The sequence below is a fragment of the Zootoca vivipara genome, chromosome 16 (assembly GCF_963506605.1).
Source record: "Zootoca vivipara chromosome 16, rZooViv1.1, whole genome shotgun sequence".
In the NCBI taxonomy this organism is placed as follows: domain Eukaryota; kingdom Metazoa; phylum Chordata; class Lepidosauria; order Squamata; family Lacertidae; genus Zootoca; species Zootoca vivipara.
Genome location: NC_083291.1, coordinates 35,219,167 through 35,270,132, shown reverse-complemented (window position 1 = coordinate 35,270,132; position 50,966 = coordinate 35,219,167). Strand labels below are relative to the sequence as shown.

Below are 50,966 nucleotides of genomic sequence, written 5' to 3'. Positions count from 1 at the left end.
TTAATTGTTGCTCATAAACCTCACCTGATGTGCTTCTGCATGAGTCACTGTTTGGGATATTCCCACCTATCCCTGATTGGACGGAGGCGGAGCCAGAGCGGAGGCAGAACAGGGAACCTTCTCTGAATGCTGGTAGTTAAGAAATTTCTCTGGTGGTGTGTATGCAGAGACAGGGCAGCATTGCCCATCTTGAGCATAGGTTCAGTGGAAAGAGCCAAGGTCGGCAGTGTGTCATCCAGTGTCACAGTGGGCAGCCTCACCTGTGAATGGCTACTTTGCGTTCCTGTGTGATCATGTGGCACACACTTTGGAGATTACTCCCTTTAGCAGTGACTGACAATTGCGAGGCTTTCCTCTATGGTGACCAGGAGAGGTCACTGTTGGAGTCCGAATACTAGTTTACAGAGATCATAGAATTGTAGAACTGGAAGGGACCCTAGTTCAAGCTCTGGCAATGCAAGAATCGTAGCTAAAGAATCCTTGACAGATGTCCATCCAACCTCTGTTAAAAAATCTCCAATGAAGGAGAGCCCGCCACCTTCTGAAGGAAGCCATTCCACTGCCAAACAACTCTTACTGTCAGAAAGTTCTTCCTAATGTCAGAATGCTTTCCCTGAATCTCCTTTCTTGTAATTTGAATCCATTGGTTCAGGTCCTTCTCTCTGGAGCAGCCAAAAAACAAGCTTGCTCCATCTTCCATGTGACAAAAGCAGCATTTTGGAGATAAGAAAAGATAAACAAATGGGCCTTTTGCTCATAACCCAACTGATTGAGCTTTACCCTTACTGATAAATATTTGGCCCCTCTGTTTTGTTCAGTTAACGTTTTAGTTGAACATTCTGCTCTCTAAGTCACACACACACACACACACACTATACTAAAAATACCAAGTCCTACAGAACCTTGTGTCTCTAACCTTAGGGTACGACCCAGCCCAATCTAAGGACTCCCAAATCCACTTATCCTACTCAATATGCAAGGAAACTATGCCACACTTTCTCCAAGAAGCTGCTCAAACATCTGATCGGTGTTCTGTACAGTCATACCTCGGTTTAAGTACGCCTCGGTTTGAGTACTTCCAGTTTAAGTACTCCGCGGACCCGTCTGGAACGGATTAATCCACTTTCCATTACTTTCAATGGGAAAGTTCGCTTCAGGTTAAGTACGCTTCAGGTTAAGTATGGACTTCCAGAACCAATTACACCCATACTTCGGGTTAAGTATGCTTCAGGTTGAGTATTCTGTGGACCGTCTGGAACGGATTAATCCACTTTCCATTACTTTCAATGGGAAAGTTCGCTTCAGGTTAAGTACGCTTCAGGTTAAGTACAGACGTCCGGAACCAATTGTGTACTTAAACCGAGGTACCACTGTACTCTAAACAGAAGCTAAACAAACTTGGTCGGTCTCTGGGGTGCTACTGGAAGGAATTTTTTTGTTTTGTTTCGGCTACGGCAGACCAACACGGCTACCTACCTAGAACTAGAACTGAAATCAAGTGTTATTTGCATCTGAAAGTGTATAACTTTGATCAGATTAAGCCCCTGATATTATATTTGAAGCACACAATTCATTATCTTCATTGTTGGTTTTTTACATTTATTTTTAAATGATGTATATTTGTGTGTACTCTTTCTTACATTGGTACCCCACATTTCCTAATGAGCTCAAGGCTCTTCATGCAGACAGACAAATTGTGCCACTTCAGAAGCTGGTGCTGATCACATTTTTTTAATGCTGCCACATAGTTTGCAGGGAGATTTTGTTTCGTTTTTCTACATAGAAGAGCATCCAGACACAGGACAGTCCTCACCCACAATCTGAAATGATGCCGGTACAGACTTCCATGCCCTCATATGTGGCTTGGTTCCTAGTGCGGCACATGTCAGATTTCTATGAAGTTGCTCACCCCAAACCATTTCGCTACAGCGAGGAAAGAAACCTTCAGGGCATCCTTGCCAGAATTGCAGTCTATTTCAAACGAGGCAGAATAGTAGTATCAATCTGGCACGATGACACAGAGCCCTGATTACTTCATTGGGTTGTCTTGGGCGGAATGAGCCCTATTAGGTTTCCATGCTGCAATCCATCTTATGACTAGTAGGAATGTTCCTGGAAGCCAGCTTTTCCACTGAAATGCTTTGACCTTCATCGTGCTTGGTTTCTGTAGAACAGGCTTGATTACACCAGATGCAGCCAAGGGTGCTGTGAAGGCTGGTACGAGTGCGAAAGGCGTACCTGTCTGACCCACGGGGCGCAATCCACCAGGAAGTTTTACTGGGCAAGCCCTGCAGAAAAGGACAGGAGCTCTTGCGCAGTTCCCTCTCATTTCACTAAGGAGAACTTTCTGATTATTAATGAGCAGGAGACTAGTTGCCTTAGGCTGCAATCCTAACATACCAAACAGGTCAAAACCCCCAGTTGCACAGTTGGACTTAACTTCCTAGTCTGCACTATAAATTATGCAGTTATCAAATTCAGTGTGTAGCACCATGTTGCTCCATCCTTGCTGGTGTTTGTATACATTCAGTCTTTTTAAATAAATGCATATAAAGTTCAAGAGTTTAGGGGAAGGGATTTTGGATGAGAAACCTCTAGTGCAGGCTTCCCCAAACTTCGGCCCTCCAGATCTTTTGGACTACAATTCCCATCATCCCTGACCATTGGTCCTGCTAGCTAGGGATGCTGGGAGTTGTAGCCCAACAACAGCGGGGGACTCAAGTCTGGGAAGTCCTGCCCTATCCCCTCAAAGGAGGGGAGGAGAACGGGAGGAGAAACATACAGTACATTAGCAATATTGTGAAGGTTGTGTTGCAAGGTCCCTGACTTGAGGTGACTGATATTGATATAAATTCTGCGCAGTTCCAACTATTAACTATTGCCTTTGCAAATGATCTCTTAGGCTTTTCTACATGTGCTGTGAACAAGGTGGTCTCTGGTTCAAATTTCACCTTTGACATAAAGTGCTGAGTATTCATTGTATAATATTTTCCAGAGTTATAACCATGTTAGTCAGCTGCTCCAAAACACAAAGGAGTCTTGTGGCAATTTGAAGGTTAAACAAATTTATTATGGCATCAACCTTTATGGACTAAAGTCCACTTTATCATACGCATGAAGTGTTGGGAAGTATAAGGATGTAGAGAAATACAGTACACACACACACACACAAACACGAAATGAATTCAGGGGGAAATGAAATGCAAAAACAATTGGGGGGAACACTGATAATTACAGCAACCATTCACAAAGCAGTGTTGAAGATAGTGAACATCCTGGCATTTGTAAGCTAATGGACACCTGTAGTGAGGTTAAAAACCTGTTATGTTGATTGAGACCACAGGTGATAGAACCTAAATTCTTGTTAAGTTGCAACTCATCAGTTTCACACTGAGGATTCCCTTTGAAGTCCTTTTGTCCAAGAAGGACAAAGGTCTGTAAAGGAGTATTGTAGGAGGTTGAAATGTTCTCCCGCTGGTTGTTGAATATTGCCCCTTTTGATGTCAGATTTGTGTCCATTATTCTTTTGCACAGACTGGCCTGTTTGTCCCTTGTAGATGGCAGAAAGTCATCGTTGGCAGAATATGGAATCCCAATGAGATGAGCAGGTGACAGAACCATTAATGTTGTGGCTGTCATTATTTGATTATAGTTACAGGTAGGTAGCCGTGTTGGTCTGACGCAGTCGAAACAAAATTTAAAAAATATTTCCAGTAGCACCTTAGAAACCAACTAAGTTTGTCATTGGTATGAGCTTTCATGTGTATCTGAAGAAGTGTGTATCTGAAGAAGTGTGCATGCACACGAAAGCTCATACCAATGACAAACTTAGTTGGTCTCTAAGGTATCATTAGAGTCTGTTATAGGGCTGCCCTTTATATTGCCTTACCCCCCCCCCCAATTTAGTGCTTATTCAGGGGCAGATTCAATATCCCAAGCCTTTTTCTTTCAATTGTCACTTTAAGAATGTCCAGGCTATATGGCAAGTCTCGAGACTGGCAGGTTTTTTTTTTTTTTTGCAAAAGTGTTTGACAGGAATGGTGACGTGTGTGCATTCATGGAGCAGATACTGAAACGGGATGCGACCTGGAATTGTCCTGTTGCTGTATTTAAAGAGCGAAAATGATTCGGTTAATGTGATTAAAATCCCGCCTCACCCCGGATTACATGAGGGGGGTTGGGGTGGAGGAAACCCTTGATGTCCTGCTCCTTTAGCCCCAGAGGCTGTGTGGCTAAATTCTTACACAACAGGCCTAGTTTAAAAGTTACGCTTACGCTTTCACATTTGAAACGACTTTTCTTCCTGGTCATTTTGTGAATGAAGGTGGCTCGCAGCAGAGCAGTTCGGCTCCCCCGCCTCCCTCGAGTCCGGTGGTGCGGAAGGCGAGGGCGCGGCGGCGATGAGCCCCCGGGGAGTGACGGACGGCAGAGGCGGCCCCTTCCCGGTTTGGAATGCGCGGCTCGCCACATTGTTGCCATTCCCAGCCGGCTCCAGAATGTTGTGAATGGAAGGCTCGCAGCGCAGGCCACGCCCACATAGAACCCCATCGGAAGGACTGAGGCCGCCCCCGCCTTGCCTGATTGGCTGGGTGGGCCTCTCGCCCTTTGATTGACATCTTTTCCCCCCAGACGGCCCTCCCCTCCGACTTTCCTTTCTTTCCTTTTTTTAATATTTATTTAAACCCCACGACATGGGGGCGTGCATTGTTTCCTCCTTGAGCGGCAGCCGAGCTCGCCCAATCCTTGCAGGTCTCTCCTTCGCTGGCCACCCAATGGGAGGCGAGCAGGTTGAAAAGGGAGGACCGGCGAGGCCGCGGCCGCCGAGCTCATTGTTGTGGGAGCTCCTTAAAGGGGCCGCATCCGACGCCGCCGACGCCAGCGGAGAGGGAGGAACGGCCGACTGAGCGGGCCAGGCCCGGGCCGCCTCCGCCTCTGGGTTTCCGGGCAAGGCGCGCAGGAGAGGCCGGGGATCGGCCGGGCCTATGGAGCCCCCGCCCGCCAAGCGCAGGTGCGGCGGCTCCGGGGAGCAGCCCGAGCCGGGGCCAGGCGCCGCCTCCGCCGCCACCTCGGCCCCCAGCGCCGTAGAGACGCTTCTGGACCTGAGCGCCCGGCGGGTGGCGGAGACGTGGGCCTTCGAGCAGGTGAGAGCAGGAGCGGAGGGGGAGGGAGCAGCTTTTCCGCTTCCCCCCCGGGCCGCCCTGGAGGCGCCGGGGCCGAGAGACGCCGGCCGCTGCGTGGGAAGGAGCCGGCGCGTCCGAGGCTCCCTTGGCCCCTCTCTCCCTAAGAGGTGCTGGGGCTCACAGCTGCCTGGCAAGCCTTCCTCCCGCTACACCCTCGTCTCCACCGAGGTTGCGGGACGGCGAAGGCACTCTGCACGTCCTCAGGAGCGCGTTCCTATATCTCGGGCCCCCATCCCCGGCCGCGTACGAGCCCTTCCCCCTTTTAAAGCCCCCCCCCCGCTTTTTCTCCTCCCTCTCTTTTTCTTTTCTCCGACGGCTGCGGCCTGCCGTTGCAAAGCCGATCCCGTGGCCTCAGGCCGTGGAAGTTGGGGCTGCCCGCTCCTTTGAAGCTGCCCTTGTGGGGCTCGGCCCCTTCGAACAATGGGTCGGGGTGCAGGTGGCAGCGTCGTCGATGGGCTTTATGCAGGCAGGAGAAGGGAAGGCAGGAATTCTGCGCGCCCCTTTAGTTGACAATCCTACTTACTAGCCAGGCTTGAACAAAGCCGAGCCTAATCTGTTTGTTTTTCTCTCCCCCCACCAATCTCTACCCTCTGCTATCTCCCTGTAGTCATCGCTGGGGCCAGCTCCTTTCTTCCTTTTAATTCTTCCCCCTCCTGCTACCGCCACCCTATCATCTTGTCATTCATACTTACCTTTGTATGCTCTTATCTCCTAACATCCTTTCCTGGGAGGTCAAATTTTGGCTGGCTGGATTATTGGGGGCAGGGTGACCCCTCTGAGTAGCTTTTGAAACCATGAGGTGGGTAGGGGGCTAATGGCCTAAATGTGGCCTTGCTTGGTTTATTAACTTGAGGTTTAGTGGACTTCCTCTAGGTCTCACCAGAGTGACTGACAATTACATTCCGGATCTCTTTCTTTCAGTCCATATACCTTGACTTTTTTTAGTTGTTGATTTGAGGAGAAGCTCCAGCATTTTTCTCACGTGCCTTTTTGTGTGATCCCATCAGGATTTACAGCCAGGCTTCCAAGGTCCGTTGAGATTGGAAGGAAAACATGACTTTATCTCCTGGCTTTCTTTTGCCTACTACTTGCACATGCTGTGTTTTAATTTATTCTGCATCTGTTTGTGATTCTCTCTCACCTACAACCCCTGCCCTCTGTTCAAATGATGCCTTTATGCAGCTTGATCTGGAGGAAGTGGTTATCCTAGGGTGCCCTTTAAAGGCTTTCTCTGTGTGTGCCTGCTGAGAAATAGGTGGAGTGGGTGTTAATTGGGATAGTTGAAACTAGCTAACTTTGGCTAGCCGAGAGAGCCGGGACTAGTCTGGGCAAAGCCTAGGAGAAGGTATGGTTGTGATACTGTGCCGTAGAGGGTGCGGGGAGGCTAGGCTCACTACACACGTTCTTCTCCTCTTTCTGAAATTTGTCAGAGCCACACTTGCTCACAATTCTTGGAGATCAAAGCTCAGCTACTTCCTTCCCTCAAATCTAAGAATTCCTTGTAAGCAGCTGCATTCCCATCCAGGGAGACAACAGGGTTTGATTTCTGTGTCAGGCTGGGAAACTCAGACAAGAGTCACTTGTCACTGCCATCAATGAGCGAAACTTCCAAGTCCAAGCACCTGCACACCTGAAATAGGAGGGAATGCGGAGGATCTCTGGGTTGAAAAAGCATATCCCCCTCCAGTCTTTTTAATTTGCAAGACTGGAAAGGTTTCATCAGGGAACTCTGAAAAGGAGAGGGGTATCGCTAGGGAAAAGGCTGCTGTGTATGTGAAGAACCCATTGAAAAATTCTGAATTCTGCTCATTTAATGGGCTAGTCCACAAGGATGATTCTCTGGACTACTGTGCCAGTGCTTAGAGTAAGTGTAGACTGTTTATCAGTCATCCCCACCTCCTCAATTTGCCTTGGCTTTGAGGCTCATTAGAACTCTGGAGCAATGAATGAGGATAGAACTGGGTATCCCTCCCCCCCAAAAAAACTACCCCATTTTGTCATTTGGAGCAGGCATAGTCCTCATCTTGCATGTGTATTTGAACTGAATAGCTGTTGTAAAACACAGCCAAATAGTTTCCTTTTAACTAGGTTCTTCGTCTCAAGTTCGATAAATGGAATTCTCACTGTGAAGGGAATGGCTTTGACTTGAAAGTGACAGGGTTGTAGCCATGGCCAATAAATTAGCCTTTGTCTTGATCGTTTCACGTAGACCTGTGTCTGGCCTCTTCCACTTTAGGCTGCAGGTGGTGGTGGTGGGTGTATTACTAAATTATTCTCTAAACAAATCGGTTTATTTCACAAGGAGGAGGAGCACATTTGGGAGAAGGTTTCTAGCCTATCTTTCTCCCAGACATATACCATGTTCAAGAAAATTTGTGTATGAAGGAGTATTCTATCATAAGCGCTCCCAACTTCAATCTAAATAATAGCAAAGAGGACATAGGTTTTGCTTCCTTAGTGAAAACTAAGCTTGGTGCTCACTTAGCTACATGAAGTGGCAGAGTCACTCTATGTAGATGTTGTAGTCGTACAGTTGCTCAAATTCCATTGAGTATTTCAGCAGGGCCTGTGAACAGACTGCAGGTCCACTTGTCTGTAGCATATACCTGCTCGGAACTGGTCTTCTGTAGTTTCAGCATTGGCTGGTTAACTTTCCTTCCTTTGTCGTCCCCCCCCCCAATTTAAATTGAAGGACACACTTGCCATAATGCACCATTCCTGACTGACTTTCTCATATTGCTCTTGGGCTGTATGTTATGGTTCTCTCGATCAAGTCACGTTATTCAACTCTGTTCCTAGCTGACTGAAGTACAAACAGGAATATGCAGGGGAAGCCTTCTGGTCAGGTGAGGTGATATAGCTGTTATCAGGTGATGAATTCTCCCGGTTCAGTTAAGAGCAGTGAAGTTTGATGTGGACTAGTCTGATTCTTTAGGTGAAATCCACTGGGAGTTTTGCTGCGCAAGCCCTATTTATTTATTTATTTATTTATTATCTTATTATTATTATTATTTATTGAATTATTTATTAAATTGTTATTTATTTGTTAAATTTATAATAATTTCAAAGTTGCCCAGGGTAGCAGATGACGAGTGATAAAAACATCTTTAAAAGAATTCCAATATAGATGTAGACTGGAAAGGTGGAGCCCTTTCCATAGGCACCATAGATGGTGACTGTGTAATATTTAAGGGGAGGGAATTCCTAGGGGTCAGGTGCCACAACACTAAAGGCCCGATTCCTATATTGTGCAGAACAGACCTCATATCTGCAGGAGGCCCACATCTGCAGAGCCATATAAGGATATGTAAGGGATCCATCAAAACCTTGACCTTGGCCTAGAAATTATTGGCAGTTGCTTTTAGGAAGCTCACATTTGTTTCAATGAGGCTTGTGCAGGAGATTTTTCAGTGGGTTAGTGGGACACAATCACTCTTCCATTTGGATTCCCCCCCCCCAGTGTTTGATTAAATAATAGCCAGAAGGGAGGGGAAGATACTAGAGGGAAGTTAACACAGAAGAGATTGAAGCTTATTTATTTATTACATTTATATACCGTACTGCCCTTTATCTGAAGATCTCAAGGCAGTTCACAAGATAAAAAATACAGAATAAAAGCACAGACAAATAGTTAGACCAAAAGCAAAACAAAACAATAACACCCCCCCCAACACATTTAAAAGACCCATGACTATTAATCAGCTAAAGGCCTGGTTGAAGAGAAAGGTTTTCACCTGACACCTAAAGATGTATAATGAAGGTGCCAGACAAACCTCCCTGGGCAGAGAGCATTCCACAAATGGGGAGCCACTGCAGAAAAGGGCTGTTCTTGTGTTGCCACCCTCTGGAACCCTCACGGAGGAGTCAGTGAAGATGGGCCTCAGAGAATGATCTCGGAGTCTGGGTTGGTTCATATGGGGAGAGGCAGTCCTTCAGGGATTGCAGCCCTAAGCCATTTAAAGCTTTATAGGTCAAAACCAGTGCAGTTGGGCCAGGATCAGTGTAATATGCTAAAACCGTCTTGCCCCGGCGAGCAACCTGCCCGCCGAATTCTGCACCAGCTAGTTTCCAAACATTCTTCAGACGCAGAACTACATATAATGTGTTGCAGTAATCCAACCTAGAACTCTCTGGTCCTTAGGGAGACTTGTGTGTAAGATGAGTATTGCCAGGAGGACTGGATGAAAGCAGGGCTGAAACTAGGCTTTATTTCACCCAGGTCAAAGACCCAGTTTGGTGCCCCCCCCCCGCGTGCGCATTTGTGTATATACACACACAAACACACACACACACACACACACACACAGCCTGGGAGCCTCAATGGTGTGCCTCTGGAAGCTTCGTCTAGAAAATATCCAGCTAGCGCCCCCACCCTCCAGCTACGGCCCTGGCATCTGCTTCCTGTGTCAAAGGGGATGGGGGGGGATTAAGAAAATGGGGTGTTGGGAAGAGAACCTGCATGGAGACACAGGGAAAGCGCTGGAAGAGAACTATGAACTAGAAGCCCGATGCTGAAAGAGCTGGAAATTTTGGCAAAAAGGTGGTGTGAGAATGGCAATACGGTGTGCGGGAGATGAATTTAATGAAGGCATCAGAACAGATTAAGTGGGAGAAATTCCAGTAGTCAAGATGACTGCATGGAGAAGAGGGCCAAAAGGGAAAGCCATATTAAGACCGTGTATGTGTTTGTAAGGAATCCAGTTCTGCCCAAGTTTGGATTGAATCACAAGGTTACTTACAAATTTGGCACAAGAGGAGGAGGGTTTAGTGAAATTTTGGAGTCTTAAGACCATCTGCCCGCACCAAAGATTCAGGTGCTGCTTGTGAGACAAGAGTTGATAATGTTCTGTTATCTGAGGAAACTATCGGGTAGAATTTAGGCAAAGATTTAGGCTGAAAATTTTGCTCATTCTTTTATCTTTAATTTAGGCAAAGATTTAGGCTGAAAGATTTACTCATTCTTTCATCTTTAATTTGAGATGATTGGGCAAGAGGGCAGGGGGGAAAAGAAGGCTGGATGAAATCTGAGAATATTTGTAAGCAGACCATTGCTTAATATGGGAGAAAACCTCCTCCAGTGAGGAAGCTGCTTGTATTAACATAAATTATCAAGAAGGGAAATAAGTTGGTTAAATGGCAACTTGTGAACCAGTTTCTGTTTTCCGGACAGAGTTGGAATTGTGTACCTATAAGCTACATAAACTGGACTAGGAGGAAATATCTGCGAGTGGACGTTTAGGAGCCTGCCTGATCCTTGCTGGCCATTCTCTGAATACCAAGACTTTGTGTGGCCACCATTTATGCTGAAGTGAAGGAAAAGTCTTTTCCTTGTGGCGTCAATTGGTCGTGGCAACTGTGTGGGAGTCTGGAACCCAAAATAGAAGAGAAGGCCAATTTTGAGTATCCTTTGCATGGAAATCGGTGTATAGATTTAGAAGTTAGTGTGCCTGTTGTGATGCGTTTAAGAGATCTGATTGCAGCAGTGCTGAAACTTCTGGCACCTGTTGGCTGAGCTGTTCTGTGGTGGCTTGAGCGTTCTGAGAAGCGAGAATGAAATGGGCCACGCAGAATGTTTTCGCACAGTCTGTCACAGATGTGGGGAAGTGGGAAGTTAGTTTGGCTGTGGCTGAAGTGACCTGCTGTCTCTAGGGCAGGAGGAGTTTGTGAGTAAGGTAAGCCAGATGAATGAGAATGATCCCAAGAGATGGAGGCTGAAGGGCCTGGAGACTGTGCTTTTCATTTGCTTGGGGACGGTAGGCAGGAATAGCAAGAAGAAGGAGCTGGAGGCTCCAGAGACTGGCATTTGACCCCCTGTTGCAGTGTAGCTCATAGCAGGTGCCAATAACATCCCCATTCCCGATGCTGCCCTTTGACCTAGGAATCTCCTTTCTTGTAACTAGAAACCATTGGTTCAAGTCCTAACCTTCTGAGCAGGAGAAAACAAGCTTTCGCCATCTTCTACATAACAGCTCTAAAGAATTGAATATGGCTATCATGTCTCCTCTCACTCTCCTCTTTTCCAGGCTAAACATATCCAGCTCCCTCAACTGTTCCTCACAAGGCTTGGTTTGCAGACCCTTGATCATCTTGGTCACACTCCTCTGAACATCTTCCAGTTTTATCAATATCCTTCTTAAATTGTGGTGCCCAAAATTGGACTCAGTACTCCAGGTGTGATCTGACCAAGGCAGAATAGAGTGGTTCTAATACTTGCCTTGAATTGAACTCTATACTTCTGTTGGTGCAGCCTAGAATAACCTTAGCTTCTTTTGCTGCTGCACTGCACTGTTGACTCATGTTAAGTTTGTGGTTTACTAAGACCCCTAGATCTTTTTTGCATGTACTACTAAGCCAGGTTTCCTCCATTTTATATTTGTGCAGCTGGTTATTCCTTCCTAAGTGTAGAACCTGACATTTGTTCCTGTTGAAATTCTTTTTGTTAGTTTGGGCCCAGTTCTCCAATCTGTTAAACTAGTATTGAATCCTAATTCCATCTTTGGTGGCATTAGCTACCCCTCCCAGTTTGGTGGTGGTTTTGTTTTGAGAAATGAGTGCTGGACTGAAAGGTTGAAAAACATGGACCTAAGGCATTTGCTGTTCCAGGGAGTTAGATGGTTTGTGCTCCAACCCTTTGGGGTTCCTTTTACCGTCTTGCAGCAGAGTTACCCAAAAAGTCTTCCTGCATCTTCACAGCAGCAGCAGCAGCAATCCAGCTCTCTATTGGTGAATTCCCTTGAAGGAATAAACACCTCACCTGTTCAGTTCTTCTCCAAAGTATTTATTTATATTACAAGTTGCGTAACGCTATATCGTTACTCGTCTACATAAAATAAAACACAACTATATACAGAGATTTCAATCCTTTGCCCAGAGAGACATGCTCACAGTCTCTCACAAAGGCCAGCACAGGGTATTCTGGGTGACAAGCCCAGCATATATTTCTGAATTCCGGAGGAGGAGGAGCAATAAGGGGGTTATGATACAGCCATTCTCCCATTCGTATGCTGCTCTTGGTGTGCTTGGACGTTTCCATTAACACGCCAGGGCCTCACCACCTTTGGGGGTTGTAATCAATGTGAATGTTGTTCAGGCTTGGTCTAAAGGGGAATGAGGCTCCGAGGCTCAGTGACCAAAACGGGAGGGTGAGCGAGGAGAGAGAGGAAGGAATTCCAAACTTACTTGCACTAACTAGCCAGATATGCTATGGCCAAAGGAAGTCAAGATGATGATGGGACCCAGCTCTCATTGGACAGGAGTTTAGCATGGTGTGTGGTAGTACCTGGCTTCACTCCCCCCCTTCCTTTTATCTGTGGCAGCAGGAACTCTCTGCTCTCTGGGAGGGCTGGGTGCTATTGGCCCATAGAATCATAGAGTTGGAAGAGACCACAAGGGCCATCCAGTCCAACCCCCTGCCAAGCAGGAAACACCATCAAAGCATTCTTGACATATGGCTGTCAAGCCTCTGCTTAAAGACCTCCAAAGAAGGAGACTCCACCACACTTCTTGGCAGCAAATTCCACTGTCGAACAGCTCTTACTGTTACTGTCGAACAGCTCTTACTGTCGAACAGCTCTTACTGTCACCATAGCTGCTCTCCTTTTTCTGAGCTATGGGCTACTAACAAGTCACAACAATGGCTTTTTATGTCTCTGGTTTACGGTAGATGATGCTTGCCGATCGCATCTTTGCGTAAGCATTTGCATTCCTTTCCCAGGCCTGTCACAATTCTGTGGCTTCCCGTATCATGTAGTCTCCACCCTCAACCCCACCAAATACTTAGGAATCCCAATTCACTAGGCACCTTCTTATAGTACAGAGAGCTCAGCGGGGACGGGATGGGGGGGGGAGCAGCCCAAATAGCTGGCCATCCATCTGCTTGACCACATTGGTGTCTAGGAATTTGAAAAGATTTTTAGTCATACCCTGGTGTCATGAAAATATGGTGTTTGTGCCCAGACAGACGATGCAGTTTCTCTCCAGATGTTGCTGAACTCCAGCTGCAATCATGAACCCTGATCACTGGCCCTGCTGGCTAGGGGTGATGAGAGGGCGTCAAGCGCCAGCTTTCCCATCCCTGCTGCATCAAGGGATGGTCAAAGTGTATGCAGTCGTACCTCCGTTTATGTAACCCTCTGGTTACGTAAACTTCGGGATATGCGCGCGGCAAACCCACAAGTATTTTCCCAGGTTTTGCTGCGTGCGCATAAGCGGTCCTCAGGTTGCGGAAATCCTCGGGATCCGACCGGACCTCCGGAACGGCTCCCGTCCACAACCGGAGGTACCACTGTATCGGTTTATGGCATCCGTGTTCCAGGATGTCAGGCAGAGGGCCTAGCAGGCTTGTTTGGGGGTGGCCAGGGCCGAAAGATACACCTATGTATTAAACATTTAGAATCTCATCTTCTGTGTTAGGCTTGACAGTTGAATAGCAATAAAAGTAAAGCTCTGAATATAAAACATTGAAGTTTTAACAGGAAAAGGAACCAAGTCAGTCATGGAAAAACCCAGTGATTGGCCCAAGGTCACCCAGTGAGTTCCACAGCTGAGTGGGGACTTGAACCTTGCCCCCTAGGTCCTAGTCCAACACTGCAATACCACAGGGCAGTGTAAAAGCTAAGAGTTGGTGCCTGGCAGATATCTCAGGCGAGGGAGTTCCATCACTCGGGTGCCACCACAGAAAAGACTTCATCCTTGGGTCTAAAGGTTGGGGCTGCAAGGATGACACCTGGAGGATGATCCTAAGAGGTGAATGGGTTTATACAGGAGACAGTTGTCATTCGGATCCCTGGTCCCAGGATGTTATAGTCCTAATGGTGATCTTATTCCTCTCATCCAGGTAGAAGAGCGTTTCTCCCGCGTCCCGGAACCTGTGCAGAAGCGCATTGTTTTTTGGTCCTTCCCACGGAGCGAGCGAGAAATATGCATGTATTCATCCCTTGGCTATCACCCTCCGGAGGGTGAGCGAGACTCACGCGTGCCCTTTAACCGTGGCCTAAATTTGTTACAGTCGGGTGCTGTTGACCGTGTCCTGCAAGTAGGTAAGTGGCTTTTGTGTTGGATGAATCTTGCGCACTGCTCCAGAGGGTTGGGGGAACCCCCTGGAATAGATTGAGGGGGGCATGCAGGGGGAGAGCTTTCTGTTGCACAAGCAGAAATCTTTGTGCTGCTGGAGCAATTGGGGGGGGGGGAGGAGAGGGAGGGGATGTCCCATTGAGCAAAGGAAAATCCTTGTGGCAAAGTTAAAGCCGTGATAAAACTCTGCTTGCATGCAGTTGAAAGGTCTGGAATGGCACTTCAGCATATGCATGTATGTGGGAGGAAATACTCTTAAATTCAGACTTTTCTGAGTACACATGCATTCGACTAACTGGCCAGTCTTATTTCTCATGTAGACAGGCTGGGGAAACAAGGGTTTGTGATCTTGCCGTTTGTCGCAACCGTGAGTGAGCAAGGTAGCAGCTCACTGCTACCATAGAGGTTTCCAAGGCAATGGGGCAAGCCAAGTTAACAGCTGCTCATGTAAGATCATGTGGCAGGTTGCTGCACTCTTGCCATTCTTGGATTAACATACAAAGGGGATAATGATCAAGGCTATAGTTACTTGATGTCCCAAGTCACGTGCCTTTTTGTTTTTGTTGCTTTAAATATTCCTGTGTTGTCTGTCTGGGTTCAGAAACTTTGCAAATGTTTTAGGTGGCATGGGCTGGATGATGCAGAGGGAAAGGGGGACTGATATCAGGACAACCTGGGAAGGGTTGTCCTTTGTTGTTTGTCCTTTATCCTTTGTTTGTTTGTTTGTTTGTTTGTCCTTTGTTGTTTGTTCCAAGACCTAGGTAAGGGGTTCCCAAACTAAGGCTCGGGGGGGGGGGGCTGGATGTGGCCCAATCACCTTCTAAATCCGGCCCGCGGGCGGTCCGGGAATCGGCATGTTTTTACATGAGTAGTATGTGTCCTTTTATTTAAAATGCATCTCTGGGTTATTTGTGGGGCAAAGGAATTTGTTCATTTCCGCCCCCCAAAATATAGTCCGGCCCCCCACAAGGTCTGAGGGACAGTGGACCGGCCCCCTGCTGAAAAAGTTAGCTGACCCCTGACCTAGGTTGTAGAGGAAATGTTTTTGAGGCAATCAGTGTCGGGGCAGGGGATGTTTAAATAAAACAGAGTGTATCCGCCACAAAAATACAACTTTCCCCCTATTCCAGCGACCCAATTTATGTCCAAATGATCTGTTGGAGCTTTCTGCAAAATCTTCAAGTAACCAAAGGTGGGGTATACCAAAATTGAAGCGCTGCTGTAGGAAAGCTCCACCCTCTATGTCCTTTCTTTATATGCCCGTTTTGTATGAATTAATGAAGGGTGTGTTGTGGGTAATCATGATCAGGCACTGAGCAGCAGGCAAGGCCGGCGTGGCCCCGTCTACTTGTATAGTGTCTTATGGGAAGAATTGGACTCTGGAGCTCTGCATAGTATTTGGTCCTGGACAGTTGCAATCTCTGCCTCTTGCTTTGTTGTTGATCATTTCTGCACAAACATGAGGCTTAGACTTCCTTGAGTAAAGAAAAGGCTTCATTAGGTTGCCAAACTGTGGCCTCGGATTCTGTAGCTGGGCAGTAAAGTTGCGGAACTACACACATCCCTGACAGGACCAGGCACTTGTTGATGATCTTGAGCAGAAAAAAACTTCTCTAATAACAGGATTAGTTGCGGGTGGATCCTTGATGACTGTTGCTGAAATATTAATAGGCTATCTGTGAACTGGGCTGGAAGGGAAGTGACTAGCTTAGCCGACTAACTGGCTTTCTTTTGGCTCAAAAAAATCTCTTCACTTTTTAACTTTACAAAGTCATCCATTTGATAATGTATTTGTGTTAATACCAGCACTTGCTTCTTGTGTACACCCCTCATAGAATCCTAGAATTATTGAGTTGGAAGGAACCCCAAGGGGTCATCTAGTCCAACCCCCTGCAATGCAGAATTCTGACGCTTGCAGACTTCTGTCAGCATCCTGCAGGGGATTGGCCCCATATATGTATGGCCAGAATGGAGCCCTCAGCATTAATGAACATGAAATCCTTGCTATGTTTCTGTCCCATGAGCCTTGGGCTGCTTCCTGTCTCTTCCTTGTGTCTGCCCACGTTAGAACACAAGGGCTGCTGAGTCTTCCCGCACGCTGCTTCATTAACAGAAGTGCATTGGGCAGTTTCGTAACAGCTGTTTTATTTGAGCTCTCCTTTAGTGTCCCAGGCCAGCACTTATTACTTTACATCTAAAAAAAACCAAAACAATGACATTATCTTCTCAAATGTCACATACTGTAGTTGAATTTATGACTTGTACAGTAGAACTTCGGCTTACATTACCCTCGGGTAACGTAAAATTCGGGTTGCAAAAGCGACGAATCCAGAAGTATTTTTCCGGGTTTCGCCGCTTGCGCATGTGCAGAAGCGCTCTACGCACCCCGCGCATGCACAGAATAGGCACCTCCTGTCCACTACTGGAGGTACCACTGTAGTTCAATCCTATATATGTCCATTCAGAAGTAAGCCTTACTGGTCTTACTCCCCAGGTTAAGTGGGGTGTTAGGGGAGGGGTCGTACCTCTGGTGGGGGAACACGTCATGCTCTTTCTGGGGTAGTTTGTCCACCTTTGGTCCCTGCACTCAGCACTCACCTGTGGTTCCTAGAAGCTGTTAGCATGCAACAGCGGCCACATCCTGCGAACGACTTTGGCTGGCTGGCTAATCCAGGTGAGGGCAGCTGATGGGTCTCAAACCTTCGGTGAGTCGGGGACTTCCCCTGCATGTGAAGAAAGGCTCGGTGGATCGAGTGGACGAGACTAATAGTGGTTCGGGTCCAATAGTCAAGAAGGCGGTTTCTGCACGTGCTGTAGAGGGAAGTGAGAGGCAGATGGGGCTCGGCAACCTGGGAAGGTAGCCCATCTAGGAGAAGGAAAACTGATCCTAAACCTCTGCTGCCTTGTGGGATATGTTTGGGAGAAGAAAAGATTAAGGAGTAAGCCATACACAAATTCGGAGTGGAGTCCCTTAGACGGTTGGATGGCGCCTTGTACGCCTCCTTCCAGCAACTCCTGCAGCCAAGCTGGTGCCAAACGTGTTGCTCTGCTTTCCTTTGGACCACATCAACAAAGCCGAGAGAGGGGTCTTGTCATCTGGGCAGCCCAGGATCACCATACACGCTGCCTAAGCTTGTGCCCCGGAGAGGTCACTTCAGTGCTGCTAATTCAGCAGTTTGACTTCACCCCTGCAGGTGCACTCCATTGTCTTTTGAGACAGGCGGATGCCAACCTGGTTAGGTGGACATAGGATTGCAGCCTCGTGAGGCTGCAATGAATTGGAAATGCCCCGCTGAAAGCCCTGCTCTAGGTTTTCTCATTGATTTAATTGTATGGAATGTGTGCGTGTGCAAGCCATGAAGTATTTGGATAATCTGTGGCTGTGTCTTTAAGTAAGGCAGAGACTGTGGCAGGTGGTTAGTGCTGAATATCCTCCAGCCCATGTAATATTCTTGACAACCTCTTGCTCCTACTGCGTTTCAGTAGCCCTTACTTTATTAGAAGGGTATTTAGAGGACCATGATACTTTCCTGTCTACTTGAGTTTGTGCCACATCTTATGAGTGGCATGCTAGCATTTGAGAGTTAATATTCTGTGTTCATCTGAATGCTTAGTGTGTTTTACAGCAAATGAACCTCGTGAATGTTACATGCAAAACATGCTGAGAATATAGAACTAACATTAGGACTTGCTCTGTTTTTGTCGCAAGACTCGTTGGCAGCAGCTCTGTTCTGTCTCGGTTCTAGCACTTCTGGTCCTTTCTTGCCCATCTTCAGTCTGCAGTTGCTGTACTCCTACCACCTACCATCTGCTGTCTTCTGGTCATATAAAAGCAAACAGAACATTAACTATTCTGTAGTGGCTAGAACTCGAGATTTTGGCATAATATAGTATCCCAGTGATGCGACCTTGAAACGCAAGACTGAAGGTCAAGGGTTCAGATGTAACCTTGGCGAAACAGGCTCTCTTCCTCCCTCCCTCCCCCTTTTTAGTACATGTGTGATTTTCAAAAAACAGCAACAACCATGCCCAACAAAGACTGGAAACTATTTTAACATTTCTGTACAATAGATGTGAAGCTCACCACCACCAACAGGGTCATTCTGCTATGTAACAGTGCTCAGGAGACAGGCTTCCGCTTTCAGATTTCTGGCCACCAATACTAGATTTGCATTCCTTCTCTTCCTGCCCCTAGCCTAGCACCGAGTCTTTTGGTAACAAAAAGGCCAACATGGTATTTTGGGTTTCCTGCCTGCAACTCCCCCCCCTAACCTGTTCAAGGGATCTTGGAAGCTGCTTGAGCTGAGCAGACTGCCATGTCATCAAGTCCTCAGAGCTGCCCCATATGACTGCCGCAAATGTTACAGACTTGCTAACAATGCTAAGCCAAAAGTAGAACTGGTGAGCGGGAGCTGCGTGCCAGGAAATCCCCAGTTCAACTTCCACCTCAGCCATAAACTTGGTAGCCTTAAACAAGCCACCGTTCCCTGGGGCTCGGCACCCACAACATAGGCATGATCCTGGCCTGCCTTGCAGGACAGACTGTAAAGACATCAAGACAATATGTGCTCTTGGAATGCAGTGGTACCTCGACTTATGAAGGCTTCGACTTCCGAAGTCGGCAACCCCGGAAGCCTTTTCGCCCCGCGCGCGCGTTCTGCGGTCCACGCATGCGCAGAAGCACAAAATCGCGCTTCGTGCATGCGCAGAATGGGCGCTTCGACAACTGAAGACTTCGACTTACGAAGACTGTCGCGGAACAGATCGTCTTTATAAGTCGAGGTACCGCTGTACTTGAAATCTGCTCCCTAAATACCATGGACAGACTTAGTTTGGCTGATTTGCAAAACTCAGGTTATGAACTTGGGACCCAAGTTCAACTAACTTAGTTTGGATCTAAGCCATTGGTTTATATAAAAGTAAAAGTGTGAACTGCTTGTTGCAGCATTTATTGGACAGAGTTAAAACAGAGAAGCAAGACTGTGGTATGAAAGCCATTCTCAATATTGGATCTGTGTTCTGTATAGTGCTGGCTCAATAAAGGAATGGCATTCTGCACCTACTGTTTTTTAAAGTAAAGTCTTGCCACTGGAAACAAGTTCTGGAATTTTAGCTCTGGGTCACATATTAAGTCCTTGTGTTACATCTAAATTGGGTGGTTGGGAAACCAGTGGTTCTCTATATGTTGAATGATCTGCCCTGATCATTGGCCATGCTCGTTGGCGCTGAAGGGAGTCTAGAACCGTTTGGAGGCCACAGAATCCCCAACCCTGGTTTTCCCCTCCTACTCGGTGTTGTTTTGGCCAAGCAGTAGGTAAAGTGCTCTCAGTTCTCTGAAAAGAAAGATGAAGTAATTTAACAGCTGGATCTTGTTTAATAAAAATGACTTGGTGCTGACTTTCCCCTAAAAATCACAATTTTTCCCCCAAAAGACAACAAATCTGGAACTTATGTACTAGATGCAGATCAAACATAACCTTTTGTTAAAGTCTTTCTTTGATCTTGAGATTCTTCACACATTTACAGTTCCAAAATAATCTGTTGATCTCATGTCCAGTTTGCAGGCTTCCCACAGGCATTTGGTTGGCCACTGTGAGAACAGAATGCTAGATTAGATGGGCCATTGGCCTGATCAGGCAGACTCATTTTATGTTCTTAGTTTTTCAAGCCGGATTTAGTCCTAATGGAGCACAATCTGCTCAGAGTAATCAGTATCTCTCTTGGGAGGGTGCTTGCACATGGGATGGGAGTGGGGAGATAACCTGAGGGTGGTGGTCAAAATTCAACATTTTAAAACCAGCGTTCAAAACTCCCATTGTTCTAGGCGCATTTTGCGACAAGGAATTTCATTAGCGCAAGCCGTTTCTGAGGTCCGGGCGCAGTGGTGGACCTAAGATTTCAGATTAGAACTGCAGAGTGGAAGGTAAGGGGGACCTTTTTCTGCCTCCCCACTTCCAGCCACTCTCTGAAGACTGGAGAAGAGACCCTCTTAAGAATATTAGGGGGGTGGGCAGGGGAAGCATGGCTTTGTTTTTTGCATGTGAAAAATGAACATAATATTTTAGCTGCAGTTCATTCATTTTCAGTTTTGTATTCTCGTTATAAAAAAGTGTGCGTAGACATTCCGTTGTTGCGCCCATAATTTAGGAATGAGGTGCTATTTACCTCCTAGATTTCACATCTCAGTTTCTTAACACTGTTTAAAATGCTGTGTAAATCTGGGGTGAATAACTAATTGCCCTCCCAATGTTTTGAACTCCCAAATCCCATTGGCCCCAGACAGCATGGCTCATACTGAATGGTGCTAGGATTTGTGTTTCAGCAAGACCTGGAGGGCACCACCTAGCCAAAATGTTCTGGTTGCCTCTTTTCAATTTCTTTTCTAGAACTAAAAGGGAAAAGAGCAATTAAATCGGGGTAGAGCCTATTACTGGAACAGGTTAAAGTGTTTGGGGCTTTTCATTTAGAAGAAAAGACTAAGGGGAAAGGTATTTCTGTCAAAAGCCTGCCTAGTGTAGAGTAAAATGTGTCTCATTTGGAACTCAGGGCTTGTCCAGTGAAACTGGCTGATAGACATGTTAGACAAAAGGAAGTTTTTCTTTGCATAACAAGAGTTCAGTGAGTAAGCTATGGAATTGTGCCAGTGATAACTTTAAGGAAAGACAATTTTACTTGAGGGTTATTCTTGCGATAGCTGTGACCTGGATAACTTTCATGTTCAGAAGTGTATATGTCTGAGCAGCAAGTGTTGCTACCTTCTGGTAACTGATCCTCGTTAAAGTTTCTAGTTGCCTGCCATCTTTAACTGCCCATTTTTTATAAAATGGGGGTGAGGGGACTTGAAGCCATCTCCCTGTTCTTTGGGCAGCTCAGCTATGTGTGCTTCATTGCAAATGAAGCACACATGCTTGCTTCATTAGATAATGATAATGATAATAATTAATAAATAAATAAATACCCTGTTTCTCATATTTTAAGACATACCCATAAAATAAGCCATAGCAGGATTTTTAAGCATTCAACGAATATAAGCCATACCCCGAAAATAAGACATAGTGATAGGCACAGCAGCAATGCCGGCCGCGGCAGGAGGAGGAGGAAAAAAAATAAGACATCCCTTGAAAATAAGCCATAGTGTGTTTTTTTGAGGAAAAAATAAATATAATACATGTCTTATAATATGAGAAACACGGTAAATAAATTTATTATTTATACCCCACCCATCTGGCTGGGTTTCCCCAGCCACTCTGGGCGGCTTCCAACAGAAGAATAAAATAATCGATTAAAGATTAAAAGCCTCCCTAAACAGGGCAGCCTTCAGATGTCTTCTAAAAATCTGGTAGCTGTTTTTCTCTTTGACATCTGATGGGAGGGCGTTCCACAGGGCGGGCGCCTCTGCCTGGTTCCCTGCAACTTGGCTTCTCGCAACGAGGGAACCGCCAGAAGGCCCTCGGCACTGGACCTCAATGTCCGGGCAGAACGATGGGGGTGGAGATGCTCCTTTTAGGTATACTGGACCAAGGCCATTTAGGACTTTAAAGGTCAGCACCAACACTTTGAATTGTGCTCGGAAACATACAGGGAACCAAGAACAGATAGCATGAACAGTGCCTATCTTTGCTCAAAAGTTGCCTCAAAGACAGTGCTTATAAATGGAGGCAGTCTGCATGCTCAGTGGAGAGTCACTGTGTGGTGTGCGCGCATGTTTGAATAATTCTGCCTCAAATATGAGTTTGCATCTTGAGTAGTTGCAGCGCATGGATGCCCACTGAGGTGCCCTGTACATGTTGCTGGAGTAAAACTCGCACCATCCCTGAGCTAGTGTTAGAAATTAGCCAGGCGCATTTTGCCAATTGCAACTGCATGGAGATCTCTGGATGCCAGGTTGATGACTGACAACTCCGTCTGATTGGCTCCTCCAGCTTTCTCAAGCAAATAAGCAGAAGAGCTTATTTCTTGCATTTATCTTTTTCTGCAAGGAGTGCGTGCTTCACCCCCATTCTTACCCCCTACCCTGTGAGGTAGGTTAGGAGGCTGTGACTCAGTTAATAGTTTGACACTCTCACCACTAGACCACGCTAGCTTCCTAGAGTTCTTCTGCTATGGGGCAGCTAAATAAATTAAGTAGGTAAATAAATATGGGGTAAGCAAAATGTCACTTAGAGAAGGATCTGAAATATTTTCCTTGAAGCTTGAATTTGTTTTAGATCTGGATTGTTTTATTTGATGTTTTAACTACCGGTATTTCATTTTTTGTAACACGGGTCCAAGCAGTCTGCTGGGAGTATGACGAATATCTCCCTAAATAAACTTAGATATGAAAGAGAGCAAATGTGCCGAGAGCTGATTAATTTGGATACTACCCCCACACGTTATTTGAATACAAAAGTCCTTTCTGTCCTTTGGACTTACAGCTGTTTTGTTATGCATGCAGCAGGTATTGCTATTCAAGCGAGTTGTTGAGCTGTACAAGAGCAGAGCTTGGCCTTTTAATGAAAATGAGGCTTTGGAGTTTGAGCTGTGCTTGCAGCATGGTGAAAAGGGATCACGGGCTATACTGCTCTGGTGCAGGTGACTAGAATCCTGCTTCCAAATGCTCCTGTGCGTAATAAACTCTCTGCTAGTTAAAGCAAGCAAGCAAGCAAGCAAAAAAGCTAAGACAATAAAGAGAATTCTTGGCAAACATACAACAAATCAGGTGTAAAGACTTGCCAAGAGATTTAAGAATAAGAAGAATTGGGGGAATCCTTCAAGATGACACCCCCATCCGTATCTGAAGTGGTACAGTCCACCCTGTCACCTTTTTCTTCTGCATTGTTAGACCTAAGCTGAGATTTGGCTTGCCACTAGCGTGCTTCAAAGCCTCCAATCAAAACCAGAAAAGTTACCACTTCAGATGAGACTTTGGATTTGAGTCATATGGAAGCAGAAATGATAACCTACCCTGCAAGGCTTGAGTTACCGCTTATATTATAACGGATGTGAAATCTGTGCAAGTCAAGAGGTAGCTAGCTTCAGGTGGGCTGGAGTTTAAAGGCAACCCCATAGTTGCCTTTGACTGGACATAACCATCCAGGGGTCCTTTACCTTTACCATAGAGTCCTAGGGCTGGGAGTCCAATAAGTCCTTAAGCTCACCCCGTAGCACCAAGCCAGGGCCTTCTATTAATGGCACCGTCAGTTAAATGCATGCAGCATCCAAGGCTGTTTGTCGCATTAAACGGTAGCTTAAAGCTGCGGTTTATTGTGAGTGGGCTGTTCCTATGGCATTTCGCCCCTTCTCCTGCTTAGCCACAGATTAAAAACAACTCTGAGGCTCTTCTGAACATGGGCCCATTGTCAGTTCCCCCCAAATAAACCTCAAGCAATAACCATATTCTTGACATACCGGTATTGCTTTGGATCACGTGCTGCTCATACACAGTCAGTCTTACGCAGGCATCCACAAACTCGGCCCTCCAGCTGTTTTGGGACTACAATTTACATCATCCCTAGCCAACAGGACCAGTTGTCAGGGATGATGGGAATTGTTGTCCAACAACAGCTGGAGGGCTGACTTTGGGGATGCCTGGTCTTGCTCAAACCAGGCCAGTGTGTCTTCAGGTGATTCTGGAGCAGATAATTCTAGGCAACTCACAAAAGTGAAGTTAAATATGGGATACTGGAGAAGCCCCTACCTCTTCCCACCTTTCAGTCCCATCTCCAAATTGCCAGTCTAGATTTATCAATTACGGTATCTTTTAGCATATTGTTTTATAGTTGCCGTTGCCTTAAAATAAGATAATTATTTATAGACTTTTCCTTCTGTTCCTGTTGGATTTTTTTCCTCCTTGAAAAGAGTGGCCAGGTTCGCCTTCTAGATGACGTCTTGCCAAAGGCCTGTGCAAACGCATTAATGCTTCCTGCTTAAAGTGCTCCGTCTCATACAGCCAAAAATTACATTTGTCTCCTTTACAGCTGCATCACATTGGTGGCTCATAGCCTTTTGTGACTGAGCAGGATCTGCCCAGTTCTTTCCTCATTTGTTATTTGCAGCCGATGAGTCCTTTGCTAATAATACAGAAAACTCTTGTAGTTTCAGAGTATGACTCCAACTCTTTCCGCTGTAGGATTTCATTCCATTGCTCTGCTCGGTGAATTAATCCAGTTTGTCCTCCTGGTTCTTTAGAAGCAATGACTTTTCACCTCCTGTCATTCATAGACTTTATCAATGAACTCCTCCTATCTGAGGAAAAAAAATATTGATTAAAATATGTCCCAAGACTGATCCCTGATGCTTCAACAGGTTTCTGTTTTAACACAACTTTTAATCAAAGCTGCTCCTTCTCCATCTTACTGTAGATGTTTATGCCAATGATGAGGGCAACACTGATGTACAGAATAGCTAAAGACTTTTGTGGCTATATTTAATACAAGATTCTCAATGCACATCATTTTTCAGGAGTGAGTGGTAGCACAAACCTATGGAGACTTATTCAGAAGTAAATACCACTAAGTTCAATGGGGCTTTGTTGTTGTTGTTTAGTCGTTTAGTCGTGTCCGACTCTTCGTGACCCCATGGACCAGAGCACGCCAGGCACTCCTGTCTTCCACTGCCTCCCGCAGTTTGGTCAAACTCATGTTTGTAGCTTCGAGAACACTGTCCAACCATCTCGTCCTCTGTTGTCCCCTTCTCCTTGTGCCCTCCATCTTTCCCAACATCATGGTCTTTTCCAGGGAGTCTTCTCTTCTCATGAGGTGGCCAAAGTATTGGAGCCTCAGCTTCAGGATCTGTCCTTCCAGTGAGCACTCAGGGCTGATTTCCTTCAGAATGGATAGGTTTGATCTTCTTGCAGTCCGTGGGACTCAATTCCCAATATTTAGGATTGCAGCCTTAAGGCTTGTCCACACTGCCACTTGTCCTGTGGCTATAAGGCATGGCTCTCAGAGATTTTCCATGTGCCCCGCTGCTTTCTGCTCGAAAACCTGCTCTTTGCTTCTGAATTGGAGCATACGTCAGTCTGCAGAAAATCCAGTTGATGTTTGCCCCATTTCAGTAATAAAGAGCGGGTTTTCCCTGGGGCAAAGCAGCAGAACAAGTGGAAGTATAGATGAGCCCTGTGTGCAATAAAGTTGTTTGAAAATGCCACTTAAATGTACTGCTTCTCTTATTTGGCTATCCTAATGTTTTAGAAATAATGTTCAAAGAGCTTTGACAGAAGTTCTGTTGTTTTGAAGTTCTGTATTGTCTAGTTTATTAATTTCCTGGGGGCTAGCTATTTTAATTTTGTTCCCCTTTATTATGTGCCCTTCTGTCCTCTGCCACTGAACTTGAGCTTATAGCTCTGAAGTCATCATGACATGTTTCTTGAATATAGGACGGAAGATGGGCCTACAAGTTACATAGCATTTGGAGTTTGAAGGAAAACGCTGTGGTTAAACCACTGAGCCTAGGGCTTGCTGATCAGAAGGTCGGCGGTTCGAATCCCCGCGACGGGGTGAGCTCACGTTGCTTGGTCCCAGCTCCTGCCAACCTAGCAGTTCGAAAGCACGTCAAAGTGCAAGTAGATAAATAGGAACCGCTACAGCGGGAAGGTAAACGGCGTTTCCATGTGCTGCTCTGGTTTGCCAAAAGCGGCTTTGTCATGCTGGCCACATGACCTGGAAGCTATACGCCGGCTCCCTCGGCCAATAATGCGAGATGAGCGCGCAACCCCAGAGTCGGTCACGACTGGATCTAATGGTCAGGGGTCCCTTTACCTTTTATTCCACTGAATTATTATGAGGTATTTAATTTGTTCCCACTTTTCCTAGAATAGGGGTAGCCAAAGGGGTGTCGTCCAGATGTTGCCAGAGACCCTAGCCCCTATTAGCCCCAGTCAGAAGGACTGATGGCCAGGGGCAGTGTTAGAAATTTAGATATATAAGCTTATCACCAAATGGCACCATAAACCTAGGTTGTGGTGGCCACAATGGAATGTCCAGGTGCCTTTGGGGGGGGTTATATTTATATTTATTTTATTATTATTATTATTATTATTATTATTAATAATTTTGTTTCTATACCGCTTTATATTTTAGGAGGGGGGGAATTTTAGAGTGAATTACAACACATGAGAACAAAGATATTTACAAAATTGGGTAATATCCATTCTGCTGCACCACAGATGTACATATTGGTGTTGTGATACAGACATGCTGTTAACGGGACTGGGAGTACCAAAGTAGCAAGTACAAAAACGGTGCTTGTGATCTCTGAAATGTGGACTTCCCAGATATGTCCTTATGGAGCCCTATACCTAAGGCTGTTAGTAAAATTTCCCCGGCAGGCGCTGTTTGTTTTTCGACTTTGCCTATTGTGCCTGGGCTGTGCCAGGGTGGAAGTCCAGGTCAATTTGCAGAGCTCTAGGTCTGCTTTCTCTCTCTCTCTCTCTCTCTCTCTCTCTCTCTCTCTCTCTCTCTCTCTCTCTCTCTCTCTCTCTCTCTCTCTCTCTCGTTGAGGACAGGGTTGTGCCTGTCTGCTGTCTGTGTAGCCAGTAGCTTCCCCATGCCAGAGAGGTGAGGGCAAGTTGCAGGGTGTGGGGCCAGTTAGAGTAAGTCACCCTACTGGTCCGTATGACCTAGCTGGCACTACCAGCAAGGTGTCCTCCTTTGCTGTGCTTGGGCTGTGATGCACCAGGGTCTACAGGTGTGGCCTTGGGCCCCGCCTGCTTTGTCAGTGTGCCTGCTTTCGTCATCTATGTGTGACTCACCCACTTGGTCAATGCAGCTGAGCTGCACCTCCCATGACTTCCTCCACCTCGCTCAGGTGCGGGGCACCTGCCTGGTACCACTTCCAGGGCCAGTGCAATCAAGATCAGGACTCTGCAGGCAGGTCTGGGCCAAGCTCACCTATTTTTGAGTGGATGGGATTTCCTCCAGCTTTTCAGCAGCTCCGCATGATCCTCGGATGAAGGGTGGCCTATCTGTTTAATGAATAATAATTTTTAAAAACCACCTGCTTTAAATTATGCACTAGGGCAGTGATGGCGAACCTATGACACGCGTGTCAGACGTGACACACAGAGCCCTCACTGCTGGCACGCGCCCCATCGGCCCATTCGCACTGTTGTTGTTGGTTCCCCCCCCCCTCCATTTGTTCTCCCGCTCCTCCTACAGCTTGTCTCCACTGTTGCTGGTAGCAAGAGATTGGTTTTTTAACCCTTTCTGTGCTGGTTTTTTTGGCGCTTTGGCAGACTATGTCAGTGCTGCGTGTTAGTTCCAGCGAAGGTATTATTCGTCATTTATTTCTGTTCTCTTCCCCCCCCAAAAAAACAAAGCAACTTTTGCACCCCTCCCCCCAAAAACCTCCAAAACTTTGGTTAGCAGCTCCCCCCAAAAAGCTCAACAACTCTGGACACTTTGTGATAAATAAGGGGTTTTTGGTTTGGTTTGGTTAATTAATTAGTTTTTGGTTTATTAAATACAGTTATATATTACAATTATACATTTTTGTTATTTAAACTATAAATATCATGAAATTATGGTTTTTTTCTCGAATTGACACACCACCCGAGTTATGCTCGGTTTTTTGGCGAATATTGACACACCAAGCTCAAAAGGTTGCCCATCACTGCACTAGGGTCACCCCTGAAGGGGACTAACTGTGAATTTTTTGAATAAGGATTTTGCCGTGGGCTGGGCTCTTTAGATTTCTGCATTGCAAAGGGTTGAAGTAGGTGACCCTCAGGGTCCCTTCCAACTCTGCATTTCTGTGATCCATATTTGTCCTGTTCCTTTTTCTTCCTTCTAAGCCAGGCATGGCCAAACTTGGCCCTCCAGATGTTTTGGGACTACAACTCCCACCACCCCTAGCTAACTGTGTTTAGGGATGATGGGAATTGTAGTCCCAAAACATCCGGAGGACCGAGTTTGGCCATGCCTGTAAGAGGACTGATGCTCCTTGTTCAAACTGAGCAGGTGAAAGTTAAGTGGTTGGACTCCTGGCCTGTCAGTTTCCCTTAATGTCTGTTCGCTAGATAGAGGGTTTCAGGGCAAGGATTTGTGTTCATGGCCAAACGCTAGTCCCCTAAAAATATCCCCATCAGACTGGTTTTCCCTAACCCCCTTCTGTAGCTTAATTCAGTGTTTCCCAACCTTGGGTCCCCAGCTGCTTTTGGACTACAGTTCCCATCATCCCTGACCGCTGGTCTTGCTAGCTAGGGATGATGGGAGTTGTAGTCCAAAAACTGCTGGAAACCCAAGGTTGGGAAACACTGTCTTAATTAATTTGGTCCTGCTTACTGTCTGCCAGGCCTTCACCTTCCCTGCTGGGGAAAGGCAGGCAGGAATGGTCCTCATTTTTTTTGGTCCTTTAGTCCTCTTGGTCAGGGGCAGACACCTTGTATGTTCACTGACTGTTTTGTTTCGTTTCTTCCTCCTCCTTTTTAAACACACAGGTTTCCACCTGAGCGGGATTGTGACGGAGCCTCCAGGCCCCAGTGAGCCTGAGCACAGTTACCATGTCTCCATCAGTTTTGACCGCTGTAAGATCACGTCGGTGAGCTGCGCCTGCGACAACCGGGACATCTTCTACTGTGCCCACGTGGTGGCCTTGTCCCTGCACCGCATCCGGCATGCCCGCCAGGTGGAGCTGCGCCTGCCCATCTCCGAAACGCTGTCCCAAATGAACCGGGACCAGCTGCAGAAATTTGTGCAGTACCTGATCAGCGCTCACCACACGGAGGTGCTGCCGACCGCCCAGAGGCTTGCGGATGAGATCCTGCTGCTTGGCTCCGAGATCAACCGAGTGCATGGTATGGAACTCGGCTCGGGTCCCCAGGGGAGACGGAGGAAGCAGCGGGGGGGGGGGGCACAGGACAGCTGCAGATGCGGCAAGGTCTGGACGAGGGGTGCATGGCAACATCCCTTGCTTGCCCATTTCTTCCTCTTGGTCGTGGAGTGGGTGGTTGGGTGCCGGGGCTCTTCCATGTCAGCTGCCAAGAAGGAAGTGCCTAAATTCTCCTTGACTGCCAGGTGAAGGCCAAAGATCTGATTCACCATGGCCGCCACTGTTACAAGGGGACACCACCTCTTACACAGAAAAGAGAGGGTGAAGAGAGAATCTGCTGTATTGTAGACTAGCAGTGCTAGGTAAAGGGACCCCTGACAGTTAAGTCCAGGCACAGGCAACTCTGGGGTTGCTTGCGCTCATCTCGCTTTACTGGCCGAGGGAGCCGGCGTTTGTCCGCAGACAGTTTTCCGGGTCATGTGGCCAATATGACTAATCTGCTTCTGGTGAATCAGAGCAGCGCACAGAAACGCTGTTTACCTTCCCGCCGGAGCGGTACCTATTTATCTACTTGCACTTCTTGGCATGCTTTCGAACTGCTAGGTTGGCAGAAGCTGGGACTGAGCAACGGGAGCTCATCCTGTCACGGGGATTCGAACCACCGACCTTCTGATCAGCGAGCTCTAGGCTCTGTGGTTTAGACCACAGCGCCACAGTGCTACACTGGTGCAACAGTTATATAATGAGATATTAATAAGTCTAGTTCTGCATGAGTGATACTCACATTCCGTGAGCATCAGATAAGCTTTGTATTTCTATTCCTTGCGCAGGTGCACAAGGAGCTCCTCTGATGGGCCAGTTGTCTTATCTCTTATCATTCCAGCTCTGCTTCCAAGCTCAGCTCCAATGCCAGACACAGCAGCTCTCACAATTCAGCTGCACAGGCGTGTTGACCCATTTCAGTTTCACTCTCGTGCACAAACATTTATATATTCACAAAACCTTTATGTTGAAGGGATCACGGTCTATGCATGCAAACGTCCCCTCTCACTTTTGAAGTTCAAAAGAACGATGGTCACGCTCTCCCCGCCCCCAACTCCCCAAAGGCACCTCGTTCAGCCACCGTTTGCCCCTTTTCACTTTACTGGACAGGAGGTTGAACTCGACTCACTTTTGTTAAACTGGGTTCACTTATTGTTAGGCGCACTCGTGGGTAACCCAACTGGGTCAGGTCTTGGGTGTGTGTAGCAATGGATGCTTTGGCCGTTTCTTGCCAGGTGCCCCAGACCCCACAGCTGGTGCTGGCATTGAGGATGCAAACTGCTGGCACCTGGATGAGGAGCAGATCCAAGAGCAGGTGAAGCAGCTCCTCTCCAATGGCGGCTACTACGGGGCAAGCAAGCAGCTCCAGTCCATGTTCAACAAGGTAAAAGCCTCTTATTTGTGTACCCAGCTCTGCTTCCTCCTTTACTCATCATTGTGGGCATGATTAAAGGTAAAGGGACCTCTGGCCGTTGGCTCCAGTCGTGAACAACTCTGGGGTTGCGGCGCTCATCTCGCTCTATAGGCCGAGGGAGCCGGCGTTTGTCCGCAGACAGCTTCCGGGTCATGTGGGCAGCATGACTAAGCTGCTTCTGGCGAACCAGAGCAGCGCACGGAAACGCCGTTTACCTTCCCGCCGGAGCGGTACCTATTTATCTACTTGCACTTCGTGCTTTCGAACTGCTAGGTTGGCAGGAGCAGGGACCGAACAACGGGAGCTCACCCCATCGCAGGGATTCGAACCGCCGACCTTCTGATTGGCAAGCCCTAGGCTCAGTGGTTTAACCCACAGTGCCACCTGAGCCACATTATCTCTCCCCTGCCTGCAGTGCCTGGTCGGTGGAGTAGCGACTCTGCCCATTCATTTAGGGCTGTCTTTTTTTCCTTTTTTGCCTGGGGGGGGGCATACAGTGTGTGGCATGGAAAGTTGCCATTGCTTGGGCTTAAGAGCTATTATGTTCCTTCATCCTGTTCCTAAAGAGATCAGGTTTCTCGGGCAGCCCTCCCCCCCTACCTCTGGTTCCTTCTAAGACAGAGCTGTTAAAAGTGTTGGGTTGCTGACATTTGGGGATGTAGAAAGATGCCGGCAACATGGAGAAGATGGTGATAACTGACAACTGGGCAAAGTCAACTGGCCGTTTTGACATGCAGGACTCTTGAGTGCTGAGGTGTCAAACACAGCCCAAAGGAGGAGGGAATGGGGCTCAGGGTAGCTGGGCTCAGACAGTAGGTGGAGAGGTTTGTGACAGTTGTCTCCACATGGCTTTACATCTTTGGGAGAGAAGATGCAGTTGCTTTCTGCATCCCTTGGCCGCCTCCTTTCCAGTTTTAACCTCTCTCCTTTCCCAGGTGAGGGAAATGCTGCGAATGCGAGACTCCAATGGCGCACGAATGCTCATCCTGATGACAGAGCAGTTCCTGCAGGATCCACGCCTGGCCCTCTGGCGGCAGCAAGGGGCTGGCATGACTGACAAGTGCCGGCAACTCTGGGATGAACTAGGTGAGTTCATCTTACGCAAGGGAGAATCTATGACCAGGAGCTGTGTGCTTCACACCAGCAGAACTATCCAGCTTTCTCTCCTCACCTTTGTCTTTTTTTTAAAATGAGGTTTCTAGTCCTTAGGATTGCAAAGAGAAGTTTGAAAATATGGGCAGAGCCCACTGAAATCCCAGCTGTCGGAGGTGGGACTTGCTTTGCCTCATTTGGTGTTTTTTTTTTAAAGCGCATCCCATGCCAAAATGATGTGAGCAGTTTGCAGTGTTGAAGCACGTTAAAGAAGCAATATTTTTAAAAAAGATAACATCCACTGATTCCACGATTGGCTGAACTCTCAGTTGAAATTGCCCCCCATACTCTCTCCTTTCAGTCAGTTCCATGTTTGGGGCAGAAAAGAAAATCTGAAACAGTTTTTTTAGCCTGCAGGCAGTACTTAAGCAAAGATGGTGACTTCTCAGCTGTCTAAAGATTGACCCATGGCAGAGTGCAACGTTATATGGAGAGATTTACAAGGAACTACGCAGTCTGTAGCCGTGTCATTAATACCCCAAGCCTGCCTTCTGATGACATTGTGTGGGATTTGGGAGGAAGAGAAGGCAGTTTCTTGGGGTGTGCTGGCCAAAACTCCTTGAGCAGAATTCTGCCCTTAGAGATGCCCCTATATTTTGCCTTTAAACCCCCTGGCCTTCTGTATCCCTGCTTTGTTGAATCCTCCCAGTTCTGCTGCAACCTGTTTGCTAGATACTGTGATATTTTGTTGTTTGTTGCTGTCTTTCTTTCATACTGGAGCTCCAGGCAGCAATATGGTGGTTTGCTTTGCCCCAGCGCAATTGCTGCACCCTGTGGCCTTAAGGCAGTGAGCCTGATTCCTGGCTTATCACACAGCTTTATTGCAGTCCATAGACCCAAAATCACCGTTCAACAATAGTATATTGTTATTGAGGTGTAAAATCAGCCTTGCTAGCCAACAGAGGAGCTTTAGGCTGTACATACTGATTTCTGATTTTTACTGCCTCCAAGAGGAATATTGCTACAGACAGTGTAATAGTATCAAACTTACCCTCAAGGAGAACCTTGACATTCCAGGTTGTTCTGTTAGTATTGGATTGATTAGATGCTGTCCTGATTAGATGCTGTCTAACCCTGTTTATGGGGACATGGGTGGTGCTGTGGGTTAAACCACATAACCTAGGGCTTGCCGATCAGAAGGTCGGTGGTTCAAATCCCCGCGACAGAGTGAGCTCCTGTTGCTCGGTCCCAGCTCCTGCCAACCTAGCAGTTCGAAAGCACGTCAAAGTGCAAGTAGATAAATAGGTACCGCTCCAAACGGGAAGGTAAATGGCGTTTCTGTGCGCTGCTCTGGTTTGCCAGAAGCGGCTTAGTCGCTTCTGTATAAACCCTGTTTATACAGATTAAAGGTAAGGGTAAAGGTAAAGGGACCCCTGACCATTAGGTCCAGTCGTGACCGACTCTGGGGTTGCGCGCTCATCTCGCATTATTGGCCAAGGGAGCCGGTGTATAGCTTCCAGGTCATGTGGCCAGCATGACAAAACCGCTTCTGGCAAACCAGAGCAGCACATGGAAACGCCGTTTACCTTCCCGCTGTAGCGGCTCCTATTTATCTACTTGCATTTTGACGTGCTTTCGAACTGCTAGGTTGGCAGGAGCTGGGACCAAGCAACGGGAGCTCACCCCGTCACAGGGATTCGAACCGCTGACCTTCTGATCAGCAAGCCCTAGGCTCAGTGGTTTAACCACAGCGCCACCTGGGTCCCTTTATACAGATTACAATGCAATAAAATGTGTCCCATACATTCAACACCCTGGGAACATGGGCACAGCCTATCTTGGTATGGGACACCAGCCAATCTTCCCCATAGCACTTCAGAAGGGAAAACATTTAATCTGGCTTCAGAAAACAGACAGCTGTTAACCTGGCTGTTCCCCCTCCCCCTTCTCATTGTGCCCCAGGCGCCTTGTGGGTTTGTGTGGTCCTGAGCCCTCACTGCAAGCTGGAGGAGCGGACATTGTGGCTGCAGCTTCTGAAGAAGTGGAACAAGCTGGACATCTGTCCTCTGGAGGAGGGAAACTACTCCTGCGACAGCAGCGGAGCCAACAGCACTTTGCCGCCGAACCCAAACCGCAGTGCAGGTAGGGAAACCCAGGCCAGAACGTTGGGGGCCGGTGGGGGGTGGTCAGAGTTCCTGGTCCTGGGCTTGATTGCTTTCCCCTACAATCTCTTGGAGATCATGGCTAGTAGTCAATAAAGTCATTGTCACAGGCAGTATGCTAGGGAGTGTGTTTGGGGGGAACGTTGTTGCAGTCAGGACTCTGCATATAACACTCATGCATTCCACCTCCTGTGACCTACTATATAGGATTTATTGCAATGATCTATGGTACGGTTGCCATGGTCCCAAAAGTGAAAATCCGGACAAAGTTGTAGACCTTTAAAAAAACAAACCAGCTTTTTTCTTTAAAAATCGCCCTAGTTGCCATACGTCTGGGGTTCCCTGGACATTTTGCTGATTCGGCAAAAGTCCACTGGGACGCCATTCCCGGATGTGTCCAGGAAGCCCCGGACATATGGCAGCCCTAATCTATAGAGGTAACATGTGTGAAGTGCCATATCACCATTAAGATCTTACTGAGATATGCAATGACAAGCAAATTTATGAGAATTTGGTATGCAGCTCTTTGCTGACAAAAGAGAAAAATAAGGAGGATTGTCTCTTTTTTTATTTTATATATCTGTGCATACCCATAAAGCTCCTGACCCCATTGTCCCAGTGCTCCTTTTGGAGAGGTGCCCTGTCCTCAAATATATATCCAGCTCCAGATTTGTGCAGCCCACATTTGTGATGACGAAAGCAAACAAAATTTAGCACTGAGAATCTGTTTCTATTTTAATATGAAACGTAAATTGTTATCGAATGAAGTTACGTTTTAGAAAAGCTTTACAGTTAAATTTAAACCAGTGTTCCTGTCGGAGGAGGAGGAGTCTGGTGCTTTTCTGGGCCCAAACTCTTCCATAATTTTCACCCGCCCCGCTCTGGCCTGTTTCCTCCTTGGCAGCTGGTGTTCGGCAGACCGTCTTTGGCCGTGCTATCAAGGCTGCAGAGCTTCGCTGGGGCGATTGTCACCTGCAGAAGATCCTGAGCAGTGACTGCTATGGTGTCTCCTTGAAGAGTGGAAGTGACAAGCTGGGCTTTGACCCCCAGGGCCACCCGCTCTGGCTGGGCGATGCCTTCCCCATGGCCTGCGCGCGAGTGGACGCCTTGCGCTCCCACGGTTACCCCCGAGAGGCCCTGCGCCTGGCTGTGGCTGTGGTCAACGCCATGCGCTTGCAGCGACGCCATCAGCTGGAGAGCTACAAGCAACAGAAGAAAGGCAAGCGGGGCTTAGCACACTGGGATGGGATGGGATGGGATGGGATGGGATGGGATGGGATGGGATGGGAGGGAGGGAGGGAAGGAAGGAAGGAAGGAAGGAAGGAAGGAAGGAAGGAAGGAAGGAAGGAAGGAAGGAAGGAAGGAAGGAAGGAAGGAGGGAAGGAGGCAAAGTTTTGCAGCAGAGCACCGGGCTGCAAAAGAGACACTGGAGCTTGGAGAAGGACAGAGGCTCTCTACTACTTTCAGGGTGATGCTGAGGTCAGGTCCCAGAGTGGGCAATGGACCACCTCTCCTGGTCCAAAAATGCACTTGCTGGTGAAGAACTGCCATGTGTCGCAGTGGATTTCTGTTCATTGAAAGCAGCAGAGGTGTTAGAAAAGTTGAGGCACACCGTCTTGTGAATTTGAGCAGTGGTGGTCCTGGAGCTGCCGGCCTTTTCCACGACTGCTTAAGCACACAGCATTGTTTTCGGGGACTGACGTTTGGGGTGGGGCTGCTTTGGCTTGGGGCTTGGTGACTGAAGTATCCTTTTCTCTTCCGCCGCCCAGAGCTCTTGCACAAAGGCACAACCAGCATCACCAACCTGGAGGGATGGGTGGGGCACCCTCTGGACCCCATCGGTTGTCTCTGCCGCACCTTTCTGGAGGCCTGCCGAATGGATGATGAGGTGCTGGCCCTCTACCCAGGTACTGTGTGGGTACATGGAGAAAATGAGGGTGGGTGGGGGGAGCTGCAAGGCCCTTCTCCATAGCTGAGCATCACTGGCGCCTGGTCTATAGATCCACCTGAGATTACCTGACCGTAGCTGAGGTTCTGATAACCAAAGACCACTTTGGGCAAATGATTTGGGCCCTATGAGGAAAGGGCTCTGCACAGTGGCGAAGCTGCATGCTTCGGCACTGGGGGGGGGGGCGGAGAGCAGGCGTGGGCGTGGCTGGTGTGCATCCCTAGGGCGTGGCACGTTGCCCCGCGGGGGGCGTGTGGCGTGCATCCTGGGGGCGTGGCATGCCGCCTGCAGGGTGTGGCGTGTGTCCTGGGGGCGTGGCCCCTGACGTGGTGGGGGCTGTGTGGTGCGTGTCCAGGGGGCGGCCGCGATGGTACCCCCTCCCTGATGGTGCCACGGGCAGTGCGCTCCCCGCGCTCCCCTGTTCCTCCACCAGTGGCTCTGCACATGTTGGGTTGTGCCTGTGCAAGAGCTTAGTGTGGAGATCCAGTGTGGTGTAGTGGTTAAGAGCTGTAGACTTGTAATCTGGGGAACCGGGTTCGCGTCTCCGCTCCTCCACATGCAGCTGCTGGGTGACCTTGGGCTAGTCACACTTCTCTGAAGTCTCTCAGCCCCACTCACCTCACAGAGTGTTTGTTGTGGGGGAGGAGGGGAAAGGAGAATGTTAGCTGCTTTGAGACTCCTTCGGGTAGTGATAAAGCGGGATATCAAATCCAAACTCTTCTTCTTCTTACCGTTGTCTAGCCAGGTTGCGGCATGGCCCCACGCAGGCTTGCTGCAGTGGAGGGGCAGCTGCCTTATGTGAGCACAGCTGTGCTGGCAGGGAGGGCTGGGGGCTCTGTTCCTGCTCTGTGGTCCTACCTGTGCCACCTCTCCCCAGATTCTGCATCGGAGCCTAAGAAGGCACTCTACCAGCACATTCCAGTGCCCTCAAGTCCTGGCGAGTCGTACTTCATGCTGGCCCTGGAGGTGGCGCTCCTGGGGCTCGGGCAGCAGAGGTCCATGCCGGAGGGGCTCTACGCCCAGGACAAAGTGGTGCGGAGTGAGGAGCAGCTGATTGGACTCCTGGACGAGATGGAGCTGGACGAGCGGCTGGTTCCTGTGCTCCGCAAGCAGGTGGCCCTGCTCCTGGATGGTAAGGGAGCAGTGGGCTGGGCTGTGGTAGACACTACCCCACCAGGCTCTGAAAGGAGCGGAGGAGGTAGCGAGGGTCTCCCAGGGTAGCGGGAAGGGATTTGCTCTTGGGCAATGGAGAAGTGGATAGGGTGCAGGGAAGGTAGAAGGCCTCTTGAGCACCTTCAATGCCGGGTGCTTAACAGAGAACCCGTGTGGTGCAGTGGGCAATGTGACACGTTGAACTAGGACAGGCACCCCCAAACTGCAGCTCTCCAGATGTTTTGGCCTACAACCCCCATGATCCCTAGCTAATAAGTTTCCGAGCACAAAACGGCCTTCTGGCGGTTCCCTCACTGCGAGAAGTGAGGTTACAGGGAACCAGGCAGAGGGCCTTCTCGGTGGTGGCACCCACCCTCCCATCAAATGTCAAGGAAATAAACAAGTATCTGACTTTTAGAAGACATCTGAAGGCAGCCCTGCTTAGGGAAGTTTTTAATGTTTGATGTTTTATCATGTTTTTAATATTCTGCCAGGAGCTGCCCAGAGGGAAACCTAGCCAGATGGGCAGAGTATTAATAAATAATAATAATAATAATAATTAATAATAATAATAATAATAATAATAATAATAATACACTCCCTGGGTGACCTTGGGCCAGCCACTATCTGTCCCCATCACTTGAACATGAACCTGACTTGCAACATGCTGACAGTTGGATGCAGGCTCAGATAATAATAATAATTTATTATTTATACCCCGCCCATCTGGCTGGGTATCCCAGATGTTGAGTCGCTGGCAGAGAGAGAGGGTTTGGTTGTGTTGGGGATGCTGAGTCCCCTGGGGATTGGGGCCCTGCGTGATGTTACTGCTCTGCGGTGGCGGCCTGCTGGGATACAGAGAAGGACCAGTGATACCAGCTGGAGCAAACCAGCCCCAGGTGGCTCGCTGTCCGCTTGCCCTTGTTCTCCTCTCTTCTTGGGCAAAGTGCTTTGAGTTGGGTAATCAATCTGTTAATCGCCCGCTTGCCTGTTCCTCTCAGGGGGACCCTTCAGTGGATTTGGGGAGGTCGTCTTCCGTGAAACTGTTCCCATGCACACCTTTGCTCGCTACCTCTTCACAGCCATGCTGCCGTACGACCCTGAGCTGGCCTACCGCTTGGCCCTCCGAGCCATGAGGTATGTAGACCCCTGCTTCCCCTTCGCTGGGCTTGCTTTATTTGTAGAGCCACACTTCACAACAAAAGTTCTCTGGGTGGCTCACAATCTATTTCTTTTTGAAACATTGAAACGTTGATTAAAACACAGTTTATTGTTGTATTTTTGGGGAATAATTTTTATTAGTTTTCAATTACAATCCAATAATAGTCTCATTATAACAATGCCAAATTATAATACACTTACCAATACCAAGCATTCAGATACCAAATCATATAATTTAGGTTCCCCCCCCCCGGTGTGCTAGAATTGATGATTTACTTTATTTCTGCGTTCCAAAATCTTATTTACAGTATTTCAATTACACTCTGGTCAAAATAACAACTCTCATTTGTATTGTCACATTAAATTATAATACTACAAGTGAGGCACTCAAACTATATCCTTGTTCTTCCTGTGTGTGACAATTATTCTGTCCATGGTGTTTCTTCCTGTTTAAAGTTTAAAGCTGAGAAGCTGTTTTTAAAAGGTCTGGCTGAAGAGAAGGGTGCAGAAAAGGCCAAAAAAGATGGCACCAGGCAAACCTAGCTGGGGGGGGGATGGACCAGGGCCAATACGGCCTTATCCCTAGCGCCTACCTGCCTCGCCTTCGTTTGGGGACATTCAGAGTCAGGCCTCTGAAGAGGATATTGAGGTTCCAGATGGTACATAGGGGAAAGTGCTGTTCTCCAGGTGTCATCCCTGAGGGGAGGTGACATTGCCGCGGGCAGCTAGCCCCCCCACCCAAGTGCACAGCATGTGTGCCGCTCCGGGTGCGAGAGCAGCTAGCTCTGTCTCTGCTATTCTCCTACTTTTTGCTGTTCCTCTTCCTCCTCTTCCTCCTCCTCCTCCTCATTCTTTGTGGCCAGAATCCAGTCCAACAGGCCTTTGCTCTGTTTCTCCACTTCCAACCTCTTCATCCCCCAGGCCACCCCAGGCTCTTTTCCAACTGCTGCCAAATCCCATCAACCGCAAACCTGGAAAGTAGTGCTACCCAAAGGGAAGCCTTGCCACTTCCCATTTCTGGCTTCTCCCTCTCCACCCTCTTTTCAAATTCTGTTCCCCCCCCCAATATCTGCTTGAGCCTGCCCTTCCTTTCATGGGGTCCTCTGCTTCTGGCAGAGGCAAGGCTTGTTCCTCTTTTTCTGCCACGGCGACGACCTCACCCAGTTTCCCTCTCGATCCCCGCAGGCTGCCCGTGTTGGAGACGGTGTTGCCAGCCAGCGACATCCTGCACCAGAACCCCCTGGACTCCATGATGGCCAATCGCTTTCCCCGCTGGTTCACCCTCGGCCACTTAGAGACGCGGCAGTGTGAGCTGGCATCGGCCATGCTTACAGCAGCTAAAGGTATAGCCCCAGCTGTGGATGGAGGTCAGAGATCTGGGAGCCACAGGTTTTTCTCCTGCTCCGGGAGGGAGAAGAGCATCCATGCTCAGAGAAGTGGGCCGGAGGCTCTGAGAGGAGTATAAACACTTTCCTTTCCTTGGCTTATTGTAGGTGACCCCAACTGGCTGCGCATGGTTCTGGGCTCCATCCAGCAAAATATCCATTCTCCAGCCTTGCTCTTCAAGCTGGCCCAAGATGCCTGCAAGACTGCCACGCCAGCTAACACGCCCCCAGACACCACCTTGCTTAACATCTCCCTGGAGCTTGGCCTGCAGGTGAGGGCGCGTTTGGGCGGATCCTGCCCCCTGCTCTCAGTCCAGGGGCATCGCCATAGCCCAGTCCCCTCGGCTCTTCAGTTTTTACTCGGCAGATGGAAGATTCCGAGCGAGGGAGTTTTGCTCATGCTTTTTTGGGCAGGACGGTTTCCAATCAAAAGCTGTGATGCAGCTGTTTGAAATGATAGATTCCTTTAGGATGCGGGTTCTCACTAACCAGGGACACTGAGCTTTTTTTTTTTTTTAAAAAAAGGAATTTTAAAACAGTACCTTCGTACCATTTGCTCATTTTCCATCCGCTATCCTTGCTGAAATCAAGTTCCTTCCTGGATGAGCAAGAGGTTTCTGCCTTCTTGAAAAACTGTATGATTTTTATGGTAAATGCATGTTGAACTTCGATTGGTAGAGTTGAAAGGGACCCTGAGGGTCTGGCCCCCTGCAGTGCAGGAATCTACTTGCTTGGAGTAGAAAGTTAAGTGAAAGTCTCCCGCGTTGTCTTTGTGCTGTTCTTTTCTCCCCTGGGAGCCAAACGTATCACAAGGCGCATTCTTGGGGTTCCTCCTGCCCTTTGAAGGTCTCCTTTTGCAGGTGGGGAACTTGAGAGGGAATGAATGGTTTCACCCTCTGGTACGCAGGGGTGAAAAATGCCTCTTTCCACGCACTGGATTGCAGTGCTGAATGCTTGTCGGAGGCTTCACTTAGTAGTAGGAGGAGCAGCAGCAGCAGCAAGAATAGCCATCCTAGGAAGGGAGGAGGGAGGGCATCCCATGTGGGGCTCCTCAGGTGCTTCGTGGCTCCTTCTGCGCAGTCTTGCAAATGCCTGTCACCTGCTGCTCTCCCTGTAGGTGATGCGAATGACGCTCAACACCATGACCTGGCGACGGAGGGAAATGGTCCGCTGGCTGGTCAGCTGCGCCACTGAGATTGGTGAGTGCTTGTGATGCGGCTGCTGGGTTAGGCGGTCACTCTGCCGCAAAAAATGTCCTTGGTATTTTGTCCGTGGTATGATTATTATTTTCCACCTAGTCTTTCGCAAGATTACATATACTGCCCTCGGCTGTACTTGAGGGTCAGTTTCAAAAAATTCCACTGGAAAAACGGTTATGTCCCTGTGGAGATGGCAGTATTGAGTCAGTGGCTCATGTGCTTCTGGCTTGCACTCTTTTATGAAGATTTGAGGAGTGAGGTTATTACCCCTCTATTATTGTCCATGCTGGGTCGCTCAACCATTGCCACTGTGTCCTTTCTTTTAGCAGATCAAGGTGACCAGGTGACAGCAAAAACTGCAAGGTGTTTAGCGGGGGGCACTAAGGCATAAGATCCATTATTCTGTTTCAGTGTCTCTGAAGAAGTGTGCATGCACACGAAAGCTCATACCAATGACAAACTTAGTTGGTCTCTAAGATGCTACTGGAAGAATTTTTTTTAAAAAATTATTTATTATTTGATTATTGATGTAAACCACCAAAATGTATTTTCTGTACAGTGGACGCTTGGGTTGTGAATGTGATCCGCGCGGGAGGCATGTTTGCAACCCATGCCTGTGCACGCGCTGGTCGCGATTTGGTGCTTCTGCGCATGTGCAAAGCACAATTTGGCTCTTTTGCACATGCACGCCGCAGAAACCCGGAAGTAATCCATTCCGGTACTTCTTGGGTTTGGCGCAGAGCGCAACCCAAAAAGACACAACCTGAAGCGGCTGTAACTTGAGGTATGACTGTAGTTAAGTTTTTACCTCTGTCTTCAGTACATTTTTTTTTATATATTGCCATGCAACTAAATATTCTTCTGATTCCGATTCCTTGATGGGTCCTGCTCGTTTCCAGGCGGCCTCTCGGGAGCTTCACCTTCCCTGCTTCTGCTTTGCCCACAGTGCTCAGGGTCCACACCTTGGGGGGGGGGGGGCGGGGTGCCCTTGGCTTCGTAACCTTTGCGCTTAATCCCCTCCCCCCCTTTCCCTTTCAGGTGTCCAGGCCTTGATGAACATCATGCAGAACTGGTACACGCTCTTCACGCCTATTGAGGCGACGACCATCGTGGCCGTGACGGGCACCACGCACGCGACGCTGCTGAGGCTGAGCCTGAGCACGGCGCAGCGGGAGGATCTGTGCAGCTGCGCACGGACGCTGGCGCTGCAGTGCGCCATGAAGGACCCGCAGAACTGTGCGCTGCCGGCTCTGACCCTTTGCGAGAAGAACCACGCGGCCTTTGAGGCGGCCTACCAGATCGTCCTGGATTCGGCGGCCTCCGCCGGCATGGGCCACTCCCACCTCTTCACCGTGGCCCGGTACATGGAGCACCGCGGGCTGCCCTTGCGCGCCTACAAGCTGGCCACCCTGGCCTTCTCGCACCTCAGCATCGCCTTCAACCAGGACACCCACCCCGCCCTCAACGACGTCCTCTGGGCCTGCTCCCTCAGCCAGTCGCTGGGCAAGAACGAGCTGGCTGCCATTGTCCCGCTGGTCATCAAGAGTGTGCAGTGTGCCCCCATGCTCTCTGACATCTTGCACCGCTGGAGCCTTCCGCCCCCGGGCCTTGCCTCACTGGGTGGGGGGCGCCGCGGGGCGGGGGGCGCCGGCGCCGGAGGGAAGCTCTTTGCCATGGACAAAGCCCCTCTTTGCCAGCTCCTGGAGGCGGCCATGGCTGCCTACATCAGCACCACTCACTCGCGCCTCACCCACATCAGCCCTCGGCACTACGGCGAGTTCATCGAGTTCCTGGGGAAAGCCCGCGAGACGTTCCTGATGGCGCACGAAGGGCACATGCGCTTTAGCCAGTTCCTTGACAACCTCAAACAGACCTACAAGGGCAAAAAGAAACTGATGTTGCTTGTACGGGAGCGCTTTGGCTAGGGGCTGCTCTGGGGTGCGCACGCTTTGGCTGGGGGGGGAGGGTGTTCAGAGGGGCACCTCTCTCCCCTTGATCAGAAGGACTTTAGCTTGGAGGGTGGGGTGGTAAGATCTGTTTCCCATGGCGCACTAGTGCTTTGGGGGGGTGGGGTGTGATGAAGCGGAGCCTGGACTTCCGCCTGGGTTCAGAAATCCCTTTACTTGCAGGTGGGAGAGCAGTGAAGTCTCTCCTCCCTTCAGCGGAGATGCTCCAGGGCTGTAGCAGGTGGGCCTGCACTTCAGCTGGGGGGTCCCACTTCAGCTTGGGGTGGGGAGGTTTTTTTTTTTTTTGTCCTGCAACACCTGGGCTGAGCATAGCCTCTGTTTGAAGGCCGAAGCCCCAGCCGCTCCCTCGGCTGCCTCCATGGGGCAGGAAGGAGTTTGAGCGTCTGCTTTGGCTCCAGGAGTTGCCGGTTTTTCAGTATTAACTTGCAGGAATGCAACAGAAACCCCTCCCCCCACACACACTTTGGTTGAAGGGTCCAAGCCCTGGGAGCGTCTTGCAAGTGGTTGGGGGTCCAGTCCCATGGAATTTCACAGCTGCTGTTCCGATGTCATGTTTCAAGCCTAGCGATGGCGGGAGTCGGTTCGGGCTTTGTTTATGCAAGCTCAGGTGGGATGCGTGAATGCCGATCATCTTCCCTGCTGAGACCCGCACGGGCTTTCTTGCCCCCCCCCCAAATTCCTTTAGGTCTGAAGTCCCAAACCTGTGCGTTTGAAGTCTGGAGACTCAAAAGAGGGGCTCGAGTGGTCCTTACAGGGCTGGGGTAGGCGACCCGTCAACTTCTGATACCTCCTTGCACTGATAGCATTTAAGTTTCTCTCCCTTCGTGTTGAAAGCATCTGGAGCAAAGGCCCTAGTACCGGAAAAGGGGGGGGCCTCGCTGCTGGAGCCGCCTAAGTCTTGCCGGCATAAACGTTCTCCAAGAAGGCGAGCGACGAGGGGAACAACTTCCTGCTGGATGAGCCAGTGGAAAAGTTGCTCTTGGCAGGTGGGGCATGTTCTGGGGTTCACCCGGCCCGATCTAATGAAGCAGGTTAGTTGCCCACATCCACTGAGGCCAGGAGCCTGCTGTGTCCCTTTTGTGGAATTTCACCTTTGGAAGAGACCAGGAAGGAATCTGTCTCGCTCCCCAGAATGCAGTGTTTTGCTGCCACCTGTCACACTCCAAGCAAACGGGTTTCTCCAGTCCCTTGCCCATTCTTCTAATTCCATTTGTGCATTGGGAGGGGGGGGGCATCCTTCTCTCCCCTGCTCTTTCCTTTCCAAGCATGATTTCCTGTCTTCCCCTCACCCCTACCAAATTTGTCAGTATTTCAGCTTTCCCTTCGGCTTTTAGCTTGTCGGTTGCAGGTTGGCGCCAGGCCCTACTTGCGGGGGTTGGGGCACTTTAGCCATGGGGGGCGGGCAGTGTCCTCTTCTGTCCCTGTCCCTCTAGAACTACCTTTGTTTCCAGTTAAAGCCCCTCAGACTCCTACAACTGAAGGATTCCCGTTCTCTGGCTCCTCCAGTCTAGAATTTCTGGAGCTGCTGGTTGGGTAGACAGTTCATACCTCAAACCTCCTTCCCTGTTTCAGGATGATGCTGTGAAGTGCCAGGCATGCCAGAAATGTTTTGCCCTTCCAGGTGGCTGTGCCACAGCGATCCAATAAACACCCCCCGCCCCAAAAGCCTTTGGATGCTTTCCGGGAAGATCTTGGGGCACACCCCTTGTGCCACACTTGTCTTTGTTGGTTGGCGCCTTGGGTGTCTTGCGCAGCCGGTCTGGTGTTTCCCATGGAAGAAGGCCGGGGGAGGTCTCTAAGTGGCCCTAGTGGGGTGCTAAATGGTATTTCCAGAGACATCCCCACTCCAAAATCCCACTTCTTTTTTCTGCTGGATAAAAACCTACTCAGGAACAAACCACAACAAGCTCATGCTACTAATTAGATTATTGTGATGACAAGATAATGTTTTAAAAAGTTTAATATATATGAAGAGGCCGGGGGTCCCGAAGGGGCTCCTTTTCGTGCGCATGGGGCCAAGGGGGCTGCGTCCTGTGCTCAGCCCTTCTTGGCCCTTAGTGTTGGTGGAGATGTTGGTGTGTTGCACAGCTCCACTTTGGAGCCAGCTAGTCAGTTAGTTTTAAAGTTTCTGGGTTTATTTCTTTGTTTCCCTGTATTAAAAAAAATCCTGTAATTTTGTAATTTTTTTTCTATTTATTGAATCATTTATTGTATTATTTTGTAAAAGGTTTAACATAAACTGCAACATTTGTTTTTTTGGCTTCTCTTTTGGAGATGGTGTGTGTGTGTTGTTTCTCACTGTTTTCTTGCAAATGATCCTCAAATGAGTTGACTCATCTTGGCTACTTTGGACCAAAATCCCCGCAAACACTGACATACGTGGGTGTCCAGGGTGTTGGGGCAACACTGTTGAAGTAGGTGCTTCACTCCTTCCTTCCTTCCACTGCTGCTGCTGTCAGGAAAGAAGCCATGTTCTCACTGAGCATTACATCCAGCCTCAGCAAACAAGGTTTGCTTTTGGCTTTCCGTCCATGGTTTGTTTAGAGCAGGCATCCCCAAACTTCGGCCCTCCGGATGTTTTGGACTACAATTCCCATCTTCCCCGACCACTGGTCCTGTTAGCTGGGGATCATGGGAGTTGTAGGCCAAAACATCTGGAGGGCCACAGTTTGGGGATGCCTGGTTTAGAGGAAATAAACCACGAGCCGGGGTTGAGACGCGATGCTAGGCAAGACCATGATTTCTTTCCCAGAAGGTACAGGGGAGGATCGAAGCGCCTGCGATCTCGGCAGCAGCACATGCCCTCCTTTAAAGCACAGTCTATAACTATGGCTTAAAGCAACGTGCCAATTAGATCTTATTTGTACCTCCAGGACTAAAATGCACATTAAACCTCCCAGCTTTCATATTTCCCAAATGCGCCAACACCATTCTCTGGTTAAAAGGCGTATCAAAAGATGCTTAAAATATTCAGAAATGTGTGTGCTTAGAGAAAATACTGTACATTTAGAGATACAAGTACAAATGCATATTTTGTGCTGGATGCATGCTGGCTGGGACAGGACAGACCAGATTTTTGAGTAAACATACATGCATACAGGTGACATGGGAACAGGCTGATTTGCCCATCCCTGCCCTTAATCAGGGACCCAGGTGGCGCTGTGGGTTAAACCACAGTCTAGGGCTTGCTGATCAGAAGGTCGGCGGTTCGAATCCCTGCAACGGGGTGAGCTCCCGTTGCTCGGTCCCAGCTCCTGCCCACCTAGCAGTTCGAAAGCACGTCAAAGTTCAAGCAGATAAATAGGGACCGCTCCGGCGGGAAGGTAAACGGCGTTGCCGTGCGCTGCTCTGGTTCGCCAGAAGCAGCTTTGTCATGCTGGCCACATGACCTGGAAGCTGTCTGCGGACCAACGCCGGCTCCCTCGGCCTATAGAGCGAGATGAGCGCCGCCACCCCAGAGTCGGACACGACTGGACCTTTTTGCCCTTAATCTAGGTTTGTCCCTGTTCCATGCCACTGTCTTCTTGAGCATTGATGGTTCAAATGAGCTTCTTCTCATCTTAACGTCCATGTCTTCATTTGGTACAGGATTCCATAATCAGGTTGGGTATAGTGGCTTGTGTCGCAGCGTGACCATGAAGCGTTCCTTCATGCCTTGAAAGATAGAAGTATAAGAAAAGCATTCTCAAATTGTATTCCACAACCTGTCCCAAAATATTGTTGCGCCTGTGGCAGAAAGTCTTAAAGAATAGGACTTTTACAAGTATATTCAAAGGTCAATTTGAACACCACTGCTATCAATCTCCAGCCACTGAAATGGTTGCCTAGCTCGAGCTGCCTATTTCTCAACAAGTTTTTGGGGTGAGGTCCCTGGCAAACCTGCAGGGCAGTTGTAGCACTGAGAACTCTATAGTCCTAATACAAGCCTTGAGTGAAACCCAACAGTGCTGGTTGGGACATTACTTCCAGATTACATAGTCCTGAGTCACAGATGACTCAGCAAGCAATGACTGGCACACAGCATTTAATTATTAGCAGGATGGTGGCAGATAAAGAAAGTAGTATTGTGCTAGAATGAGCAGCGGCTGTTTTGTGGGTCTTGGAAGTTCTCTGAAAGCTGATCACCCAAATTTGAAATGTTTCTCGGGGTGTTTGTGTGTGTGTGAAAGAGTGAGTGAGAGAGAGACCCGCTTGTTGCCTGATTGGTTAAATGCACAGGTGACACTAGTACAAAAAGCATTTGTAAAATGTCGCATGGCAGCTGTTGCACTGTGTGTGTATCTGCATATCACCCAATCTAAGTGATGGTACCAACCGACAACATGAAATGCCAATCAGTCAATGAAACCAAACATGAAAATCCAAATATTTGCATAGAAAACAGCAGTGTATTATTTGGCCTCAATTTATGCAGGAAAAGAGCGGTGGCAAACTGAGGTCAGCTCTAATCCTTAGAACACAGATTTCACATGGGAGCATAGATAAGGATATCCTTGTGTCGGCCTCTGTTAGTGGGGCTTCAAGCAATTGTCCTCTCTGGGTGTCACTACCAGAAAGAGTCCTATGGCACCTTGAAGCTGAGAGCAGAGGAGGAAAACCTGTGGCTTTCCAGAAACTGATTGTATCTTTGGTAAGCCTAATGTAGACCACTTAGAGACACTGCTGCTCAATAGTACATAAGTTGTTCAAATAAAGGAGATTAAAAACCAGCTCATTTTAACCATTCAGTCACAACAAGTTTGCTGTTCAAGTGCTGGAAGTCTGATCTCAGCAGGGTCTGAATTGCACAGAGCAGGGTCCACTGTTACTGCCCACTGGGTGGAGGGGATTTGGAGCCCAGATGCCTCCCCACTTGGGTCTGAAAGGGGATCAGGATTTCTTGTGCCATAAGGGACTGTATGTAGCCTTTAGCCTTTAAAGAGGAAGACCACCAGGAACTCATAGCACTCTGGGGCAATTGGCTAACTTGGATTTATAGTATTCAGTGCCACAGTGGAACTTCCAGAAGGCGTAAAAATAATAAAACCAAGGACAGTAACAGAACATCTGAAGAAGTTGGATCCATTAATCTTTGAGGCTCGGTTTCTGCTCGAAAAGACGAAGCCTGACTGACTACAGTGCCACAATATGTAAAGGTAAAGGTACCCCTGACCGTTAGGTCCAGTTGCGAGTTGTGGCGCTCTATAGGCCGAGGGAGCTGGCATTTGTCCACAGACAGCTTCCAGGTCATGTGGCCAGCATGACTAAGCCGCTTCTGGCAAACCAGAGCAGCGCACACTGCGTTTACCTCCCTGCCGGAGCGGTACCTATTTATCTACTTGCACTTTGACGTGCTTTGGAACTGCTAGGTGGGCAGGAGCTGGGACTGAGCAATGGGAGCTGTACTAAGTAAAGGGGGCCACAAATGTGCATGTACTGATTTTTATATATTGGTGCAAAATTATAAATAAATGGTATAATTTAAATATAAATATAGGTGCCCACTCAGCTTGCTATATTGATGGGCAACTTTATATTTGAACTGGATTTCCAGATAGCCCTTCAAATAGAGGAACATCTTCAACTACTGTCTTTTCTAAGGACACCTGACTATCCTCACAGTCTGTCTTACATCTTTAAACAGAAACACTGTGTTGGAGGGTTGGGCTGGGGGATCTTCCAGCAGTGGATGGGCTGAGTCAGCTCCCCTGGATGCCTTGTGTTTGTTTTCCTCTTGCATAATAGTAAAGGATGACTCCCGTCCAGGTTGGCCAACCCAGGTAGTTCCGTTTTGCAATCATAGTTTCTTTCCCTGGAGGTAGCTGCATGGATAGCACACAAACAGCCAGATGCAGCAAATTTAGGAGGAAGTGTAGGGAAATAGAAGAGAAGAAGAGTTTGGATTTGATATCCCGCTTTATCACTACCTGAAGGAGTCTCAAAGCGGCTAACATTCTCTTTTCCCTTCCTCCCCCACAACAAACACTCTGTGAGGTAGGTGGGGCTGAGAGACTTCAGAGAAGTGTGACTAGCCCAAGGTCACCCAACAGCTGCGTGTAGAGGAGCGGAGACGCAAACCCGGTTCCCCAGATTAGGAGTCTACCGCGCTTAACCACAAACTATACAATAAGGAGGGACGCAGGTGGCGCTGTGGGTTAAACCCCAGAGCCTAGGGCTTGCCGATCAGAAGGTCGGCAGTTCGAATCCCTGTGACGGGGTGAGCTCCCGTTGCTTGGTCCCAGCTCCTGCCAACCTAGCAGTTTGAAAGCATGTCAAAGTGCAAGTAGATAAATAGGTACCGCTCCAGGAAGGTAAACACCATTTCCATGCGCTGCTCTGGTTCGCCAGAAGCGGCTTAGTCATGCTGGCCACATGACCTGGAAGCTGTACGCCGGCTCCCTCGGCCAATAACGCGAGATGAGCGCCACAACCCCAGAGTCGGTCACGACTGGACCTAATGGTCAGGGGTCCCTTTACCTTTACCTTTAGACCATAAGGAAGGGGTGCGGGTGGCACTGTGGTCTAAACCACTGAGCCTAGGGCTTGCCGATCAGAAGGTCGGTTCGAATCCCCGCAGCAGGGTGAGCTCCCGTTGCTCGGTCCCAGCTCCTGCCCACCTAGCAGTTCGAAAGCACGTCAAAGTGCAATTAGATAAATAGGTACCGCTCCGGCAGGAAGGTAAACAGCGTTTCCGTGCGCTGCTCTGGTTTGCCAGAAGCGGCTTAGTCATGTTGGCCACATGACCCAGAAAAATTGTCTGCGAACAAACGCCAGCTCCCTCTGCCAGTAAAGCGAGATAAGTGCCGCAGCCCCAGAGTTGTTAGTGACTGGACTTAACTGTCAGGGGTCCTTTACCTTTACCTTTACCTTAGACCATACGGAAGGGTGCTCAGGCAGGGACAGGTCATGTGCAAAACTCAGCCGGATGAGTCACCCAAATCAGCACTGGCCCCACAGAGGCACAGAGGTTGATTAACTGGGTGGGGTGGCCCTGAGCACCTGTTCCTCAGCACCAGCCTGACTGCACCAGGCCCAAGGGAGGCCTCCTGCATCACGGGGACATCCAAGGAAGCTGAATGTGGAAGATTCAGAAAAGACAAGAGAGAGTACTTTTTCACTAGCAATGAACCAATCCAGCCATTTCAGTTTCTCACTAATTTTCCCAATTGCCATTTTAAAATAGTAACTTCGTGAAAATTTGCCAGCATTTTTGTGCAAATCTATCCTACTATAGGGTTGCCATACACCTGGAATTTTCTGGGCATAGCAGCGTCCAGGCAGAAATTGCTGAAATGTCCAGGAAAATCCGGATGTATGGCAGCCCATGTCAGTAGTATAGATTTTGGGGATTTTAATTTTAAAAGAGCTCAAAAACTTTTTGTTGTTGAGATTTTGCAAAAAAAAAAAAACCCTCAAAACTAAAAAAACTCAACAACTTTGTGTCCAGATTTTCACTTTTTGAAATATCGCCACCCTAAAGTACTATATACCTTTTTATATACAACTAGCTGTACCCAGCCACGCATTGCTGTGGCTTGCGTCAGCAGTGGGGCTGGCCTGCCTCTCGTGGCGTCAGTGTGGAAGGTGAGGAGCGGCAAGGCCCAGCCTGTCTCTTGGGCTCCCTGCCGGCCTCCCTCTCTGCCCGGAATGCCTGGCCTGGCTCTCTCGGCATCATCATGGATATTGCAGGGCCCGGCCTGCCTCCCGGGCTACCTGCTGCCCTCCCTCTCCTCCCCCCCCCCCGGCGGCTATGGATCTGGCGAGGGAGGAGGAGGAGGAGGGGGCAGGAGTGTTGAAAGTTGTTTGTGTCCCCCCCCCTGGGTTCCCCGAGGCGTCTTTGACACCCACCAGATGGCACTATTGCTACACAAACGGATATGGTGTCTGTTCCTTTGACGTCCACTGGAGGGTGCTATATTTTTTCACAAAATCATGTTGTTACCTGTGACAGGTGTCACATCTGTGTAATCTAAGTTCATGCAAACACTTGGATATTTGAATGGAACGTTGTGTCCAAATTTCAACGCAATCGGTCAAGCAGTTTTGGAGAAAAGTCATCGGCCACGAACATGGACACTTTACATTTATATATATATATAGATTCTGCCTAATAGACCCATTTTTGCAGAGCGATTTCCCCAAATAGAAAAAGCTTTTGTATTTTATTTCACTAACATAAGCATTTGTTAAGTACTCTGTATCTTAGTATATGTGTTACCTGGCTGGCAAACTGCTTTGCAGCATTTGCAGAAGGGAGCATTTTCAAGGATGGCTGTGTTTAAGTTTCCATATCATTTCAGAAAGTGTGAATTAGGTAGATTGACTCTTTAAATGTGAAATGAATCAAGTTTCTGCTCCAGCCCTGGACTTCACACAGTGCATAAACTATTAAACTCATTCCGCCAACAGCTAATGATGGCCACCAATCTGGATAGCTTTAAAGAGGACTAGCCAAGTTCATGGAG

The 50,966-nt window shown here is 48.4% G+C and overlaps 1 protein-coding gene across 1 annotated transcript; it reads left to right on the top strand.

The window, feature by feature from the left end:
- The first annotated feature begins 4,809 nt into the window (after positions 1-4,809).
- ZSWIM4 (zinc finger SWIM-type containing 4) lies at positions 4,810-44,775 on the top strand. Its single transcript, XM_035141102.2, has 14 exons — positions 4,810-5,141; positions 14,017-14,218; positions 28,669-29,025; positions 30,278-30,426; positions 31,392-31,542; positions 33,511-33,690; positions 34,615-34,929; positions 35,480-35,617; positions 36,536-36,790; positions 37,812-37,947; positions 39,157-39,314; positions 39,465-39,628; positions 40,474-40,555; positions 41,594-44,775. Exons 1-14 carry the CDS (start codon positions 4,983-4,985, stop codon positions 42,478-42,480), a joined length of 3,333 nt encoding a protein of 1,110 aa, XP_034996993.1. The 5' UTR covers positions 4,810-4,982; the 3' UTR covers positions 42,481-44,775.
- Positions 44,776-50,966: the final 6,191 nt, after the last annotated feature.

What these genes read in the sequence shown, in the direction of transcription:
- ZSWIM4 (XM_035141102.2), top strand. Translation starts at nt 4,983, where the DNA reads ATGGAGCCCCCGCCCGCCAAGCGCAGGTGCGGCGGCTCCGGGGAGCAG. An exon ending in CATGCTTACAGCAGCTAAAG is followed by an intron (nt 39,315 to 39,464) that starts GTATAGCCCCAG and finishes GGCTTATTGTAG; the next exon opens with GTGACCCCAACTGGCTGCGC. An exon ending in CAGCTGCGCCACTGAGATTG is followed by an intron (nt 40,556 to 41,593) that starts GTGAGTGCTTGT and finishes TTTCCCTTTCAG; the next exon opens with GTGTCCAGGCCTTGATGAAC.